The sequence below is a fragment of the Amphiura filiformis genome, chromosome 15, assembly GCF_039555335.1.
Source record: "Amphiura filiformis chromosome 15, Afil_fr2py, whole genome shotgun sequence".
Taxonomy (NCBI): Eukaryota; Metazoa; Echinodermata; class Ophiuroidea; order Amphilepidida; family Amphiuridae; genus Amphiura; species Amphiura filiformis.
Genome location: NC_092642.1, coordinates 50490235 through 50562323, shown reverse-complemented (window position 1 = coordinate 50562323; position 72089 = coordinate 50490235). Strand labels below are relative to the sequence as shown.

Sequence of the window (72089 nt, the reverse complement as noted above, 5' to 3'; positions counted from 1 at the left end):
GGAAAGACATAGAAAGACATAGAATGACACAAAAAGCCATAGAAAGACATATCATGACATAGAATGACATAAAAAGCCAGGGAAAAATACAGAAAGACATAGAATGACACGAAAACATACATGTAGCATGACATAAAAAGACAAAGTATGACATAAAAGGCCATAGAAAGACATATAATGACATTAAAAGCCAGAGAAAGACAGAATGACACAAAAAGCCAGGAAAAGATACAGAAACACACAGAATGGCACAAAAAGCCATAGAAAGACAGCACGACATAAAAAGCCATAGAAAGACATAAAAAGCCACAGAAAGACACACAAAGTCAGGAAAAGACATAGAAAGACATAGAATGATACACAAATATGAAAGACATAGAATAACATAAAAAGCAAAGCCAGGGAAAGAAATACAGAAAGACATTGAATGACACGAAAAGCCATAGAAAGATATAGCATGACACAAAAAGCCATAGAACGACACAGCATGACACAGAAAGACATAGAATGACATAAAAGGCCAGAGAAAGATACAGAAAGACATAGAATGACACAAAAACCCAGGGAAAGGCATAGAATGACACAAAAGCTATAGCATGACATAAAAAGACATAGAATGACATACAAAACCATAGAATGACATAAAAAGCCAGGGAAAATACAGAAAGACATAGAATGACACAAAAACAAAGAGCCTAATAAAAGACATACATGTAGCATGACATATTTAGACAGAATGATATTAATAAAAAAAAACATAGAAAGACATAGAATAACATAAAAAGCCAGGGAAAGACACATCATGACATAAAAAGCCAGAGAAAGACATAGAATGACACAAAAAGCCAGGAAAAGACACAGAAACACATAGAATGGCACAAAAAGTCACAGAAAGACAGCATGACATAAAAAGCCATAGAAAGACATAAAAAGCCACAGAAAGACACACAAAGCCAGGAAAAGACATAGGATGATACAAAAAGCCATAGAAAGACATAGAATGACATAAAAAGCCATAGAAAGACATAGCATGACATAAAAATCCATAGAAAGACATTGAATTACATAAAAAGCCAGAGAAAGACACAGAATGACACAAAAAGCCAGAGAAAGACATAGAAGGACACAAAAAGCCATAGAAAGACATAACATGACATAAAAAGCCAGGGAAAGGCAAAGGATGGCATAAAAAGCCATAGAAAGGCACAGAAAGACATAAAAAGCCAGAAAAAGACAAAGAATGACATTAAAAGGCATAGAAAGACAGCATGACATAAAAAGCCATAGAATGACATAAAAAGCCAGAGAGAGACTCTGAAAGACACTGTCTATGATAGAACTTACACAAAAAGCCAGGAAAAGACACATAAAGACACAAATGGACAGGGAAAGCCACAAAAAGACAGAATGACACAAAAAGCAATAGAAAGACACAGCATGACATAAAAAACCATAGAAAGACAAAGAATGACATAAAAAGGCCGCGTAGAAATGACATAACAAGACACAGGAAGACATTTATAAGTATACCATAAAGCGTTATAACATGAATAATTATAAAACATGAATATTGCTCATATTAATCTTTTAACCTCATTAAAATACTTGTTTTTTATCTTTCCACTCCTCATTACAATACTTGGGACTTCTATATGATACATCTACCCTTTAAATGTTTGCTTTGGTCCTACCATGCACGTAAGTGTTTGAGAATCATACGTCACATATACAACTGGCGTACATAATAGACTACACCACTGGCCACGTTCGGTTGCACTTAGCTCGAGATACTCTAGCTAAAATACAGGTTTATATTTACTATCTTACATTATCTTGCTGTATTTCAGCTAGAGCTCCAAACGACAAGCTTCCGGTTTTTTGGAGAACAATACTGTTACGTAAGATGAAGAAGAAACCCGCCTCGGAGCCCACCCTACTCATTATTTCATTGTACTTATTGCAATTTGCCTCCACACATTACGTAATCAACACAAAGCTTTTGTGAGGATTAATGAGTGGATAAGAAATTGACAGTGGAGGATACGAAGGACACGCCGATTGTTAGTTGTCAATCATGAATTGCTGCAACGTATTAATATTTTACTGCATGGCATTCCCCAAACACCAAGACAAATTATGCCGTATTTTTCCAAAGATCATCTCATATGAAGTTCGCTGAATGCGATCTGTACTTTTGTAACATTCCGATCGCTTTTGATCACCTATTATCGGCGAATTTGCTTGAAAACACGTGAGTTCATGTTGTGTAAACATAATTAGCATAGACACAAATGAAATTACGATGCAATACAATGCAATTTGAATGCGCAGCAGATCTATAGAAATAACTTTGCCCGGGTTTGTGCAGAATTAGACCCTGTCTGGTTGCACTCGATGGCTGGCTGCTTTGGACCTACCATGCATGTAGTGTGTGAGAATCATACGCCAAATATACAACTGGCGTACATAATAGACCACAACACATGTAAGTTGCACTCGATGGCTGGCTGCTTTGGACCTACCATGCATGAAGTGTGTGAGAATCATACGTCAAATAATAGATAGCGTACATAATATACCACACCACGCGTCCACCCATCCCAAACGCACAGCGCATGCGCGGACCGGGAACTTTAAAAAAACCAGGAAATACAACTTCGGACGTAAACAATGCCGAAATCAAAATGACAACACTCACAAAACACAGCCTTTTATTATCATCAGAAGTACAATCGGATAAAACCAATAATATATTCATGAAAAGTGAAAACAAAATTATATATATGCCAAATGATTTGGCTTCATTTGCTCAAATAAAGATAAAATCAACAGTTTTCTGCACTAGATTCACGCCGAAAAATGTGACAAAATTTCGCTCCAAATTTCGTGCGAAATTGCCCCACAAACTGCTCTATTGTGGCCTCAATTTTTTATTTTAAAATCTGAAAATTAAAAATAAGCTTTAATAAGGGGTTTTATTTCAACCATAACGTGAAACGCAGGACTGGATAACTAAAAGTAATGTTACGGAGCAAAAAATGACAGCAGGGTCATTTCAGAGCAAGGCGGGTTCACACACGTACACAGGGAGCTACGGCTATCACCATGGTCACATGACGCCACAAAAAAAAATAATTTGGAGAGAACCTGTCGTCATATGATGGACTTCCTGTTCCTGTTGTATGCTGGATTGGATCAGGGGAACAACCAAAGGATTTGGCTGAAGGATCTTCTATTAAATAAGGTATTTGTTCACATCATAGCCATAATCGCATTGTTTAATTTTCTGTAGGCCCTATCTTGCAGCACATGCTGTAGTGCAACTGTGTCCAATGTCATGAAATATTTAAGCTTACCAACCATTGTGTTGATGACGTCACTGTCAGCTGAACTGTGTGAGGGTACTATAGTGGGAATTCCAATTGAATGAACGCAGCTTTCAATAGCGTGACGAATTTTTGCGTACACTGCGCGATGTACGCCAGCGTGTGCAACTGTGCGTGAGTAACGCGGAAGTGAATCAACCATACCAACCCACTCGTGATTGGTTAGCATTGTATCCAAGTTCGTATGCGTTCACGTTGTAGTTTCAAATACGCGATATACGATCGCGGTTGGATCGAGTGCAGCTGTTGAAAGCTACGTTCATTCAATTGGAATTCCTACTATAGGGTGTTGTTAGCAAGTATACGGTACTGATTTAGAGCGCCTATATTAAAATGCTGAAGACAATAAATACACATGTTTACATTAAATTGCTCCAACCCCTTACGATTAATTACTCATACAGTAGAAATTTCAATTGAATGAACACTGCCTGACATTGCGTACACTGCATGATGTACTCCAGAGAATGCGACTGTGACTGCGTAGCTGTAGGCAAATTATGCGGAAGTGAACCCAACCATGCCAACCACCGAATTGTATTTTCGATAATGCCAACTCACTTGTTATTGCATGGTTAGTATTTTAAAATTTATTGTGTCCAAGGTTGTATGTTCGCAATGTTGTATTTGTAGTTTGAAATACGCAATATACGATCGCAGTTGGATCGCGTAAAGCTGTTGAAAGGCAGAAAGAAAGCTGTGTTCATTAAATTGAAATTTGTACTGGAGGACTACTAGTTTCTACTACTCGAAAGTTAATTTTTTATTACTTCCGTGGTCCAAGCTGTGAGCCAAGCGTAGACGAGCATACACACAGAAGAAATAAACAATCACGCTGATTGGCGGATCAACGCACTTGACAACAAGCCGGTTGACCCATTGGTCGTCAGCGCGGCACGTAGTAGGCGACATTGTCACTTCTACGCGATCGCAATTCACCAGCGCGTACCTGGACCATGAAAGTACGGTACGGTAATTAAAAAAATAACTTTAGTACTGACAAAGCTGTTCATTAACATGAAATAGAGTGCATTTACGTGTTTGCGCTGCTATAGCATACAAGAAAATTACCCTTGAACTACATACCGGTATATATGTATTAAGCTCTACAGCAGGGGTTCTCAATTAGAAATGTTCAAGGGCCATTGACGGGCAAAACATACTTCAAAGTTGCTTGCTTGAGGGCCAAATGCACTTGAATTTCTTATGTTTTCCTTTATATTTTAGACCAATTCAAGGGCCAAACACAATTGGCTGGTGGGCCGGATTTGGCCCGCGGGCCGCCTATTGAGAACCCCTGCTCTACAGGTTTAGGTTTAGCCGGTGCGATTTGAACCTGCCATAATAACATTCAATATGGCGTAACGTTGCTCTCAACTTGAGACAAGTACAAAGATACGCAAAAGTGTGTCTCATCTCAAGTTGAGATTAAACACATGAGCATTTTCGCAGTGGCAGTTTTGAATCATGCACGCCTAACTTATTCGTGTGAGATACCATAGTACATGCGAACCCTGAAGGGAGTTTTGTTTTTATGCTGGTAACACCTCCATGTATGTATGCACAGATGGCACTCTATTTGAAACAACACACAGGTGACATAATGTTTGGTTGCATACCTTTTTTGCAGATTTGAAGACATTGTCCTATTTGTATTTTCTGCCTGTTACCTAGCTGAGACAGAAATGGCCTACGGGTAAGTGCTAGTTACAATATGTGACCCCTCGGCACAACTGAGCCCTGAAGTCGCCAATCATCATTTTTGAGATATTCAACCAAAATATTTTGCTTGAAATTAGCTTTAAAATGATGTATATCATGTCTATAGTACTTGACATTTAAGTAGTGAAAATAAATAAACGGTCAATAAATCCTTTGTTTCCTATTGTTTATTGTTAAGTTCGATGGAGCATATCTCAATAGTGGCACTGGCAACAACCGGGCTCAGTTGTGCCGAGGGGTCACATATTGCAGTTACACATTGAATACTCACAAATCCAATTTTCGAATCCCAAATGAAAAAATTGGAAATAAGCCTTTTTAGTGGATATCTGTTGAACCATACCATGTTAATAGAGAATGCCAGAATCACAAAATGCCCCTTTAAAGCAAGATCATCTGATTTCACATTCACAGACACTTGTTAGAGGGGGTGATATATTTTAAAGAAAAATTTACATGAAGTTTTTTTTTTTTTCAGGGTCTAAATTATTTTCAGGGCCCCCCTTTTGGTCACGAAAAATGTAGGTAAACCCCTTTAGAAAATAGTGTAAACTCAGGCCAAAAAAAAAAGTTTGTTTGTCCATAGAGGCTTATGAAATAGTTGGGTCGGTAGGTCGGATTTTCTTTTTAAAAATTTTTTTTACACATATTGCACTTGAAACTGACAATTTGTCGACTGGTAAATAAGTCAAAACACACAGCACTTTACTGGTTTAACTCTTGAGATGGTTCTGCATGTTATACTGTTCATTTTCTTTACATTTTCTTTCTTTAAATTTATACTAACCAGTTTTACTAACACATTTAACACGGTCGTGACCAAGGTACACGGTCGGTCGGACGTGGACAAACAAACAATTTTTTTTTGGCCTCATGGTCTACAAGACAAATTAAGCCGATTTTAGGCCCCCCTTCAGAGGGATACAAAATTTGGTGTCAGTCGCCCTTTTCATCACCCCCCCCCCATTTACAAGTGTTTTGGCCCACACACCTCGAATATAGACCTCTCGACATCACTGTTTATCAACAAAGGCGAGGGACTCGTCTATCGATATGCTCGAACGAGCCGCTACACTGTTCAATGGCTTTCTTGTATTGTATGAAATGTGGCGGGCGATTTAAAATGCACATGCCCTTAGCAGACTACGATGCGTACACACACTGCAGGGCAAAAAACAATGTAAATTGTCTTAATGTGCACGCATACTGCCGGGCAATGACGTCATATGCCAAGTGGTCTATACATGTACCATATTCGACATAAGTGCCCTGTCAGTTACTTTTTGGGGGGGGGGGGCACTTATTAAAGTCATATTGTAATATTTCCATACAAAATAGATTAGTATTTCCTTTCCATAAAATGTCAGCTGGATCCCCGTTTAATTTTGAGCCGAACAACTGACGTAAAGCAAAGAAAATTGGCATTTACTACATGTACCATCACCGATGTCGCCAATGTGTATCACTCCGTCGGTCATACTACGGCACGGTCCTTTGATGTGTGTGTATGACTGTCCCGCACAACATGAATGTATTGTGTTATGAACAACGCATGCGTTTGACTAATATTTCCATAGTAATAATTAAACACGGGTTCCTGCGCTTTATTCAAAATCTCGGATTTCGTCAAAACTACAGCACCTTTAGTCTTGATGGGTGTGTTAGTTTAATAAAGTACATTTCCCCGGTACATTACAGTCATCAAAGTCATGTAAAAAACAGAATTTTGAAAAAGTATTGAGGGCGCCTTCCTCATCAAATGTTACAACATCATGGCTTTAAATTACGAAGAAAAAAACCTCAAAATGATAAGAATCCTGGAAAGATTTAAAAGACAATTTTATTCAGACATTTGGTAAATTATTTTGTTGTGGTTGGCACTCAGACAGTTGTCACAAGGAAAGTTTTATAGTGGGCGCTTATTAAGACTCGCAGAGGGGCGCTAAGTAGGTTGAAAGCACCTGTTAATAAGTCTCCTTCACAAATTCTTATTCTTAAATTTGTATTATATTTCCACAGAGACATCTATTTAACGAGTTTGGGGTCTTCCAGATGTCCAAGTTAAGTTTGAAGCTGCTTGAACTTGAAGACCATGTGTTGCCTCAAATCTGTGCACTATGAGCAGGTTCAGGGAGGAGATGAGAATGGAAATCAGAAATTAGAGTAAGCGACCCAGCCTGTTGCACTAATAACCAGTGGCGGCACCACGGGGGCAAATGCCCCTAGTCAGAACCCTTGCCCCTGTTTCCCCAGTAAAACCACAAATTACTGAAAAATACCACTTTTTGCAGCAATTATGCCCAAAGTTTGTTGATTTTGCCCCCCCCTGAAATTCCCTTTACCCCCTAACCCCAATGCCCCCCGAAAAAAATTCCTGGCGCCGCCACTGCTAATAACCGCTGCAACATTTGATGGCCATGGTGAGGAACAGTATGTCTTCCAGATATACAGGCTAAAATGCTGCACTGAAAGAAATGAAAAACTGAAAGGTGATATTCAACAGAAGAAGTTGTACCAAGATCGAGATCGATGCCATGTACATGTATAAAACTGTACAGAACTGTGACTCCAGATGCTATCTAAAAAATTGATATTTTTGACAGAAATTATGGTGCTACAATTATTCTAAGGGGTGGTGCAATAATTATGTGTACCCCTGGGGTGGTGAATTATAGGGGGGGGCAAAGATTTTTTGGCATGCCAAAAGGGTGAGCAAGCATTTTTGGCAGGTTGAAAGGGGGGGGGCCAAGCAAGCAATGGGCATAGATATTTTTGGCACCGTTTCTATATTACACACTAAAAAGGTGTAGGAAAACATTAGGAACATGTTCAAATAAGCAAAATTTCCTGCTCACTACGCTCGCATTAAATGATAAGACAATTTAAGGTTTTAAATTCAGGTTCCCCAAAATCTTAGTGTGTAAAGGTGGGGGCAAAGATTTTTTTGGCACATCAAAAGGGGGGGCAAAGATTTTTAGCCCGGCCAAAGGGGCGGGCATGCAATTTTTGGCAGCCCATTTTGAGAATTCACCACCCTGGGGTACACATAATTATTGTACAGCCCTTAAACAGCATTCAAATTCCATATTTAGTTTATACACTAGCTACATGTTGTAGGAGAGTCCGGACTCCAGATCATTGGGGTCATTTTGCTGAAGGTGATTGATGCCCATGCTCCAGATGTCAAGTTTTCACCTCCCTGGGTTACACTACATGGGGAACTCGCCATTATTGTATATGGATGGTGACATTGGGGGCCAAAATGTATGGGGGTTCCGACACATGAAAGTGGTACCGGTATGTGTGACGGTCAAGGATCCCATTTTCAGACTCTCCAGCAAGACTGGAAAAATTAAAAAATCCTGGAAGATGATTTAAATTGCGATTCCTCCAAATAATCCCGGGGATGGAGGAAATACCCCCCCCCCCCCAATATTTTGCCAGGGGGTGGTCCATACAATCACCCCCACCAATGTTGAGGCCTTTATGTGGGTTTCTGACCAAAGTAACCTTATATTTGGCCATTTTAGCCCCCAAAAGTGCAAATTTATTCCACTTTTTCACTATATTTCATCAGTTCAGCTTCAAAATGGCAATTTTTTCTCCATTACCTTATTCTGTCGCCAAAAAGTGCTGGATTCACCAGGGTCAGAAATTTGGCGAGAATCCATTCCCGCAAAGATTCTCGTCAACAAAATTGCAAGAATAATCTAAATGGATTCTTGTAAATATGTGATGCAATCAAGCAAAATTATTCGGATGTCGGAAATATTGATTTTGAGATATAATCAATAGCAGTATTCATCTTCCTTTGTATTTTATTGTTCTGAACAACACTAAAAATGGTCATATCTCTGGAACCATAAGTCTAATTATGATGGGGTTTCAGCAAAATAAAACCCTGAAAATGGCTCATATAATAAGATTGAAAACTGACTGGATTTTGACTTTGATAGCTTTTGATTGACATCAGACTCATTTTGCTTGATCACATCACATATTTCAATTTATCATACATTATATGGCAGAATCTATTGATTCTTGCAAAATTCCACTGGGAGAATCCAAATGGATTCTTGCACTTGGTTGCAAATTTCTGACCCTGATTCACTATACTTTTCCAACCCCATCCCCCCAATGTCAAAAAGAAATCTATGCAACTACAAATAATCTCATGTATTTGTTTGTTTAAGGACCTTAATTTCCCTTCAAATTTCCAATTTTCCTTTGAAGGAGTTTCACATTTCCCACATTGTTTTCGGGCATGCTCTCCATGCTCTTCAGACATCCAGTTTGGGACCATGCTCCCCAGATTGTTAGCTCTACTTTAATCATAGCTCATAGCCACAATTTGGAATTTCCTCAGTTCCACAACCTTTGTCCAATGTTAGTTCGCTAAACTGACTAGACCAAATCTCATCTGTTTGACAGTACTGAGTACATGTTCTAAAGTTGTGTGTACATGTATATTGACAATCAATTTATAATAGGCATGTTTACGTGAACATGTATTTAACTGGTTCAAAGATGCTGCAGTGCATTATGCCAGTTAATTATTAACTGGCATAATGCACTGCAGCATCTTTGAACCAGTTTTATGAACATTGCCCCAAAGTTATACCAAAATGCCTAATAATGTATCCCAAAGCTGCAGCACATGCCCTACCCACCTCTCAACTAAGTAACCCCTCCTTCCACTCCCCAGGTGCTGCACTGCAAGTCTCTCCCGGCAATTTGCAACCACATTTATTTTTCTTACTACTAGATGTCTACCTTTTGCTCTTCACACCTCCCACACCCACCCTCTGTGTCACTACACAACTTCTTGCAAATTCCACACCACTACTGGAGAAAATCCTAGATCCAACAGGGGGGCACTCAAGTTTCAGAGTGTACACATACGCCAGTTGCGTAGCGTGAGTCATCCTATTGGGGGCACCGACCATGATTGGGGAACCCGGGCCTGATGAGGGGGGGGGGGGTTGAAGAAGCAGTTTGGATGATGGTCCTGATGCAAAACACAAACTCTACAAAACACACCAAGGCTATACTAAAATGACCCCTAAACACACTACCTGAAATTATTTTTAAAAGGACCCTTTCTACAAAACATGTGTTTTTGACCCCTAAATGCAATATCTGCGATTCTTGTTAACTCTCTTAAAAGGGACCCTTTTTGGGTAATGGATCCTCACTTTCATCCAAAGTTCTTTAATCCAACATAGTCTCCCCCTCCCCTCATATTTTGTGCCGTTTTATTTTGGTCCATTTTTGAGGGGTCTTGAGGGGGGAACGCAACATTTTTTGTTGAACCAGGAGGGGGATTGTTAAGTTTTAAATGGAGAAATTTGGTAAAACAAATGGGGGAGTCCGAAAATTTTGAGCAGATGATTTTTTTTTGTCGATAGGCCTATATTTTCTTAAAGGCCCATCCCCCCTGCCATAAATAACGATCGGTCCCTAATGTTGGACCACATTTTTGATGGACTCAAAGTAGGTGTGTGTGGACGAATCATCTTTTGGACCAAAATATTTTGGATAAAGTGTATCTGTAACTAGACAAAACAATTTTGGATAAAATGTTAGAATGTAAGAACCTCTCCCCCAAAAAAAAAAAAAAAAAAAAGGGTTTTCTTTACTTTGTATAAAATATAATTAATCATTGTATATTACTTTAAAATGCAGTTGCACTGACTGCTGATATTAAATGTCAGCTAATGTCCAGTGCATCTGCATAAACACCCCAGCACAATGTACATGTATTGGGCTATTCCACTTAAAATCCACACTACCCCTGTGGAAGATTTTGGCAATACCTTCCACAGGGAGAGTATGGCGGACACAATAGGATGGCACTGCACAAAGTGGGTAAAGGCTTTTGAATTTGCCCAGTTTTACCCAGATTGAATACTGCCATTCTTTGAAAATGATAATGAAAGTCAAATGGAATGAACAAAATTACAGTCTGTCCACATATATAGAAGTACAGACCAAATATGTGGCATCGGGGGTCGAGGCTTTGTGTTGTTAAAAAGCGTGATGCATAAAGAGCGTGTTGCGCTCGACAAGTACAAATCGCACAGCAGTTGGGGGGCGCCAAAGAAGCATTTACACATGCTTCGCACTGAAATAATTATTCTCATACCTCCAGTTTCTGAGGTCTATTTACTTTGCACTTCTATGTGACCAGGATGTAGGCAGTACATTTGAAACTCATCTTCCCTCTGTGGATGGTTCGGGTTGAATCTTTCTCATAGGGCGTATGACATTCAAACGGAGCTGCCTAATGTATTTATTTCATTTGAAATTCATACTCCCCCTGTGGAAGATATTTCCAGTATCTTCCGCAGGGGTAGTGTGGACTTAAATTGGAATAGGCCTATAGCCCATTGTGTAGCTGTTGTGTAGCTGGAAGAAGAAACTCCCTGGAAGATATAGCCAGTGTAACACTTTTGGACTCCTACCATGTATTAAAATATTAACAGAAAATTGACTCACTTTGACCCTCAGGTCTGTGGGATTACATTATTGTGTACACTATAATACAATGTAGCAGCCTTCAGCCTTGCATTTCAAGTGTATGATTTATAAAGTATGTATATGATTTATAAAGTATGTATATCATGTGTACAATTTCAAGTGTATGTACAATAATCACAGAAGATGAGAATAATAAATTACAACATAATTAAAGGCCCATTCAGTGATTTGCTCATCCGGACGATCGTAAAAATCATCAAAATTCAGATTTTGGTACCTTTGTAATTGGCATAGATGTGCTAACATAGCCTGCTAGTGGTTCGGTCGAAAGCCGTGTATTTTAGACAAAATAAAGCACTTTGCATGATTCTGGACTTTTGATACTGACAGTACAAAAAGTCCCACTCGAGATCGAAAGAAGCTCACTCTCCACGCACCAACACGCGCTATGTATTGTTTCTACTACTTATTACATCAGTAGCTACTATTTTAAACAAAATACACAATTTTAACTGTTTTCATATTTGAATTGACCGTTCGTTTGCCTCGGTGACCTTTAATTGCTTATTTTGTTTTCTACTACAAAATTGTAGCTTAAAAGCGTCTGTTTTAAATCAATTTAGACTCTACTTCCCCGTGTTAGAAACACTGGACTAGGAAGTTTGTCCAGTCGACAGTGGCGCACTGTACTGAAAATCTCGATTTTCTCAGAGTTGAAGTAGAAAACCTTTCTAAAACTTCTGTTTTTGACTAATTTGTCGATGTATTCAGGGAAAAGTGGTTTAATGAAATTCTGTAGACTTATTCTTTATTTCTAAGCAACTCTGACAAATTTCCATTTTTTTTATTGTTCCTGTGTAATCACTGAAAGGGCCTTTAATGTTTGCCAAGTCACAAATATATAAATTTGTTTTTACTTTTTATTACGTTCTCACCCGTACAAATCTTGTGGAGCAGACCCTGCTGCGGAGGTTAGTTATGGAATGTCTAGGGTGTGCGCTTCTTATCTGCAAGTCCCTGTGTTGTTGTTTAATAGTTTGTGGAATGATATGGTGCCGTAGTGGTCAACCAGTAAAGTGTGCTGAGGCTTGTGGATCAACATCTTTTTCGGGGGGGGGGCACAATGGATCAGTTATTCTTTACCCAAAATGCTGAAATAATAATTAGTAATAGCTGCCGGGAAGAGTTTTGTCCACACGAGGTAAAGTGAAAAAATCCCACTGGCTATTTTGGCCATTTAACATGGAGTTCTATAATATGACTTCATGTCAAAATTGCTCTGGTTGACCTATATAATGGAACCTACAACACATGTGGCGGATTCCATTTAGGTATTACAAATATATGCCAACAAATCAGGTTTGAACAAAAAATTAACTCAATTTCATATGATAAGATCATACTTTGGCTGTGATCAAACTTGTGAATACGTATGCTTGTTCAAATTGTGTTTAAATCAATACAGGGCAATTGGAACCGTAATTGGGACAAGTTATAAAATCTTGGTGTAAAAAGCAAAAGTGGTGAAACCTCATGCAAAAGTGTAAAAAGCAAAAGTTACTGTATACTGGTGTAAAAAGACAAAGTCATTTTTTTTTGCTTTTTGCATTCAGTGCAAGCATTTATGGGTATACACAAAATTGGGTGTACACAAGTAAGTGTTTATGGGTACGCACTTGCATTTTGTGTTTATCGTATGCATGCACAAGTGTTTATGGTTACGCACATGTGTGCATAAGTGTTTGTAGGTACGTACTTGCGTTTGCAAGTGTTTATGGGTACACGCTTGCACTTGCAAGTCGTGTGTCCAAGTATTTGCCCCAGGTATTTGCTAAGACGCTCTTACATTCACAAGTGTCTGCGCCAGTGTATGCGAGTGCACAGTATTCTGGATAGGGCCAAGTTGCGTGCCCGTTTTGTGTGGTGGGAAGTTTGTATGTGAGTGCATAGGCTATACCCATAACACTTGCGAACAGGTGTGCGTATCCATTAACATTTTGGCATGTGCATACGCACTTGCATTCACAAGTGTCTGCGCCAGTGTATGCGAGTGCACAGTAGCCTATTCTGAATAGGGCCAAGTTATGTGTGGTGGTAAATTTGGGTGCGAGTGAATAGGCCTACCCATAACACTTGCGAATATGACTGTGTGCGTATCCATTAACTTTTTGGCATGTGCGTACATATCCGCAACCACTTGCGAACGTGTGTGCGTAGCCATAAACATTTTCGCACCTGCGTGCGAACCTGCAAACCAAACTGCTTGCATTGCCCAAAAACTTTGCAGACCTTCAGGCAACTTCCATGTGTTTAAATGTGTATGCCGTATGCCTGAACCTAGCTGTAGGCCTATAGGCCTACATAACAAGATCTGTGACTCAACTGAGTGCAAGGACAACAGTGGCATAGCCAGGACAGAGGACTGGCAGCAAGGGAAATGCAACTTTCAAGAGGAGCAAATAACTTGACAAAAATCTTGATTAGGGCCTCCCGGTAGGGCCTACAAAAAAAATTCTAAAAATCTTGAATAGGCCTATCACAGTAGGGCAGCCAGCATCACAGGACGTGGTCGACAGGCTTGCTTCTAACAACGTTAACCCTTACCCAGAGGCTGACAGTAAAATTGTTCCCTTGATTGTTGGACCTTCATTTCATTATCTTCGAAATTTGTTGTGGTTTTTTTTCTAGGTTTAATATAGGCCAGCATGCTTGGCTCAATTGGCATGGCTTGATTGAGCACTTCGTTTGTTTGAACCTGGCTGATCCTATCAGGACCCAAGTGTGTATCCGTAGGAAGCAACCATTTAAATACACAAACAATCCCCACCCAAGCTACGCCATACGACGGCATCAAGTTGTCATAACGGTACTCCGGCCGGCAGCCCGCTGGGGGCAACTACCGGGCCGTTCCCTGTACGTACGAAGCCTATGTTATGCTCGCTGGACTCTCGCGTTGCTCTGAAATGACCCTACTGTCCATTTTGCTTCGTAACTTTACTTTTAGTTGTCCAGTCTTGCGTTTCACGTTATGGTTGAAATAAAACCCCTTGCTAAAGCTTATTTTTAATTTTCAGCTCTTAAAATCAAAAATTGAGGCCACAATAGAGCAGTTTGTGGGGCAATTTCGCACGAAATTTGGAGCGAAATTTTGTGACATTTTTCAGCGTGAATCTAGTGCAGAAAACTGTCGATTTTATCTTTATTTGAGCAAATGAAGCCAAATTATTTGGCATATATATAATTTTGTTTTCACTTTTCATGAATATATTATTGGTTTTATCCGATTGTACTTCTGATGATAATAAAAGGCTGTGTTTTGTGAGTGTTGTCATTTTGATTTCGGCAATGTTTACGTCCGAAGTTGTATTTCCTGGTTTTTGAAAGTTCCCGGTCCGCGCATGCGCTGTGCGTTTGGGATGGGTGGACACCACGCGTCAGTTGTATTCAATGCTTGAGTTTGCTTTGGTCCTGACATGAATGCGAGACGTCTCACCCCAAAACACATTCGCCCCAAAAAGGTTCACCCAATACACAATACATACCACGACCAGTTCGCCCCAATTGACTCACTGTGTAACGTTGCCGAAGTGTGCATGCGACCAATGCCAATCAATACGATCAATCATAACAGTTACGTCACGGAGATCATTGTAGCATGATAGTAAGCTCAAATAGAATACGCAATTTCTCGCTGTGAAACTCGCTTTTTACAAAAAATGTAGTGCTTTTCTGGCAAATTTTCAACCACGGAAATCTACTGCTGTGCCGGGATACAGGCCACTTCGAACCTATTCACTTCCGTTACACACCAATTCAATTACACTACACTCCCGTGCACTTTCGTCCCCTTTTTATACCGCGGGTATTGGGGCTGTTGTTGACTGTTTCCTGGTCGATTGCTTGAAGCCCGGCGTGTATTAACTAGTATAGTATATAGTATATAGTATAGTATAGTATAGTACAGTGTATAGTAGGCCTATAGTATAGTATAGTATAGTAAGCAAATGGTAATGATACGCTCGTGTTGCAAAATAATATGGCAAAACAAAACATTATATATAGGCCTATAAAAAAAATAAAAACAAAAAACTCTTGCGAGTTTTGTGTATTTTTATTTTACCGACTCAAACTCAGTTAAAACAAGTTTGTGATGTTCAAAACTTTCAAAACTTGCAGTCCTGTAAACATATTAAACTATTAATAGGACTGAAAATATTTGGCAAATTTTTCAAAGACGAATAAGCACAACTAGCAAAACAAACGCAGCTTTGAGATATTTTGTGGGTTCAGTGCTGTGCACTGACTTTTTGCCCCGCGTGTTAGCGGCGGATTATTTGCTGCCACTTACACGAAAACGCCGGGTGTGATATGTTCAATCAACGGTTCCGTGCACCAAGCACGCAAAAGTGCCAGAACATACAACGGCGTACCTTGCCTGACAAGTCCCCGGGCCCGCGTCCGCGTGCTTTAAACACTGATGTACGATCGATTGCTTGACAAGTCCCCGGGTCAAGTAGTCTGCTCTCAATTTGATTTATAAGACCCCGAGAATTACGGGCCGTGTTTTGTGTTTGCGACGAAGGTGTGGGAGGCAGTGCCGCGAAGAAGAAAAATCCAATGATTTTGTTTGCAAAAATGGTTAATCAAAGATATAAATATAAATAAATTATATATCTTTTAATTATACTATTATTTTGATTATATAATTTTGTATTTTATATCAGATACATTTATAAAGGACATACTTCTCTAATATAAATGTATTTTTACAATTTTGATAATTGTGATTGACAGTTATTATGATTCATTTTGTTTTTCTTAATTTCTGCAACTTGCCTGTCAATAGCCTGGCGTGTTTCTATTGGGACCATTTACCGGTAAAGAGACGGTAAAGGGATTAATTCTTCCTGGACTATCATGATTTATAAATCCTCTTGCTCAAAGGGATATGTGGGATATATGTCCCTGTTTTTTTACACATTTAGTTTTCTTGTTTGATCTCATTCTGCAACCAAAATACCAAAAGTTTACCCGGTAACCAAGGGAGAACAGTGCCAGTGCATTGATTGGTCACCCAGGTTAAATAATAAATAAATAAATAAAATAAAGTTTAGAATATGGCCCAGAAAGAACTCATTTTTAGGGCCTTCCATCAAAACGCCCTATTTGTTAGCATCTACTCCATTTTGGGGTCCTCCTATTTTTTTCTTATTATTATGTTTTGATGAGTGGGATGAGTCCAAATGTGTGAAAATATTGGATCCAAAACATAATAATGATAAAATTGGATGCTTTATGCAAAATATTTATTGCTCTCGATATACCAATATTTTAATACTTATTTCACTTTATATCACAATTTTGTCCCCGAAATATCCATGACCGCAAATAATTGATTCCTCTGATTTAATTTTCTAGATTAATTTTCTGAAAGTAAGACGAACTCTATTCAAATTTGCTCAAACTGTTAATCAAATAATGTAATTTGTCAGTCGAGTATACCCGTAAGGCCAAGTAAAAAATAAAACATGTTTCACGTCCGGGTTTTCGAAAAAAAGAAGGAGGAGGGGGCTTTTTATTTTCTATTTTTTATCGCAAAATTGGTGTAAATACCCATACTTTGAGCTGTTTTAGCGTATACAATAATGCCTGGAAAAAGGAGGAGGCCCTTTTTTATTTGTTGTTCTGAGAGTTACACCCTCTACAATGATCACAAAACCTTCCTAAAATGTTTCTTGTATCTTAACAAGGCTATAGAAAGCATTCCAACTTCCTAGACATATTTTTTGAAAAGTTATAACTGAATTTCAAAAATAAAAATATATTTGAGAAAACCTCAAAAAGGAAGCGGGAGGGACGTGAAACATATTACTTATGGTGACGTCACAGAGCATCCTTGAAGTTAGGTGTTCCGTTATGCCCCACCTTCCCCTAATATTCAACAAAGAATTTATCGGGGATTTTAAAAGCTCTTTGACTGTGTCTAATCAGGGATTTTCCTTTTAACAAAGGAGCACCGGCGCATTGCAGCGCACTGCTGCACGGTAGCATAATCTATCGGCATGATGAAATAACTGTCCATTATATACTAATCAAAAATAGTCAGATTGCACCCTTCATAAATAAGTATGATTAATATAATATATAGGTTTGGTGTTTCACGGTGGTGTTTGTTAGAAATCAGTAAAGAAATGTGATTTGCATACTGCATAGTATAACATGCAGAAAGCCTAAGAGAGAAACATATAGGCTATAGTTCCAAATCTGGGTATTTGATATATAATTATACTAAGCTAATGCAGAACACGCTGAACTTCAAAGCTAGTGCCGGTGACTCGAGGTAGATATATAGACTATAGTAGACGGTGCGTGTGTGAACAGGAAAAATAATGAGTTATATGAAGTTTAAAATGATATCATGCATAAACCCGAACAACCTGTATCTTCCAAATCTGGGTGTTTGATAGGCCTATAGGGAAGACCTATACTTGCACGCGTGAACAGGGAAAATAGAGTTTCAAATTATATCAAATCAAAGCCCCTATCAATAAACACGTTTACACAAAATTGTTCCATTAATTGGATTTTTTTACCCATGGTAGCTCCAATATCTTTAAAACATAATGAATTTGGCCGAGTTCAATGTAAGCTTGGGCATTTTTAAACATTAAATAGGCTATCGCCACTTTTGTTTTACATTTTTAAAGTAAAAACAAAATTGAAGAAGAAAAGTTTGTTCTCAGAGAATAAATAAATTGAATATCTCTCGTGTGAAATATTGTATTAGGCCTATATTAAAGCCACGATTTCTCTGATACGGAAAAACGGAAAAATTCACGGAATTCGGGGTTTGCCCACGGAAATTTGAAAATGCCACAAAATAGTAAAACAACTGTGTAAAATGTCTAACTGTTGTGTTGATTTGCAAAATAAAACAAAGAAAAGTGATTATTTGACAGTAATCAACCATTAAACAATCCATTTTAGCATTAATTCTAGGCCTACTACAGTAAAGGGTAATACAAAATACACTTATAAAACATGTTTGTTTTCACTTTTCAGTGCTTTATATTGGAAAATGGAAAATCACGGAAATTGTCCAATTTGTAACACGGAATTTTAATTTTGTAACACGGAGAAATCGTGGCTTTAGCCTATATTATGTTGTAAAAGAATTAAATGGGAAATATTTTCCATTTCGAATTATACCGGAAAGAAAACACAAATTCGGATTTATGCGCGCAAAAGTAACATTTTCAAATTCCGCGCTCAATTCTTTTATTCTGTTCAATACTGTACATGAAGGTGTGCGTTATGTAACTTGGGGTGGAGAGGTGTATAAAATAGTTGTTTTTAAAAGGTTTAGTATGCCTACAACGTCAGAAATCCCATTCTTGCATGAAAAGTATACATTACCGGATACACCATGCATGAAGATATAATATATAATGTCTATAATACATGCTGCAATATGCACTGGAAGACACACCTTTATCATGAGTAGGCCTAATGTTTAAGTATATGGGTGACCGATCATGACGATCATGTGTTGTGTGTGTGTGGGGGGTATACCGGGTGTGGTTGTATAGAGAGCACTAACCAAGCAAAGAAACAAAATTATTTGGGAAAGATTTTCCATTTCGAATTATTAGAGAAAGAAAACTCAAATTCAGATTTATGTGCGCAAAAGTAACATTTTCCATTTCCGCGCTCAATTCTTCTAGTATGTGTGTTTATACTGCTGAATGAAGGTGAGCTTTATGTGGGGGTGCGTGTGGGCGGGGCGGGGTGTGGAGTGGTGTTAAACGTTATGCCTATATGGCGTCAAAAATCCCACTCCCTACATTAAAAGTATACAGTACCATGCATGATGATATAATGTATGTACGTTCAAACGCATGCTGATGCACTGCAAGACACCATTAAATCTTTTGGCTGCCTGCAGATCTGAACATATAGGACTTTTCCCACAAAATGGTCTTGGGAGCAAACATTTGCCTTTTGCGTGAAAAAAAGAAGGACGGGTCTTTGGATGTGGGTAAAGGAGCGCGTTACTAATAATATTTTGGCAAAGGATAACCAAATTAAAATTGGACCGAAATCGTAGTAATGGATTACTGGACTTTAACCAGTTTTGCAAACAAAATCCCAACTTTTTCTTCTTCGCGTGCCTCCCGATATAGACCTACGTCACAATTTCAAAAAACGGCCCGTGATTCTCGGGGTCGTAAAGTGACATACTCGATAAAATAGGTAAGTAAAAAAAACCCCATATGGATGGAAAACTACATGATCAAAAATAAAATGTTTTCATAACATAAACATAGTCAGCTCAACTGAATCTCGGGGCTGAATCACATGGGTTTCTAAACAAATTCATAGCATTACACGTTTATAGCACCAGCCAAATTGTTACAAATACTCAACATTTATTTAAAAACAGCACTGCATACTGTCTACTGAAAATACAAATTGTATTAGTTACGAACAATGGATTGTAAAAACATGATAAATTCATAAAATACATTAATACATTTTAATGGCATAAAATTCATAGAACACCGTCAAATTTGTTTACAAAGATATAGGCCTACAATGTATAGTAAATAAACAAATTAAACAACACAATGTAAAGTGATTCAATAATATAATAATAATTAAGATATGATTAATATATACTAGTACTATTAAATAATGATAGTTATTTTTTATTGTTATCATAAGAAAATAATAATAATACTATAATTTTTACTATAATATTCATAGGTCGTATTGATTATTCCATAATACATGAATATAAATGCAAACAATTGGAAGTTGTATTGATTGGCCATATGACCGCATGCACTGCATTCACGGCACTTTACAGTTTACACAGTGAGTCAATTGGGGCGAACTTGTCGTGGTATGTACGTGTATTGGGGCGAACTGGTCGCGGTATGTACGTGTATTGGGGCGAACTGGTAGTGGTATGTACTGGTGTGGGGCGAAACGTCCTGACACCCCTGACATGCACCTTGCTCTTTTATTATCTTAACCCCAATTCTGATGCCTAACCATAAATAAATCCCAACCACAGGGGGGTTTCATGTGTCTTTCTATGGCTTTTTGTGTCATTCTATAGTTCTGTGTCCCCTGGCTTTTTGTGTCATTCTGTCTTTCTGTGTCTTTCCCTGACTTTTTGTGTCATTCTATGTCTTTCTGTGTCTCCCTGGTTTTTATGTCATTCTGTGTCTCAGTGTGACTTTTCATGACTTTCTATGGCCTTTTGTATCATTCTATATCTTTCTGTGGCCTAGCTTTTTGTGTCATTCTGTGCGTTTTTTCGTCAAGCCAGGGAAAGACATAGAATGATATAAGAGCCAGGGAAAGACACAAAAAGACATAGAATGACACAAAATGCCAGGGAAAGACAAAGCATGACATAAAAAGCCATGGAATGACACAAAAAGACATAGAATGACATAAAAAGCCATGAAATGACACAGAAAGACAAAGAATGACACAAAAAGCCAGGGAAAGATACAGAAAGACATAGAAAAACACGGAAAAACAGTATAACATAACAAAACACCATAGAATTAAATAAAAAGAACGACACAGAATGACATAAAAAGACACAGAATAACATTTTTAAAAAAGGCAGGGATTCTATGTATTTCTATGTCTTTCCCTGGCTTTTTGTGTCAGGGAATGACACAGAAAGACATAGAATGACATAAAATCAGGGAATAACACAGAAAGACATAGAATGACATAAAAAGACATAGAATGACATAAAAAGCCAGAGAAAGGCACATAATGACATAAAAAGCCAGAGAAAAATACAGAAAGACATAGAATGACACAAAAGGTCAGGGAACGATACAAAAAGACATAGAATGACACAAAAAGCCAGAGAGAGACATAAAATGACACAAAAAGCCATAGAAAGACACAGCATGAGGGGCTGTGCAATAATTATCAGCCTGGGGGTAAAATTTCGAACGGCTCGCCAAAAATCGCTTGCCCCCCCCCTCTCGGCCCGCCAAAATCGCTTGCCCCCCCCCTCTCGGCCCGCCAAAATTCTTTGCCCCCCCCTTGAACATGCCAAATTTTGGGATCCCAAATTCCAAACTTTAAATGGTCTAGATGTATGTTGCGAGCGCAGCGAGCAGGAAAATTTGCATATTTAAGCGTTTCCGTACCGTTTTCCTAAGCCTTTTAAAGCATTTTATTAAAAGGTGCCCCGTGAATGCGTGCCAAAAATCGCTTGCCCCCCCTCTCGGCTTGCCAAAATTGCTTGCCCCCCTTTCGTCTCGCCAAAAATTTCTTGCCCCCCCCAATTTTACCCTCCCCCAGGGCTCATAATTATTGCACAGCCCCTGACACAGAAAGACATAGAATGACACAAAAAGCCAGGGAAGGATACAAAAGACATAGAATGACACAAAAAGCCATAGAAAGACATAGCATGACATAAAAAGCCATAGAATTACATAAAAAGCCAACGAAAGACGCAGAATAACATTAAAAAAAGCCAGGGACAGACATAGAATGACACAAAAAGCCAGGGAAAGATATAGAAAGACATAGAATGACACAAAAAGCCAGTGAAAGACATAGCATGACATAAAAAGACATAGAATGACATAAAAAGCCAGCGAAAGACGCCGAATGATATAAGCCAGGGAAAGACATAGAATGACACAAAAAGCCAGAAAACGATACAGAAACACATAGAATGGCACAAAAAGCCACAGAAAGACAGCATGACATAAAAAGATATAGAATGACACAAAAAGCCAGAGAAAGATACAGAAAGACATAGTTTGTTTTATTTCTTCTTTAACCTGTCCTGGGACACTCAATCAGTTGATAACACAATTAATCATCTGTTCTTCCTTGAGGCCCAGGGAATGAAACAAAAAGCTAGGAAAAGACATAGAATGACACAAAATACCAGGAAAGGCACAGAAAGACATAACATGACATAGATGACATAAAAAGCCGCAGAGAAAGACACAAAAATACATAGAATGACACAAAAAGCCATAGAAAAACACAGCATGACAAAGAATGGCATAGAAAGACACAGAAAGACAAAAAATGACACAAGACACAGGAAGACATTTTATAAGTACCATAAAGTATTATAAAACATGAATAATTCATTATAGAAAATGAATATTGCTCATATTAACCTTTTAACCTCATTATAATACTTGGGACTTCTATATTATATATCTACCCTAAAAATGTTTGCTTTGGTCCTACCATGCCTACCATGCATGTAGCGTGTGAGAATCATACGTCAAATATACAACTGGCGTACATAATAGACCACGCCACGTGTCGGTTGCACTCGATGGCTGGCTGCTTTGGACCTACCATGCATGTAGTGTGTGAGAATCATACGTCAAATATACAACTGGCGTACATAATATACCACACCACGTGTCGGTGGCGCTCGATGGCTTGTTTGGCTCTTGCTTTGGCCCCTACCATGCATGTGGTATGTAAGAATCATACGTCAAATAATAACTGGCGTACATAATAAACCACACCACGTGTCGGTTGCATTCGATGCTTGAGTTTACTTTGGTCCTGAGGTCCTGGTATGTACCTTGCTCTTTTATTATTTCACCCAAACGACCAAACCTAACCATAATCTTAACCCCAATTCTGATGCCTAACCATAACTAAACCCCAACCACAGGGGGGGGGGGGGGTTCTGTGTCTTTCTATGGCTTTTTGTATCATTCTATAGTTCTATGTCTTTCCCTGGCTTTCAAGTTGTGTCATTCTGTGTCTTTCCCTGGCTTTTTATGTCATTCTGTGTCTCAGTATGGCTTTTTATGTCATTCGGTGTCTTTCCCTGGGTTTTTGTGTCATTCTATGTCTTTCTATATCTTTCCCTTGTTTTTTTTTATGTCATTGTATATCTTTCCCTGTTTTTTTGGGGTCATTCTATGTTTTTCTATGGCTTTTTATGTCATTCTATGTCATTCCCTGGCTTTTGTGTCATTCTATGTCTTTCAGTGTCTTTCCCTGGCAGTGTGTGTCATTCTATGTCTTTCAGTGTCTTCCCCCGGTTTTTTGTGTCATTCTATGTCTTTCCCTGGCTTTTTGTGTCACTCTGTCTTTCCCTGGCTTTTTGTGTGTCGTGCTATTATATCCCTGGCTTTTTGTGTCATGACACAAAAAGCCAGAGAAAGATACAGAAAGACATAGTTTGTTTGTTTTATTTCTTCTTTAACCTGTCCTGGGACACTCAATCAGTTGATAACACAATTATTCATCTGTTTTTTTCCTTGAGGCCCAGGGAATGAAGCAAAAAGCGCTAGGGAAAGACATAGAATGACACAGAAAGACACACAAAGACATAGAATGGCACAAAATACCAGGAAAGGCACAGAAAGACATAACATGACATAGAAAGACATAGAATGAGATCAAAAGCCGCAGAGAAAGACACAAAAATACATAGAATGACACAAAAGCCATAGAAAAACACAGCATGACATAAGAAGCCATAGAAACACAAAGAATGGCATAAAAAGGCATAGAAATACACAGAAAGACAAAAAATGACACAAGACACAGGATGACATTTTATAAGTACCATAAAATATTATAAAACATGAATAATTCATTATAGAACATGAATATTGCTCATATTAACCTTTTAACCTCATTATAATACTTGGGACTTCTATATTATACATCTACCCTAAAAATGTTTGCTTTGGTCCTACCATGCCTACCATGCATGTAGCGTGTGAGAATCATACGTCAAATATACAATTGGCGTACATAATAGACCACGCCACGTGTCGGTTGCACTCGATGGCTGGCTGCTTTGGACCTACCATGCATGTAGTGTGTGACAATCATACGCCAAATATACAACTGGCGTACATAATAGACCACACCACGTGTCGGTGGCGCTCGATGGCTTGTTTGGCTCTTGCTTTGGTCCCTACCATGCATGTGGTATGTAAGAATCATACGTCAAATAATGACTGGCGTACATCATGAATAAACCACACCACGTGTCGGTTGCATTCGATGCTTGAGTTTGCTTTGGTCCTGGTATGTACCTTGCTCTTTTATTATTTCACCCAAACGACCAAACCTAACCATAATCTTAACCCCAATTCTGATGCCTAACCATAACTAAACCCCAACCACGGGGGGGGTTCTGTGTCTTTCTATGGCTTTTTGTATCATTCTATAGTTCTGTGTCCCGGTTCTGTGTCTTTCCCTGGCTTTCAAGTTGTGTCATTATGTGTCTTTCCCTGGCTTTTTATGTCATTATGTGTCTCAGTATGGCTTTTTATGTCATTCTATGTCTTTCTATGGCTTTTTGTGTCATTCGGTGTCTTTCCCTGGGTTTTTGTGTCATTCTATGTCTTTCTATATCTTTCCTGGCTTTTTATGTCATTCTATGTCTATCTCTTTCCCTGGTTTTTTTTGGGGTCATTCTATGTTCTTCCCTGGCTTTTTATGTCATTCTATGTCATTTCCTGGCTTTTTGTGCCATTCTATGTCTTTCAGTGTCTTTCCCTGGCTTTTTGTGTGTCATTCTGTCTTTCTATGGCTTTTTGTGTCATTCTATGTCTTTCCATGGCTTTTTGTGTCATTCTGTCTTTCCATGGCTTTTTGTGTGTCGTGCTATTATATCCCTGGCTTTTTGTGTCATGACACAAAAAGCCAGAGAAAGATACAGAAAGACATAGTTTATTTTATTTCTTCTTTAACCTGTCCTGGGACACTCAATCAGTTGATAACACAATTAATCATCTGTTCTTCCTTGAGGCCAAGGGAATGACACACAAAGCCAGGAAAAGGCACAGAAAGACATAACATGACAAAGAAAGACATAGAATGACATAAAAAGCCGCAGAGAAAGACACAAAAATACATAGAATAACACAAAAAGCCATAGAAAAACACAGCATGACATAAGAAGCCATAGAAAGACAAAGAATGACATGTGTCATTGTCTTTCCCTGGCTTTTTGTGTCATTGTGTCTTTCCCTGGCTTTTGTGTGTCATTCGATGTCTTTCCCTGGCTTTTTGTGTCATTCTATGTCTTTCCCTGGCTTTTTATGTCATTCTATGTCTTTCCCTGGCTTTTTATGTCATTCGATGTCTTTCCATGGCTTTTTGTGTCATTATATGTTTTTCTATGTCTTTCCCTGGCTTTTTATGTCATTCTATGTCTTTCCCTGGCTTTTTATGTCATTCGATGTCTTTCTCTGGCTTTTTATGTCATTCGATGTCTTTCCCTGGCTTTTTATGTCATTCGATGTCTTTCCCTGGTTTTTTGTGTCATTCTATGTTTTTCCCTGGCTTTTGTGCCATTCTATGTCTTTTAGTGTCTTTCCCTGGCAGTGTGTGTCATTCTATGTCTTTCAGTCATTTTGGTATAATCCAAAAACGGCTTGATCAATTCTCTTGTTTTGAAGTTTGGAACATATAGAATGATTAGTTTTGCATCAAGTGAGCGGGGTGTTTTTTTTTGCTACTTTTTATCATCTTCATTGCAAAATACAGCCATTTCTGAAATGTTTGGCCAACAATGTTATAAATGGCTGTATTTCTCAGTGAAGATGATAAAAGATAACACAATCCTGTTCACTTGATGCATAACTAATCAGTCTATGTTCCAAACTTTAAAACAAGAGAATTGATCAAGCCGTTTGTGGGTTACACCAAAATGCCTTAGGGGGTGACTTACTTTTTTGGAACCATTTATATTCATTGTGAGATTGAGAAATGGACAATAAATAAAGATGTCATCACACATGATATTGACTTTGGTGACTGTTTTATTACTACAAACACAAAGTAATATACAAAAAAAAACCATTCTACCCTGTTTTTAAACAGTGAATGTATACAGAAGTAAAACCTAAAATATGAAGCAGTTTTAAAAATATATTTGAGTTTTGTTGTACAGTTAGTCGATTTCATCTTTAACAGTGTTGGAAAATGTCTTCTCTGCCTCATATTGCTATTTGTTTTTAAAATTCCATGCCAATCACAGAAAAAAAAATTGAGAATCAAAGACTCTTTAAGGGCCGCTTTGTTGAAGCATGGCTAGTGGTCAGGCTTCCTAAGTCATCAGTCCTTTATACTAGTGCTTACAATTTCACACCATACATCACCTAGAGAAATAAATGGATTCACATTGCTAGAGCTAGCCTGCTGGCTTGGGAAGCCTGACCACTAGCTAAGCTTCGAGAAATCAGACCCACATATTTGACATCATCAGCCATGGATGGAGGAGAAATTGGGGGTACTTGAGCCCTTGCCAACACCACACGGAAACAAAGGAAAACAATTTTGAGTACAAACAAGCCAGCCTAGTATTGGTTTAGTGGTTCTTAAGATACCTCTGGATATTTTGAGAAAATATCTCAATGACTTTATGTTGAGGCTATCACGTAGAACATCAAGATACCTGTACAATACATCTGGCAACATGATTAAAATTTTTTTTCATAAATCTACCTCCAAACACAAGTCAAAAATGTCTACTTTATCAATTAACTAAAGTGAACCAACATTTCATTAATTCTAAAATACCTTCTTTCAAAACACCAAATCACTTTGCATAATGCTGGTTTCATACTACCCTGCCGCTTGCCACTGAGCGGCGTGGCGCACGCGCATTGCAGACAAACGGACACAATAAAGGCTTGTCATTGGTTGAAATGCCCTGCCGCTTGCCGCTGCGGCAAGCGGCAGGAAAGTATACTGGAGGCTTTAGTCAATTTGAGTCAAACTTGACCTTTGACCCTGACAGCAAGACAATACTGTGTACAAGTTGTCAGTTGAGATGAGGTTGAATAGCTGGGTGTCTCTCCACCTGGCTGGGATAAAACAGATGCCTAAATGTTCCCAAATGTTGCAATTTTTAAAGAACTAATAATATATTTACTTTGTGCATTTTGGCACCTCATTTGAACAAATCTATCGATAAAACAAATACTCCTGCCTTGCAACATAGCTAATATACCAACTCATGAACTTGTACTGCAGTGAGCACATTTCAAAATTTGAGGGGTAACATAGTGTCTGAAAAATAACAAGGAGCAAATTTGTCAACTGAAAGGCAACAGCCTCTTTCAGTGAAACTACATGTACACTGTACCGTTGACTCTTCATTTGGTCTATAGCATGTATAGGGGAACCAGATCCACACTTAAACACATTTCTTCTAAATATCAGAGTACTTATATGAAGAGTAAATGTTTCTTGAAAAATAAATGTTTCTTGAATTGAATTGAAAAAAGTATCATTCATATGTCCGAATTTTCACCCCTTTGCAACTTCGTGTACATCACTTTCAGGAATGCATGATACCATTTCTTGAAACAGCCACCAACAAGTCGTATTTCCCCTTTTCTTAGATAAGGCATCATATGAAACTAATTTCGGCACATGGTTTTCTTAATCGGTTTAATCCAACATACACAGTTTACATAATTAGTGTTATCTACAGCATGCAGTCAAGTTTAAGAGCCTTAATCAATCCGATTCAGTATTCAAAAATTATCTAGCCTTGCCACCTGCACAAAGGGCTAATCCATACACCCCCTGTTGGAAACATGACCTTAATCTACCACACAGGGGTGTAGATTTCAAATTGAGTCATTCAGGTAACCACATTTGAAATTCACACTCCCTGTGTGGAGGAGTAAGGTCATGTGTTCCATAGGGAGTGTATGGATTTCAAATGGAGTCACCCATTCAGGTAACCCCATTTGATATTCACACTCCCTGTATCGGAGATTAAAGTCATGTGTTCCATAGGGGTGTATGGATTTCACCTGGAATTGCCCACTTTCCCGCTTCTCCCAACCTTAGAATTTTGTCCAATCTCAAAGTTATATTAAATATTGGAAAGTGAAATCACGGTGACAAACCTAACATTATTTTTATAAAAAACCTGAAATTTGTTGCATCTTCAAAATATTCTTCGCAAAAAAGAACCCGAAATTTGGTGCATTAGAAAAAATGCAACAGACGAAATCTTGCATAATTAGGCATCGCTTTAATTTTTATTAATCTATACCATTTTTCATCCTGGTGTGTCAACGCGTTGAAGCAGCTGCTTCGCTAGCGCAACTATGTGGCATCTTTGAGCAGGTGCATTTGAACTCCTGCCCTTTAAGCGAACGCTAGCAATTTGAGGCTGCGCCCAATAAAATGCACACTATCACATCAGGTGAAAAATGGTATATAGCAAAACCATAATAAATAAACAACAAAATAAGTTGATTGAAGCTCTTAAGACAAATCCATTGATACTAAGTACACATGATGGTTCAGGTTGGCAGAACTGATCCACGATGTATACCATACAATACATCCATTTAAGGGCATTTCGTGATCGACAGCATCATCCCCCCACTTTTCTAAAAAAAAGTCGAGATTTTTATACCACTGGAAGGCTCTGGCTACATGATGTTTATGTACAAAACATTTCTTGCAGATTATTCGTTCAGCAAAAATATTGTGAAATTTGAATTTCGTTCTGGTACACCAGAACGAAGTTACAAAACATTGTCTATGGAGCAGTGTAATACACATAATCATGCATAACTCGCAAACGCAAAATCAACTAAAATTTTGAGAGTAAGCTTTTTTCGTGGATATCAACTGAAAAAAAGTCTTAAAAGAGGATGCTAGGATCATGAAATACTCCTTTAATATTGCCTTCATTCCTACCTATCTTAATACATTTAAAACAACACAAAGACATTACACAGCTAACAAAGCAACAATAGAGGGCAAGAAGTTGAGATTTTGGTGCACTTGTGTTGAGATATCAGTTATCGAGGAGAGATTTCATTTAAAAAAATTTCACTTTACAATTTACAATTTTTTTTCATCACACATTACCAAAGAAATGGAATGGCGCCTACCTGCAGTGAATGATGGCTCAACCCAGTAACTTTTGTATGAGTGAAAATAGAATGTGAATACCAAGACATGTGTTGAACCAACAGTTACTGGGTAGTTGTGTTACAGGAGTAATTCCTTACAAACTCAAACCTGGCTTTCCACTTAAGGGTAGACGAGGTATTGTTGGTCGAAGCAGCCCAAAAAAAAATCGATTCTCATTATCTAAATCAATATATTATTGAAAAATAACACTTTGAAGTTTTGCAAACGTTCATTCTACAAATCATATACTTTGAAAACTTGCTTGATTTATTCTAATGAGTTATGTACAAAAGTGTTGTTGTTTCAGCCCTCTTTACAACACAACTCAAGAACCACAGGACCTAAAAAAGTATATTTGTGATATTTGAATTCTTCTACACATTCGTTATGAAATAATCAAAAAAATTTGGCCAAAGCTCACTACCATTCACAAGATGCTGTGAACTACCAAATCGCAACAGTTTAAAATAGTTGCTAACCTTAATTATCCCTTATAGTGGAATTTGGCCAAAGCTCACTACCATTCACAAGATGCTGTGAACTACCAAATCGCAACAGTTTAAAATAGTTGCTAACCTTAATTATCCCTTATAGTGGAATTTGGCCAAAGCTCACTACCATTCACAAGATGCTGTGAACTACCAAATCGCAACAGTTTAAAATAGTTGCTAACCTTAATTATCCCTTATAGTGGAAGTAAGAAAATACTTGGAATTTCTGTGCAATTGTTGCAACTTTGAACACTCTTGATTGTACCTTCCCTTCATATATATATTCCTGTTTCCACTATTACTTCCTTAAGGGCTGGGGTATGAACGTTTGGACAGTATTTATTTTGGGACATTAGAGCACATCAGACATATCGAATTGCATTCTGAATATGAAGAATGTCTTCTGATATCAAATAATTTTGATTTTTTGAAATTCGCAATTTAATACACATTTTATGGCAAATCATTAAAAATTGACATTTTTGATATTTAACAGTACTTGAAGTAAACTTTATAAATCTGATGATTTATACTTAAAGTGTATGTAGGTGGGATGAAAAGCCGACGATCAATTGAAAATTTTGACCTTTCAGTATTGAAGATATGGATTTTTTTCCCAAAACACCAAAAAAATTAGGTCTTTTTGGGGAAAAATCCATATCTTCAATATGAAAGGTCAAAATTTTCAATTGACCGTCGGCTTTTCCTCCCTGCTACATACACTTTAAGAATATATCATTAGATTTATATAATTTACTTCGAGGACTGTTATATATCAAAAATTTGAAAAATATCAAATTTGTATAATTTGTCATAAAATTTGTATTATATTGTGATTTTAAAAAAATGAAAATTATTTGATATCAGAAAGACATGCTTCGTATTCAGAATGCAATTCCATAGGTCTGAGGGGCTCTCATGTCCCACAAAAAATACTGTCGAAACTCAATAAACGCTCATTTTGGATCCCTTAACTATATTGACCAATGTTGAAAATAAAACTGCTGATAGTCATATTTACACAACACATGATTTTATGAATATTTGCTGAAAAACAGATGAAACTGGCATTCAATGATATTTTTACACCTACAAACTACCATATTTTGTTTGAAAAAAAAAATACATAAATATTTCTGTAACTGGGACTATAGATATTTCAGTTTGAAGTTATTTATCTTGTTCATAAACATGACTAACTATAAATATAAAATGGACTTGTGCTTCAACTTTGACCTATGCTACAGCATAAAAAAAGTTACTCCCAAACCAACTGTACTTCGAAAACGGGATTTTGTGACTCAGGGGTAAATGACAGGAGCAAGCTTGACCTAGCTTACGATCAATTTGGTTGGTTTGGTTTGAAACCAAATAAAAGTCACGTCTTATGTAAATTGTTGCCAAACTTGACTGGAATAAATTCTCATATGATTCTCACAAACCAATATCTCAATCTTACCGAATTGGAATCGCTGTTTTGTATATTGTGTGATTACTCTAGCTCTATTGATTAGCTCAATAGGATTGGAAGTAACTGTTTTATTCTCTAGCCTACAATTCTATCATGAAAGTGTACACATATTTTTTACTTACTTTTTTAAACTAAAGTACTTACTTTTTTAAAGTCTGCTGTAGACTTAGATTTATATTATTTTATATATAGTTCTAACATTTCAAATAATTTTTCTTTTTTCTAATATTCTTGTCACAAAGCTTGAGACCTTTCTTCAAGAGTGTCAATCCAAGCTTTGGTAGTTTTTGTTATGGTTCAGTTAAGGTACGTATGCAACATTAATGTTTTAACTTCATGTGTAACATTTACAGTGTCATATCATGGCCTCAAAACAAATTCAGTTTCCTACACTCATAAAATTTAACACTTGCAGAAATACAGGTGATATTAGAAGCGGGTCCACTCCAGGGACTACTTTTAATTTTAGTCAATTTTGACCACTCGGCCCCGGTAATTGAACCATTTTTCAAACCCCAGATTCGCCATTGGATATAAAGACCCTACCGACTGTATGGTTCAAGCTTTGCTGTTATTATCCACTTGGCCCTATTTAATTACTTATTTAAACATACAACTATGCAATTTCAGGTAGGTAAATTGTGACCATCTTAAGGCCAACAAGAAAATAATATATAACTATGGCAAATAATAATCGTAGTTCATCGCATCAACTATTTGGCTAGTAGTATTCAGTAACTCAACTATGGATTGAAATTTTCATCACAAAATAAAAGCACCAATTTTCTTTGGATAAGGTCATGATTGTTGTTTCGCTTCACCTGTAGACCACTTGACATCACTGTTTATCAACAAAGGCGAGGGACTGGTCTATCGATATGCTTGAACGAATGGCTACACTGTTCAATGACTTTCTTATACTGTATGAAATGTAGTGGGCGATTTAAGATACAAACTACGATGCGTACGCACACTGCAGGGCAAAGAACAATGGAAATTGCCATAATTTGTGTGGATACTGCCGGACAATGACAAGTGGTCTAAACACTTCTTTAATCTTCCCAAGTTTGCACTGTGCCACATACCAACATGTTACACAGCAAGATGCCTTCTCTGAAGAGTACCTACAAGCAGAGCTACCCCATATGTACTGTACGTCTCTTCACAGACATTGGAAGATACATTGGAGTAAATAAGGCACATAAAGCTAAGCTTATGTGTGTCATGACTGGCGAACCATGTTAAGGTACTCCTTCAATGAGTCACCTAGTTGTTCATTTGTTACATAATTACTTCCCAAGTATACTATAGTAGAAATTTCATTTGAATGAACATAGCTTCTAATGGCATGACGGTTGTACGAGTGATGAACGCCCGCGTAATGCCGAAATGTCAATTCGACCATGCAAACTCACTCGTGAATGGTTAGTGTTTTCATTGTTGTATCCAAGGTCGTGGGTTCCCGTTGTATTTTGAAATATAAGCGACACACAATCGTGGTTGAATCGCGTACAGCTATTGGCAGCTGCGTTCAATCCAATGAAATTTTTACTGTTCAAAAATTGTCATGTTTATTACTCTTTCATCAAATTTGCTTTCAATATATGATTACATTTTGAATTCGATGTCATATTGAAACAAAAAGCACAATCAGCATCATCAGAAAACAGTACATGATTCTTAAATGAACAAACATTATGAAACAAACTTTTTAACTTATAACCCTGTACACTGAAAACAACAACATGGAACTCCCTGAGGTTATACAAATGCTAGATTCGGACGTATTCCAATTTTTTTTTTAAATGCCATGAATGCTGTGCTTAGCTTAACTTTGCCGGCAGCCTTGGTACAACAAGTGTTATGATTACTGATTTGAATGTTCAAATTTACATAGCCCCCCTCCCCTTGTACTGTAGCCTGGCTAGCCATAACAAACTGGAAAAAAAATAAGTAGGCCCAGAATTGTGCACAAATGGCAAATCAAATAGGTTAAAAGGCATCTAAATTACATGAAGATTGAAGAACACAGCAATAATGGTTAATGGGCAACAAACTGAGAACTCCCAAACACATGGTCTCATGTCAATTTTTTTTTTTCAAAAATAACATTTTGATATCAAAATTTTCAGAAAGAAATTCTCTGGTCAGAAACATAACGCCTCATCTTAATAAAAAAAAAAAAAAAATATTGTTGTGTTGCCCTCAAGTGGAAAAATGGGAAAGTTGGGTCGGACGGTCGGATTTCTTCTTTTTTTTTTTTTTTTTTTTTTTTTTTTTTTAAACCTTCAGATTTTAAAAAATCCCCTCAAATATTAAATAATGCTTCTTAAATTAGGGGACATTTGTCAATTTTGACTTATGGATACCTGTTAGACATCAATTAAAGACTAGTCTTTCAATATAATATTAATTTTAAGTGAAAAACATTGATTTTTTGAACAAATCTGTAAAAATCATCATTCAAAAAAAAAAAAAAACAAAAAAAAAACTTGCGACCCTGATTTTTCAGGATTTAGGACCGGACGGTTGAGGGCAACACAACAATTTTTTTTTTGGCCTAATACACACTCTTCAAAGATCTATGTCAGTATAACAAGCTCTTATCGTGTGGTTATCTTATCTAGTATGACAACTTTTCAATCGCCATTTTACTCAAAATGGACATGAGGCCTTGTGTTTCTAAGCCCTCAAAAGAACAGACCTAACTCTCACAATATCTTGTCTTATAAGAGTTATAAACAAGGCCCTCAGATACTTGTTCTATTCAGACATTTTATGATAGACTTCCCCAACATATTTTTACCTCACTTATTTGATCCACAATTTCAACTCATTAACCCCATGAGACCTACCTGCCGATTGGCCAAAAAGAAGTTTTCATTATCAATTGGACCAATCAGCAACATTGTTAAAATAATTTCACCACGCAAAAAAAATGGGGTGAATTATTTTCAAAGCTCCATTCTGATTGGTGATTAAAGTGAAGATATCATGTAATTGACCAATCAGAGGCAATGTTAGATTTCATTAACCCCATGAGCACATGGGGTTAATGAAATGCAAAATCATTTTTTATTCATAGGCCGAATGTCGAGTACTGTTATCATGACGTTGTCTTCTGACACAAAAGACAAAATAAAGTGAATCACCAATAAAAACATTTTTCCTGAATCTTCAATTTAATATCATCGCACAAAAAAAGTGGACAATATTACGTTTTCTGTACATCACAAGATAAAAAATATCACAATTCTAACACCATAACCCCACAAAGAAAACCAAATGTGACTGCAATACAAATAACAAAGAAAGCATGAGTATAATAGAGTTCAGTGTCTAAGTACAACTACCTTATTTTACTATCATTGAATAGTCATATTTTTTTTATAAAATGGAAACAGGCCATCACTGGGAGACCAAACAGCACCCTTAAAGAGGTGGTTACCATGGAGACATATGTCATGGAGATTCAAGTTGTGAATGTGATTGGGCAAGTGGATCACATAATCCTGCAGCTTTTGTCCTTGTCTTGTCCCTGTGAAAAGATGCAATGAAAAAATAGAAAAAATTATGACATGAAGGGTTTTTTTCAAGACACATTCATGAAACTATTGATGAGAAACCTATTACATTCAGAAAATAAATAATATTTGGGACAATGTTTTGGGTATTTTTGTATCCCACACTTCAAAACACAGTTGTCGAGCATTTGAATGACATAAACATTCAGTATCATGACTTAATGAGGCAAACAGCTAATCAGTCGCATCCTCATTACCAGATTCTCATTATTTACCAAACCTTGTACATGATATCAGCTAGCACTAAATCGTCTGAGGTTTCTTGTGACGCAATCTAAGACTGAAATATTGACTCTCTAACTGAGGCAACTGGCCATGGCTCGAAAAAGTGGGGAATTTGGGAAGCTCCTTCCCAGGAAATGTTGATGTTTGGAGGGAAATTCTGGTATTAAGAGGGAAATTGTGACTTTTTTGTATATAAAAACATGCAATAAATTGTGGGATATTTCACTTGCTTCCCAAGAAATTAACATTTTTTCAAGCCCTGCAACTGGCGCTCAAATACTTCACAGCTACCAAGTTGTAATTACCAGATGCAGGCTTATGGACAATATTATAATGAGCTTGATCAGCCATTGCCCCTTAGATGTGTTAATTAGAGTCACTATAACACCGCATATCTCAAAATATTATAGCTATTTAATTAAGCACTCATCATGAGTTAAGCTTAAACATGCTGACGTGACAAATAAACAATTAACATTCAAAACACACAAACATCACACATTAAACATAATACAAACACCGAGGTTAAGGTATCTGGCATATTCTGCTTTGTTTTTACATGCTGCATAATATAATTATTCTTATATTCTAAAAGGCAAGTATCAAACTCACATGTACATAGTGTTTGTAGTCAATCCCATCTCACATCTAATTAATACCATTTAAAACTTTTTGACTCACAACACACTGCGTCATCATTCCTATATCTTCGTGTCAAAAATTGCCGTGATAGTACCATGAATCCTCTCATTTTTCAAAAGCTACGCATGGCGATTTTGTTCGAGATAGGCCGAGCGACTCGGGCTAAGCATACCATTTACATGATATGAGATACCATAGCCCTGCCATAGAGCCCGCCGCTTAGTTTCTATTCTACGATTTGCGCATGATCAGTGCACATATGGTGTTACTCTTATAGAAAATTCGATTTGTTTTCAGGTAAAATGCAGGTTTTGTTTCCAGTACACTAACTCGAAAAGCAATACACTAATTAGCGGGGCCTTGCTGTTTGCTGTGGATATCTTTAACTGCATTTTATAAGTAAAAATTTTGAAATCTAAAGTAAAAATTGTGATATTTTCAACTGTTTGAGAAATGAATTATACAAAGGAACCCGTGTAAAACCCAGATGCTGAATCTATAATACAATGTACATTTATCGACTTTCTTTATCTCGTCAATAATAGAATATCGATTCAATCGAATTGAATACATGTCTCCATTTTGAGTTTGTACTACACCTCTGAGCGACAAAGTGATCGATTTCTAGCCAATCAGATACGGTAGGCCTCCTTTTCTTGCGTTCGGTGAAATACCAATCGCCCGTCGCGTCGCTCACCAACGGAGTATTAAGTTTATATTTATAACACTGGCTGTTGACACTGTGCCACATGGGCTTCAATTCTGAGTTTGACCCACGTATGTTTCCATGCCAGATTACAGATTTACTTATTAATTAACCCCATGAGAAGTACCTGCCGATTGGCCAAAAATGAATATTGTGTCCAGTTTTGAACCAATCAAGGAGGGTATTAATAAGATCATCTGCAAATGCAAGTTTGACCATAAATAGTTTAAATCCTAGTCATAATTGGCAATTGTTCAAGTTATCAACCAATCAGAGATGCTTAGATGACCAGTAGTGTCCAAAAAGGTCAAACCAGAAATGTTGGCTTCATTAGGTAAAATGTCTTCAATGTCCACCTAACCTTGTCTGCAGTGACATACCCCTCCCCCCCCAGGGGTTGTCCCTCCTGGCTTAAATTTTAAATACAGGTACATTTGCAATGTGCATCTTCCTGTGTATTTTAGCATTAACATTGCATGTTTCCACGCCTTGCACAGATTTGTCATGGTAAAGACATTCTGGGAATGGGAGAGTGGGGCATTGTTGCACTAAGAAAATTTCCCCCAGTATGCCAATGCTTGTCAAAATATTCACAACTTATACTTCCCAAAATTACTTGTGACAAACAAAATTTGCTTTTTGCCTCAAAGTACATTCCTTTAAAACTGTTTCATAATTGGACAGTAATTGGTTCTTTTTCATGTTTTATATAACTTATTTAAGTACCGGTGCTTTGAGCTCTGCAAGAAAACAGTTAAACGTTCTCCCTTCTTACATGGATCTTTGTAGGATGCATGGAATATATAGAAGTTGTTTAGAATAAAGCAATGTGGTGTAAAATTGTTATTTACTTAAATATTAAAGCCATCAAATGTCTCTACTTCAGAAGGTGAAACCCAGCCACCATGCAGATTTCTACATGCATGCTTTATTAATTGCTATACTATACTATAATATAAAGTCAGTATAACTGTTGTGGTTATGAAACACTGTAAGCTACACATTTTAGTAGATTCAAAAGAATAGGCCTGCATTGAAATTGATGTGAATTAAACTACACTCTGGTACCACCATGCAATTTCTTTGGCAGCAGGACAACTGCCTGGTTTAGTGAGAATAGAGCCTTTAAGCTGTAGTGTTGGCCGATCCTGAATCGGTAGATCAGGGATCGGTCTTAAATCTGAATCGGGAGAAAATCCCCTATGTTGCCTATCTTCATACCAATCTACCAAAAAGTATTTCAATAGTTAAGCTTATGCCGGCAGAAAATACTATTTTTTTAAGTGTTTGGAGATTAAGAGATGAATTCCTCTGTGAAGGAGGGAGATTAAGAGATGAATTCATCTGTTTAGCTGAGTGTGTTTATTAATTAAAGGAGAGAGATTAAGAGATGAATTTGTCCGTGAATGAGGGAGATTAAGAGATGAATTCGTCCATGTAGCTGTGTGATTAAGAGATGAATTCATCTGTGTAGCTGGTAAACTGGTGATGGACTAGTACTGATTTGAAAACATAATTATTATTTGAATCAGGATCAGATCAGACCGGCACTGCCGATCTTGGGCTGGATCCGCCAACATCTGTTTTTGTTGTTTTGTTTTGTGAGACTCTAATAGATCACTACACAATTCAGTACAAAGAGTGAGTTTTGCCTATTGAAGCAGCTTGAGTAATGAGTACTAAAAGCAGAATACAACCAGACCCCCTAACCTGCTGGTGAAACAGATCTTCACTGCCCACCTCACGAAGCCCGCTGTCTGTTTCTTCGTACGTCACCTCTCGATCACGAGACACCTGACGTGTCGCCATAACCTGCAGAAAGAAAAATGTACAACAAGTGTTACTTCAATTTGAGGTTTCGATAAATCACATGAAAATATCAGATTTGTTTTCATCGAATTGACATTAGGGAGTTTTTGATTTCCATGACGGCTGGTTCTGCGATGGTACAACACTAAACGTTGTCGTCGTTGTCGTCTTCAGGATTCGTACATTAGACGCATAAATATCAGCGGCTAATTTCTCTCCCAACAAATAATACTCGTTCATTAACCTATAAATAATCGTATTGACCCTTCCACCCCATGAGAAATATTTAAGTTAAGGTTACAAAAGGCTTAACGCTATACTTTGTCCAACTCGTAATAGGCAAAATTTGACAAGCACATACGTTTGTAAATTTGTATTTGCTAATGTGTGCAGTTACAAACACAAGGCGGTTCTCGAACCACGAGTCTCGCCTGCTTTTGTGACCGCCTGCTTTTGCGATAACTGTTGGTAGAGAGGTAAATGAATTTGGCGGTTATCGGCTGGGCACGATTATCTGGCCGATGGTAACTGTACCCACCAAGTTTCATGACCATACGACAGTTCTTACTAATTTGACCTCAGATGACCCTGGTGACCCGAAATGACCTTCCAAAAATTTGGCTTTAAATGTTGACTGTACCCACCAAGTTTCATGCCCATCCGACAGTTTTTACTAATTTGACCTCAGATGACCCTGGTAACCTCAAAATGACCTTCCAAAAATTTGGCTTTAAATGTTGACTGTACCCACCAAGTTTCATGTCCATCCAACAGTTTTTACTAATTTGACCTCAGATGACCCCGAAATGACCTTCCAAAAATTTGGCTTTAAATGTTGACTGTACCCACCAAGTTTCATGTCCATACAACAGTTTTTACTAATTTGACCTCAGATGACCCCTGGTGACCCCAAAATGACCTTCCAAAAATTTGGCTTTGACTGTACCCACCAAGTTTCATGCCCATACGACAGTTTTACTAATTTGACCTCAGATGACCCCTGGTGACCCCAAAATGAACTTCCAAAAATTTGCCTTGAAATGTTGACTGTACCCATTAAGTTTCATGCCCATACGAGTTTTTAATAACTTGACCTCAGATGACCCCTGAGTGACCTCGGATGACCCCGTAATGACCTTCCAAAAATTTGGCAAAACCAAAGAACTATTTCATCAAAGTAATAAATCAAAACAGAAAGATGCTTCCTTTACGAGTTATCACTCATTGAAAGTGCTACTTTGCTATACTTTACATGGAAAGCGACTATCTTAAAGTCGTCATATTTCCTTAATTACATGACCGATCAAGCTGTTATTGGGATATGTGATGCACAGTTGAAAATTAATTATTAAAAGATTTGGTGACCTCAGTTGACCTTTGACCTTGTATGTGACCTTTGACCTCACGAAATTGGATAAAGTATGTTGCGCTGAAAAATCAAATTTGGCAATACCAAAGAACTATTTCATCAAATAAATCAAAACAGAAAGATGCTTCCTTTACGAGTTATCACTCATTGAAAGTGCTACTTTGCTATACTTTACAAAGAAAGCGACTATCTTTAAGTCGTCATATTTCCTTAATTACATGACCGATCAAGCTGTTATTGGGATATGTGATGCACAGTTGAAAATTAATTATTAAAAGATTTGGTGACCTCAGTTGACTTTTGACCTTGTATGTGACCTTTGACCTCATGAAAATCTAATCAGGTCGAGTACCTCTGGCCATAACTCCCCACCAAGTTACGTCACTGTACCCCATCACGGATCTCCAGATAATCTGTTCACAAGGTATTTTGCTTATTACGCATATATTATGCAAATTAGGTACTTAATTACCATATTTTACGCTCAAAATCTAATCAGGTCGAGAACCTCTGGCCCCGCTTCTCCTCACCAAGTTACGTCACTGTACACCATACGGATCTCCAGATAAGCTGTTCACAAGGGTTTTTGCTTGATACGCATCAAATACGCATAAATTATGCAAATTAGGTACTTAATTAGCATATTTTGCGCTGAAAATCTAATCAGGTCGAGAACATCTGGCCACGCTTACTCCCCACCAAGTTACGCCACTGTACCCCATACGGATCTCCAGATAAGCTGTTCACAAGGGTTTTTTGCTTGATACGCATCAAATACGCATAAATTATGCAAATTAGGTACTTAATTAGCATATTTTGCGCTGAAAATCTAATCAGGTCGAGAACATCTGGCCACGCTTACTCCCCACCAAGTTACGTCACTGTACCCCATACGGATCTCCAGATAATCTGTTCACAAGGTATTTTGCTTATTACGCATAAATTATGCAAATTAGGTACTTAATTACCATATTTTGCGCTCAAAATCTAATCAGGTCGACACTCTTTGGTCATGCTACCCCCTATAAAGTTTCATCATCATAGCTCTTACGGTTCTCAAGATAACGCGTTCACAAGCTTTTTCCGAACACACACACCCACACACGCACCCCCACACACGGACACACACACACCATAGTGATTACTAAGTCTCTCCCTGAACATTCAGGCGAGACAAAAAGTCAATTATTTTGGGTCTATTACGAGTTTCACAAAGTTGGTACAATTATGTTTAGCTGAACAAAATGCAATTCATCTTCTGTCTTAATTAGTAATCCCTGTGTCTCATTTCATTTGCACATATAGATTCTAACCTCCTCTGAAGCATCAACCAATGTTGTGTCGATCTTCTCCCCTGTTCCCCAGCTGTTTTGGTTCTTGAATACGAGATGGTTGGGAGGGCTGTGTGAATGTCCGCTGCCACTGGCCCAAACTGTCACCTCCTTGCCGGCCTTTAACACAAACTTAGCGGTGAATTTATATTTCGCTTCCTCGGCATCGTCCACCTGTTGCTTGAGATGCCAGCCTCCCATGGCTTGGTCCTGTGTATTCAGACAAAAACAACACAAAATACACTTAATATCCAGCGGCAAGATTATGTCATATAGTTGGACTGCTCTATGAAAAAGGATAGACATCCAGGCCCAATTACTAGTAATTACCCCCTTTGGCCAATTTCACTCCCAGCCGGTCAAGCCGACCCCAATGATAAACCACAGTAGACAAGCCAAAAGATAGAAAATTGTTATGTATACAGTCACTCATTCGCTGATGAAAGATGGAGTACCATCTGAAAATTCCGAGGTAAGAATTAATTCTTTGTGTTTGGATCAAATGTTTGAATCACCCTAACAATCATGACCTACCTCATCTGAGTTGTTTTGCAGCTTAATGTATTCGCCATCTGTGTTAACTTCAGTGATGGCTACCAGTCCCGTGCTACTGGAGCTGGCTGTAGTACTGGCAGTGTCTTCGACACGACGCCGTTTGGCAATCTTTTTCCCTGAGCGAGGTGTGGTTTTTCCACGCTTTGGTGATGGGGTTATGTTCAGCCTGTAGGTTTATAAAAACAAATACTCATTGTAAGTAAGTTGGCATTGTTAAAATGGGCAGCTTTTGGTGTGATCTTTTGAGTATGAATCCATACCTTCATCAGAACTATCAATATATTATAATTAGAGCAGTTTTGACCCAGTCATAATAGTCAAACTTATATACGCTATTCTTTGGTTCATCTCAAGTTCGGTATTGATGTCAATGCTTTTTCGCTGTTGCGTTGCAAATATGCTGAGAAACCACCCTTGTATGTGTGCGTGTAATATGCAAAATTATGAAACATGATCTTTATCCATGGCGTTGTCTTTTTAAAGACAATTTTTGTTTTCCATAAATTATGCATCTTGTCCGACCCAATTGCAAACACTAGTAGTACAGCTTGACAAAGCTTACCAATTGGCATTTTCATTATTTCAGCATTGCATCAAGTCTTGCAGTTCGTGTTTAAAAAAAAGCAGTGTTTCCAGACTCATATCTGAAGTAAAATGGATTTATATTGCGATTGCAGCCCTAAGCACACAACCTAGTGTTTGTAACCAAACCACTCACCTGTTTTCCTCTCCTTCAAGCAGCTTCCTGTACGCCTCAATTTCCATATCAAGGGACAGCTTGACATTCATGAGGTCCTCATACTCTTTCAGTTGTTCTGCCATGACCTCGCGCAGATCCTGAAGCTCTCTGTCACGGTCCTCCATCGCCTTCTGATGGTCGTCTTGTTCCTTCCTCAGCTGTCTCTCAAGGTCTTTGATCCTGGCAATCAGAGCTTCATTCTGACAGAAACAAGTACAATACACAAAAAGAGGATATTAGATAACTTGTATTTACTCTCATGGGTGTCAAGGTAATATTCTTAAACAGTTGAGAAGATTCATGCAATTTTGTTGGTTCCTGTGGGTGTTCTATTTATAGATTACCCCTAACGCCCTAGCTGCTGTTTGGCTAGGGGGAAGGAAAGGAGAAAAGAGGAAAAAGAGAAAACTTTTTTCTCTCAGAAGAGAAAACTTTTTTCTCTGAACCATCGACCCTTGAGTGCCAGACACGTGCACGGGCCTACCTTGCCACAGGGGTGTAGCTTGCCCGGCCAAGCTTTCCGCGACCAAATTACTGTTCGCATGATGACGCAATCGCTTCACATGGGATACCTGCCCGTGCCTATGTTTTGTGAACTGTGGTTTTGTGTTGTTTAGTACAGTTAGGGTTAATTAAATGTGTATCACTTGCTGAGAGAGTAATAATTGGACTGTGTAACAATGCATACGCCAAGATGTTGATGAGTCCAATGCCTGCTCCAGCAACAAGGGATCCATGTTCATATCTATTTCATACATGACAAAGAATTTCTGTGATTTCTGCTATTTTCATAACAAACGAAATACTAAAAATGTAGGAATATTTGACCCCCTTCATGCATAGTATGCGAAACTGAGCGGGAGTGCAATTATACAATATTTATAAAAGCTGCATATTTTTCTAACAGCCTTTCTGATCGGCTATGTGGTTCTCCGAGTGTATGAATAGACAATATGATTTCTACCCCATAAATGATTGTTTGGCCTAAAAAAATTGTTTGATTGGCATAACATGAAAAAAAATTAGGGAAGGTAGGTAGGGATTTTTTTAACCTTTTAAAGCTGTAAATTGTGTTTGATAAAGGTCTAGGAACTTTTCTTCATCTTTTTTTTTTTTAATTTAATTTAATTTCCAATTTTTTATTTTTTTAAAAAAGAAAAAAGTCAGGGTCAGGCTTATTTTTAGGGTAGGTCGGGCTACGCTAATCAAACAATTTTTTAGGCCTAACTGATCACACTTCTGCATCCACCAGTCTATCTTACCTGTGCTCGCAGTGTGCTCACTTCTGACTCCAAAGAGTCATACTTGCTGCGGAATTGTCGCAAATCATCAACTGCTGTAGTGGCCTGGTTGCGGTATCGTTCTACTGTGTTTTTCAGGTCTTTAAGCTGTGAATACAAAATTAATAATAATAATAATAAGTGCAACAGAGTATATATTGCAGTGTTTCACACCTTTGATTCATAAGCAATCATCGATACCCGGGGATGTAAGTGACCTAAGAAAATGAAATTCGGAAAGACCGAAAGTACAGAATTTGAAAATTTGATGTAATTCGAAAAGCATTCATTACATATCGGTAGTTTTTCAAAACAGATTCAGTGATACTGCTATACACTACATGTACTACAAAAACAACAAGCTTCTGCTTATTTCCAGTTTCAATCCACTTCCATGTTATTATTCGAAAAACAAAGGTTAAGGTGGCTTTATCAAATTATCAGCTGCAGTGTCATGCACAAAACTTCTTGAAAATGATATAGGATGTGTGTATTGATGAGAAAACCTTACTTGCCAAGTTTTAATTTGGTCCAACAAAGCGTTTTTGAATAATGAGATTTAGTATAGTGAAAGACAGATTTTACTATTTTACTGATTTTTACTGATATCCAGAATAACTTGCTCGCTTTGAACAAAATCCATAAAAATCCTGAAGCGAACCTTCAGGCTTTGTGCACGCAGCCTGTTTTTCAAATGGTTGCAAGAAGAATTGCATTTTGAGTTAAATTTTAACCCTTTTCTCCACTTTTTCTCCATTCAAGTATATGAAAGCATCTACTGTACTCCTGGAAAGAATATACGCATGATACAATACAAAGAAAGGCAACTTTTACTTCATTATGTACAGAGTACTACAGACTGTATCAAAATGATTGGTACCCATTGGTTTTGGTGTTTATTGAAAAGCCCTCAAATGCAACATAGGATCCTGTTGACAAGAATTCACAGTTCACATTAATCTAACAAAAATTGGTGGAACTTTGTGTTGCATTTTGCTGAGGCAGTCTTGTCCAAAAATTATCACTGAAAATGAATGGGTACCAATCATTTTGATATAGCCTGTAGTATTCCTGCAATGACCATACCTTGCTTGAGTACAGCGTCTCTGTCTCTTGGCGAAGCACTGTAATCTGATACTCATGCTGCTCACGCATGTCGCGCAGCGCCTCCAACAGTTTGCCCTCATATTCCTCTTTGTTGCGGTTATCGATTTCAGTAAGATCAATCTGCACTTTTGATCTGGCTTCTTTCAGCTCCTACAAGATAATAATAAGAACATTACTTTGTTACTTTCAATGGTTCATTTTATTTCTTTGTGTTGTCACATACCCTTCTTGTATAGTACAACATGTCGACAACAGTGCTCTGTATTTTTGATCTTGATCATGAACAGGGAAGGTTTCGTATCTCGGCATTATCTGAATGACCAGGGTGGAAGAATTTGGTATGGTAAAAAATTTCATAAGAAACATTGTCTGACAATGTTGAAAGTTTTCCACACACATTCCAAGCATCAAGCACCTTTCCATGGAAAGGTGTTATGCTTTGGGCCAATTCCACCGTTACGGACGTTACAAATACATGCAACTTGCAACTTTTAAGTGAATAGCATACATGTTTGCTGTTAGGATAACACTTTATTTCTTAGCATGCTACTAGTACACACTCTAATGTTCATTATAATGAAGCAATTTTGTTTTGGCTTTCTTAGTTAATTAGCTACAGAAATTAGAAACAAGCGTTACGGACGTAACGCCGAAAAGTGCCTGCATTTTTGACAGATGGTACATATCCTTAAATCTCCATTCAGTTCTGTGTTTTATTTTCTTCTGTTAACTATATTGAGCAAGCCCCAACTCCATTCTATGTAAACATGAAAAGCAAGTTTGAAATTAATACTCCTGTATCGTCCTACACTGTTGATTTAGTGTTACGGACGTTACATTTTATCTCAAATGTAACGTCCGTAACGTTTTTCATAATGAAAAAAAACTGGCAAGGTGCTTCCTTCGATTTTTTTCTTTACTATCTTGAAGTAAGTGTGACATCAATCTATGGAGGCATGATTAGCAAGTTTGAAATAAATGCTCCTGTTTTGAGCAATAATGTTCCAAAATTTTGTTACGGAAGTTACAAAGGCACCTTTGGCATGGAATTAGCCTTTGTTTATTGTTTTTTCTTTTAATTCAGAAATGCCAGTGGGGTCTGTCAAAATTTCCTGAATATTTTGTGAACATTATGAAGGGGGTATATAATGCCAATACTAGTAGTTGCAGCAAGTTCCAGAAAAATTTGAAGTGTTTAATAGCGATACCAGCATTCAGTCCTGGATAGGTACATCACTAGAACGTTGCCTGGTTGCAATTTGATACCAAGGCATACTAGCAACTTTTGATCAAAATATCGGCACATGCTTTCCCGATCAAGCGACAGAGGTAGACACAACAGATGCCATGAAAAAAATGCTACGCTCATTGGGACTGCCTTGTATGATACAAGCAAAATACTGCATACTGACAAGTAATGTTACAATTTCATAACAGTCTTTCTGTTTGTGATTGATCGATCAAAGAGGGCTCTCTGCTTCTATCCTGGTTGTGGTGGCCATTTATGGAATATCTAGGGTGTGTGCTCTTGAAGCTGCAAAGTCCCTGTGTTGTTGTTAAGGGGTACTACACCTGTGGTAAATTGTGACTATTTTTGCATTTTTCTCAAAAATAATAACACACTGGTAACAAAAGTTATGTATATTATTGGGGCAAGGAATCCAATTACTATACTGACATTTCAGTGACTCAAGACAAGCGGTTCAGTATATATGATAGGAAATGAGGTACATTCTAGCGGTACCTCTTTTCTTATCATAAATAACGAACCGCTTGTCTTGGGCCACTGAAATTCCAGTGTAGTAATTGGATTCCTTGCCCCTATAATATACATAACTTTTGTTACCACTGTGTTTTTTAGTTTTTAAAAAAAAAAAAAAAATAGACACAAATTTATCGAGGGGTGTAGTACCCCTTAAATGGTTTTGGAAAGATGTGGGGCTGTAGTGGTCAGCAACAACCTGTAAAGTGTACTGGGGCTTGGGGATCAACGTCGAGGCATTGTGCCTGTGGGTACTACTATAAATCAACACGCTTTTTCTACCAATTTTGTCTGTTTGTAGCGCACTATTAATCACTGTGTTTTTTCTACCAATTTTTCCTTACCTCTTTGTAAAGTGAATCGGCCCTCATGAATATGCGAGAATTCACAGCATACAATGCACGGGGGAATTAGACTGTTGATACATGGTCTGTAGTACCGGTAGTCTGTGCTTCTACCAATTTGTCCTTACCTCTTTGTAAAGTGAATCTTTGAATGCCAGTTCCTCCTTCAAGCTCTGCAAGCGATTCTCAAGGTCTACCCTCAGTACTGTTTCCTCTTCAACCTACAGCATAGAAATAAAGCACAGATGTACCCGTTGATAAGTATTTGCCAATGGTTTATCCGCATAAACATTTATCAAGAGTTAATTTTCAGTCAATAAACTGATCATTTAATACAGTTTTGATACAGAAATAGGCTGAAAAACAATGAAAGAGTGAACCATAAAATTCTGAAATCAACTGAAATTTGTCATGTCTGTATTAGTTAAATAATAGCCATTTATTCTAATTGGTTTCTAATTCCACACAAATATCGTGCATCGAATGGCAGATTGTTTCAATAATTAATCCAAACAAACATGTTAATTATAGCCCCAGTATTAAGTAAATTCATTAATATTTGTAACAAAAATACTGTAGGTCAATGCCCTATACATGTATATTATAATTATTCAATACAGATCTCCATGGATATATTAATGCAAAAAAGTTACATCAGTCAAGTCATATTATGAAAGTTGGACAAATGACTGTTTGTTTGTTTTCCACAGGTTGTAAAATGCAGAGGGAAAAGTGAAAGCCAAAACTGAACTGCTATTCTGTAACCTGAATTACCACTAGGATCCACAACATGCTCTGCATCTATCAGGGGCACAGTTCTTAAACCCCAATATATTTGTACATTCATTGAATGACCTTTGAAGATTTGGGCACAAAAACTCATACTCTGCAACTTGAGGTCAAATTTTGAACTATGATTATGTAATTGAGGTTACTGGACTATGCCATTGGGATGAGGCAATTGTGGTCCATAATGTGCTATTCTGTGTTTCTGATCCTTCTGTTTAACATGTTCAATATACAGCTTAATAATTTAGGTTAAAATATGAAAACTATTTATGAGTGAAATTGCACACTATCCAAACATGAAGCACAAACACATGATTCATCAGAAAGCAAAGTGAAATACAATGATCCTGTAACAACATAATACACACAGACACTCTTAAACAGAAAGTATGGAATGGACAGTGTTGCTAAAACTTTTCAGCTCCAAGGCTGCACATTAGCTCACCAAGCTGCGTGTAATTGAGTCTCAAGTAGCCCAATTTTTTAATTTCCTAAAAAAGCGCCCAATACCAGATATTTGGGCGGATTTACCCGAATTTGAAACGCAAATCACCTTATTGGGTGTGAAAGCACTTGACTTCAAAACTTCCGGTACTAAATGGGATGTTAAGGACCGATCAATAAATGGTCACAAAAACCATTGTAATTACAATTTCGAGCTTCAGACACTCAAAACCTTTATAAATCGGCTAAATTGAAAGAAGAATACGTCAAATTACTGCTGCCTGAGACTGGCAAAAGTAGCCCAATTTTATGCAAGTAGCGGTATGCTTTTATGAGTAGAGGCAAGTGATTGCCAATGTAGCCTAATTGTGTGCCTAAGGCACGGCGTGGGCATCACTGGGAATGGATGGGACCCAGGTGCCTGTCTGTATAATCCACATTACTAAGTACAAGTCTAACCGCTGTTGATGCTAAAAGAACAAAAGCTTGAAAAAAACTAATACAATAATCTGCTTAAAAAATAACTAATAAAGCAAATCTGCCATTGTTACAGGTCACAGTGAAAGGTGACAATTATTAAGAAAAGAAAATTTCCTGAAAAAGTAATACTTGAACTTGGGACAGGAAGAACATGTCTGTTACACAAGTTACTAATTTGCATTTGAAATGAAATTGAAATTATCCAAAGATTTTTTTTTTGACGGAAAACATACAACAAAAACAGCTAACAACTGGGCATGTACACACACAAGGGGGAAAAATAAACTAGACCTACAGGTATTTCCAACAAGTTTCCACTTCAAGAAACTTGCATTTCCACTTCAAGAAACTTGCATTTACCTGGGTGTTTTCAATGAAATAATTCACTACAACTCGTTCAGTTCAATGACCAGCTAAAGAAAAAGAAAATTTCACAGCACCTTATGTTTAAAAAAAAGTTTTATCCCTATATGTATACATGTAGGTCTGTATCATTTTGTTGGAAATATAATGACTTGATCTATAGGCTGTTATTTAGGAAATTAGTTTGTCAGTGTAATAGATTGTAATTATCTGCCAAGTTTTGAAAATTAAAAATGCACATAAAATAAATGCTGTTTTACCAAAAATCGGGATCATACGACTCTCCTGTGATTCCAAAAACAAGCATAAACCAGGTGAGAGTAGCTTGCACTAGCAATGAACCATTAATGAATTTAATAGTAAACATAAATCAATCTCATATCCGAGTCACAATTGATTACCTACGAAATAATGATAAATTTGAAATCAGAACTCAAAACTTTTAATCCAAAGTGCAATGTAGTAAGATTTGTTTTGAACAATGCACAATTGCTAAATTAGCAAAATTCTTTGACTTTAAAATACATGGCAAACATGTTATATATCAGATGCTATTTTGGACAGTTTCAGTCAATCAATTAATTAATTATGATCAATCAAACAACTTCAACAAATATTAAAGAAAGTAGAGCTCAAGTTTTCACAAACCAAACATTTCTCAGCTTACATTTTTAAGCCCAGAAAAGATATGAATTGTTGTTCAGTGACAGTATAATATTGATGCTTTTTAATTTATTTATATGTGACATCAATCAAAATCACAAACTATAAACAGTTGACGTCCAATTATCTGTTGGTCTATTGTTCAAGAAAGTCCTCCACTGATATAATATAACACCAACAAAGACAATAAATAATTCAAGACCACATGTGCAAGAGGGGGACTTTTTTTCTGGGAAAGTCAAGCCAAATTTTCTCAAAAAATATTATAAAAACTACCAATTTCTTGATTCAAACTTTTAATTATTTACATCTAGGCTCCTGAACCCTGCAGGGCTAACAGGAGCTCAGCCTCCCCTCCAATATTTTGGGTGCAGGGGTTCAAATACCCTTCAGCCCCGTCCCCCATAATTGAGGTGTTAAAAAATCATCACATGATACCAGAAAAATTGCCATTTCTGAGTAGTTGCCAAATTTTCCAACTCTGAGCGAGGATCCTCCCTCGGCCACCCCCAGAACAATCATCAACAAACTTTGGTTTTGTCACCCTCCCCCTCCCCCATGTTGACAATCTTCTAAACCACTGATTCAACAAAATTTGGTTTTGCCACCCCCACCCTCATGTTGACATCCACGGATTTATATTTATACTGTTCAGAATATTAATCTTGAGATCAGATTCCTTCATTTTCCCACTGTAAAACACACCTGCTTCTTGGCAACATTCAGTTGCTTTTCTTTATCAGCCAGTTTCTTCTTGAGCTTCTCTAATTGGTCCTCTAGCTGGCGCTTTTCACTGAACAACGACTTGATGCGTCCTTCTTTTTCGCCAAGCGAGGATTCAAGTACCAAGACTCTCTTGTTGGCTGCGTCCAATTCCTTCTCCAGGCTGCTCAATCTGTGATAGAAAGATGAGAAGAAAAAATGTTGACAAAATTAGCAATTTTACATTTTTATAGAATGAACCTGCAACAATATGTCGATTTGACCCTGGATGACCCCACAATGACAATTGGGTTGGTTTTTTTAACTTTTGACACAGGAGATAAATTTATTAAATTAAATATGTGACACGATCTGGTCCATGTGGGCTATTTTTAGTATCTATGGCTAAAGGAGGCATTTTTGAAAATTGAGTTACTGTAATTATTACATTCTACATACAATAGGTTACCATTTACTGAAAACACCAAAGGTTTATCATACTTGGTTTTAAAGTAATGAAGTTTTATGATGTCTATTTTCTTATGTATTTTATTGTTTTTTTACTCCATATTTTGACCGTTATCTCAGTTTCAAATTTGCCGCCTTTGGCCCCCATGGACCAGATTGTGTCACATTTATAAATCAGAAAAATTATGAAATATTATTTCTTTAATTTCTTAGGACCTATGATCATGATGATATATATCATAATTAATTTTTCCTGTATGGTCACTATTAAATATTATTAATTATAGATATTTGCTAAGGTCAATCTCTTTACAGTTCATTAATTTCACACAATAAATAGGTTTAATTTGTCAGATATATATAATTTGGTATAGGAATAATAGGATTGTATATGGCCATGATGTCTAGTGTTGTAAAATGGCCAGCTGGCAGTTCCACATCATAACCTAAACAGTCAACAAAATATATTTAAATACTTAGACTGCAAATTCAATCAAAATTTTACAAATTTACAAGTCTTGTCAAAGTTTGACATCATGTCAGCCTTACATCATATCAAAATATGATGTAAGCTAGGCTGTAGGAATAAAACTAATAGGCCTACTGGTTTTGGTTGTTTGAAAATTATAAAGTTCTGCTGGCCCTTGTTTTTAAAATACCGGTAGTTAAGACCTGTTTACAATACATACATTGTTAAAATATCAGAATTGCAGAAAAGTCTGCTAAGTTCAGGTCTTAAAGTTCTTGAGAACTTAACCCACAACAAACTCCTTAACCTCACATGAAGGTGTGTCAGCAATACCCTCTGTATTAAAAGGCCAGCAGTGTAGAGAGAAAGTCACTTCCTTTCTTCACACACACACCTTTATATAACCTAACATATGGACAATACTACAGAGACACAACTTGCTGACATTCTTACTCTCTCTCAAGATCAAGTTTCTTATACCCTGTTATTCCAAGGTGTACCAATTTGCTTCAAGGTGTAAGCCACTTTATGAATTACCAGACACCTAGCATACCAGGGTATGACAGAAAGAAAGTATGTATTATGCGCTCTCATTCTCAAAAGTAGGTCCTACAAGCCCCGGGGTAGCAGGATAAATGCTGCGTGGGGGCGTGGCTTTTACTTACTTAGACTTGACTTCAAGACTTTGCCTATATATCAATACGAGATGCAATGCACCATCGTGATCATGTGAGTGAATTAAGCAAAGCAACAGTACAGCAACATATGTAAATGAGGAAACTTAACTCATGAGATCAGGGAAGTGTATTCTATTTCACTTTCTGGGTGAGATGTAATGGAGAATGTATAAACAAAGCTTATCTGGACGCATCTTGTGCACAATCACGTTCATAGCCAAAGACTTGAGTACAGACTACTCCTTTCATTGTAGTACTACCAGGTATCTGGCATTGACCTGATGAGGTCAAGCATGTGTGATATGGCTTGATGCCTGCATAGACAACTGTATGCCTGCCTGCCTGCTTTAATAAATTGCCAAGCTTGCTTGACAGACCAGTCAATGGATAACACTGCTTTCTTTATGAATGAGTGGAGCGAAATTTGTTTGAAACCTGGCCATTTTCCATCAAACTCCTTCTTTGGAAAATAATGAAAGGAAAAATCTTCAGGGCCGATACATTTTTTTGTAAAAAAACAATAATATTAATAATAATTATGGTGAAGATTAAAAATAGGTATTTACATTTATTTAAGAGTAATCTAAGACAGATCTGTCGAAGCCAAAAACAAAGAAGAAGCCGAAAATATTGGAAATTTATTAGCATAATGTTAATTTTTGTGGTAACACCAATTTCTTAAGGGGGTACTACACCCTTGGCTAATTTTGTGCCTATTTTTGCATTTTTCTCAAAAATTATAGCACATTGGTGACAGGTAAGATATGTATATATATATAGGGGCAAAGACTATACAACTACTGCACTGAAAATTCAGCAACTCAAGGCAAGTAGTTATTGATTTATTGATCAAATATTGGTTTTCCCTCATTTTTGACTGTAACTCCACAACTGTTGTCTGTGCTGAAATAAAATTTCCAGTGCAGTAATTATAGTCCTTGCTCCTATAATATACATATCTTACTTGTCCACAATACGCTATAATTTTTGAGAAAAATACAAAAATAGGCACAAAATTGGGCAGGGGTGTAGTACCCCCTTAAGTTCAGCCGGAAAAGTGCTAGTCCTGGACAGTGCAATGAATCAAAACCATGTTCATTTTGCACCAAATCATGCCCTGATAATATTTTACAATCATGGAGACACTTTCATATTTGTTTAGGTGCACAGGTGACAGAACCCTATGGCAAGCTAAGCGGCTCAGAACGTGGGACTAGCTACGCGGAGCTTCTTTCTCGTTACGTGCAGCTTATTAACCAATCAGATTCGCGGTTTTAAACACGTGGAGCTGATGTAAACATCCTCTCTCACAAATATTACGTTGTTAATTTTTGTAAATGAAAATATCTGTAGTATATCAGCAAAAAATGGTATAGGTGCTATTAAAGTAATATCTGAACAGAATGATGATTGTTCTATATTTAGGGGCTATCATTTTCTTGGAAGGGGATCCCAAATATAGGGGTCTTACTTTTTGGAAAGAAAAATAAGGGGAGGGGGTCATAAATTGATAATGACAAAATGTAGGGAGTCACAAGATGACTACAGATAGTGTGTTTATTGTATTCAAAAAGACTGATTTCAATACAATTTTAGCCTGTCTAGAAGTGCGTGTGTATGGGTGGTGGGTGTCGGGGTCATAACATTTTGATGCGAAATAGTGAGGGCCACAATTTATTGGCGCCGACTTTTTGTAAATTTAGGAACCCCCCCCGTTCGAAAAAAAATGATGACCCATTTACTCTCTCCATATTTACACAGTGGCATGTGATATCACTTTCCTGCAATATCTTTACACAGCGCTTTACATCAGTAGTTGTTGTTGTTTGACCTTCATATCCCCTGCACCGCTAATACAGCCCAGTATAAAGTTACTTGCTATTAAACACGGTGTAAACATGGAAACACTAAATAAATATGCTTTGTGTCATTTTAGCCAGGCATTAGCAACATGTTCTCTTGACACGTGCTGTGATTTGGCCTCCTTTACCCGTTCGTTATCTATGCTAATTCCATAAATTAATTACAAGATAATAATTGTGAAAGAGGATACCTATAACTATACTACGCGCAGCTAACGACCCAACCACGTGATTAAATTTGACTATTTTGATTGGTCAAACAGCTGCTCGTAACGAGAAAGAAGCTACGCGTAGCTGTTCCACGCTTTTGGCCCCCTTGGCTTGCCATAGAACCCTAGTGATGCATCTCATCAAAGGTATCCACATTTTATTTTGTAGGAACACAGGCTGCTTCACACAATAATGATGTGATGATGAAGATGACTGCATTTGAAAATACATTGGAATTAGTTTTTATGCATTCCAGACCTTTCTGCTAGAGATGCATTTTTAGGTGGTGCAACTGACACATAACAATTTTTACAAAAACAAATGAAGCGACAAAAAAGGATTAAGAGTAAATGAACATTGGTTATTAATTATATTATGTCGTCTTGACCTGTTTTCTCCTTTCTTAGTACATGTATTTTATAAAACCATGTTTATTCAAATTTCTGGCTAAAATGACATTAATAAACCTCATCCTGAAAGCCTGTATAAAAATGTTTGAAATTCTGTGCAACTGTATGCAAATTTATGTGCATACCTCGTCCAGTGCATGGTGTAGCCCAGCAACCATGTCCTCTCTTCCAACTTTTTGTTTTTCTTATCACCAGCTCACGTACTTGGACATTTGCATGACTTCCAAATGTAAGGTCAACTTGGGACATGTTTTGGGCTAGATGGCGAGTCAGGGTTCCTAGTGTACTGCTGTACCCCTACCGGCAATTTATGGTGGATTTTGCAACTTACGGCTTACACAGCTTTTCACTTTTCTGATGAATTGAGCCCCAGCATCAGCAAATGAGAATCTTTAAAATCCGGTGATATTCTTTGAAAGGGTATTCATTGTTTTAAGATAAGCACTAATATTACAAAGGACTCATCTCATCTGGGCTCAGAAACTGATAAAGGTTTTACAACAAGTAGTTCCCAGCTTACAGTTTCAAGCCTATTGTAAACTGAAACCATGATTCCTACTCCAATACCAGCAAGGAAACAACATTCACCAGTGCAATAGTCCATTCAAAGCAAACATTCCCAACATCATAAATACATTAATGATCACCTACCAAGTTCCAAGTTCATCCCAGTTCCAAGTTCACCAACTACTTTTTATTTTCACAATTCCAGTAAATTTTAATTCAAGCAAATTTTACTATGTCCACCCAGGACCAGGTCCACCTAATGCCTACTCCAAAAGAAGTCACTGCCAAGTGCCAAAAGTGAAGATTGTGAAATCATAAACCCTACAGACAATCACGTCACTATCACAAAACAAAAATAAAATGCAACAAAATGCTAGGAAGACCATGAGTTCAGCTTGGTTAAAGATGCCTAAGGTAGGAGACATCATATTGTGGTGCAATATGAGTATGACAGATGGGACGGTAGGAAACCATTAACATGTGAACATTCTCTATTCATAGGAGTATGTCTCAACTTACTGTCACGCCTACCAGTCAGTTGCTCGCTCAAAGATGCATGTTCACTCACTGCTCATGTTCTGTACAAATTAGACCCCAACGTCTCTAGATGTGGCTGAATGCGACTGTGATACCTGAGACAGATATTTACTATCTCCATTCTGAAAAAATTGTATTCAACAACTGGGATGTTGCCATGCTTGTACAGTATGCTTCTGATCCACTCATGAAATCAAGTTTGTTACCCATAGTCAGGATCTGTTGGCAGGGACAGGGGAAGGAGGAGCAGCCATTGCCTTTTGAAGAGAGCAAGAGCAGTCGCTCTATAGTGCTTTGGGAGCCTTAAATCCGATATAGGAGACTGATTTTTAGCTCTCCTTAGTTGACCATTCTCGCCTTACATTTCTATTGTAGTGTTCTATGGGCCGCACCAGACTTTAAGGGTGGGGTAGGAAGTTTTTGGAAAAAAACTTCACCCACTATATGAGCAACTTTCCCCACCAAACTCACAGTGTATATTAAATGTGTGAAAATTTAAAAAAAAACTTGCCGCCTTTGGCGTTGGAAAAAAAAATTGCCCCTACCCCAACTTCATACCCCTCCTTGAAGTCTAATGGTGCATCCCTAAACAGCTCTCCTTGAAGGCTCCAGAAGAGCTATTTAATGCTTTCATGCAAATTCCAAAATACCTTTGCATGTAAAAATGGGGCTTTAAAATTCTCAGAAGTGGATATTTTGAATTTTCTGAATTGTAAATTTGACTTTGAACACAAATAAGGCCGGGTTTGTGTATTTTGTTTAAATTCAATATGTCATTTGAAAGCAAAATTTTGTGAAAACTGGCTTGATTTGATGATATTTGAATTAAATCTAAATATTTGAATTCCTCTCCTTAGCAACCATCTACCACTGTTGAACTTCACCTATTTGCTATCAATCACCAAATAATCACCAAAGTCTATTTACAAACAAACAAATAGTTTGTAATCCAATTTATTTGTTCCTGTTTACTGTGTATACATGACAGTGACTGACACTACATGTGTATCACTGAATAACAACAACTTGTCTGGCATGTCTGTAGAGTGTAGCAGTGTACTGGTAAAAAGTATGCCAACATTTATTTTCAACGGCAGTAATACAGAATATCCGCAAAAACATATTCACATACTTGCATGTATGTAGCATACCATGTAGTCAAATCTGCTCCATTGCACATTACAACATTGGAGTTAAGTGATGCCAAAATCAGCAACTTTGTTCATAATCATTGGAGCTTAAAATATAAAATTGTGCGAAAATTGCCACTTTGTGTAGTAACTCCACCAGTGGTATTGATAACAACAAAATAAACAGATTTAACGCTGACACGATAATGACCCTATTCCCTACAAATAAAGTAAGTATTAATATTGGCATCGGTTGCTAGGCTTATAGACAGGTGACAGGCCACGCCAAGTTTATTTACCATGATAAATATCGCTCAAATAAACAAAAAACCTGGTTCTGAGTCACATTGATCACAAAGCGGCATCGGAGCTCACATCTCGGCTGTCGGCTCACATATATCACCTCGTGTAGAAAAGAGTTCCATCACAAAAGATGCTAGTTGACTTTCTGCCCCAGTGCCGCGTATGCCAGATTTGCATAATGCGCCAATGTGTTAAGCATGCATCGACAATACAACTTCCTATTTAATCTTTAGAATTCAAGGTCACACGAGTTGATATCTAACAAAGACCAATTTTAACCTCAAATTTCAGGAATGATTTAGTTCCAATATTGTATTTAGCATCAGAATTTGGTTCTTAGTTCTCATCTCCCCTTGCAATATACCATGGAATCACAAATTTTTTTATCGAAATTTCTAACTGCACAGTTTTTGCCTAGCATGTTACTACTGTATTTCTTTTTTTTTTAATATTAATCCCATGTAACATAGATTGAAGAACTCTATTTCACTTTTGACTATATGTTCAAAAGAAGAATGGCCCTCTCTCGCTCTGATCGATGAGCATGCCCTGAAATAATGAACATAGGCCGGGCTATGTTCCCTTCATGAGTGCCGCTCTGCACCGAATAAAGTGTTGATGCAAAATTGGCATTACCAGTCTGTTATTGTGATTGAATTGAACCCCTCTGTGTTTATGCTCACCAGGGGCAAGAAAATGTTGTTCTCTCTGGAAGCTACTTGTACTCTGTAATTACAAATTATACATTTATGCACATCAATGACATCATACAGAACCGCATTAAAAATCCTAGCCTAAAACACACCATTGCACTTCCTGCAACAACAAACGAGTAACGCAGGAAGTGCTAGATTTCATAAAAGGATGTATGTGCATGTCCGATTCTTGATAACTTTTCACTGACTGGTTTGCAGGAATCCCCTCACACCTCTCACTTCCTATGCCAGCCAGTCAATTCATTGATAAAATTCAATCAAGGAAATGATGCACATCCATGTATTGAACTGCTACCAACTCAGATTGATTTCACGAAGGCAATCCTGATAATATTATGTTTTAATTTTTAATAATTTATGACAACTGTTTGACAATTTGTCAATACTTTCCATCCCAAGGAAACTACAAAGGGCCTAGAAACACAAGCTGTTGTGCGGAAATCATTACCAGGGAAGCCTAATTATTGATTGTTTTTGGCCCCATGATTGATTCAAATGATGAGTGGCAGATTACAATAGGCATTATATCGACAGAGGCCTACGCATTATAAACAACTAAATTCAAAAGCCGAAAAGGATTCAATTCATAGAGAAGCAGAGAAGCATAAAATGTACATTGTACAAATCCAGTTTTGGTATCAATATCAGCATTATACTTGATCAATACCATATTTCCTGTCTACAATTATTTCAAATCAGTGAGCAATTGATGTGGTTTATACAAATGCAAAACATTCAGCCATTTGGGTAGTAAGTAATAGCAAAAATAAAATATAATAATCCTTAAATCCTGAATAATCTTATTTTCCATATCTGTCCTGTTTTGCTCGGATACTAGTTTTCAGCTTTTTAAAAATGACTGCATGACATCAGCCTGGCCAAGAGAATCATTGAACATGCAAGTCACCTCATTACAAACTTTAAATGTGACTAACCACGTAACAGCTACATTGTAGATATCGATTTCCTAAAAAAAATGTGGATGGATCAAAATCAGAGGAGGCTTAAAGGCATTCCTACAATGCACTATGATTGGGAAATTTGATCAATATAACCTAATTTTAAAGGCAAAGTCCCCATTGCCACACACACAAAATGGTAATTTTAAAACTGCAGCCAACGAGCTAATAGTTGAGACTTAGGACTGATATTTGATTTTCTTACAGGAAACATTCATATTGTCCCACTGTATTAATTTTATTCCTAAGTCTCGATGTTTTGAATGTTAAATAATAGGATGAAAACACCAGATATTTGCACACAATTCCAATGCAAGGTATGACCAACTGTACCATGTGTACAAAAGCCAGACATACAAGGTCAGAAACCCCATTGGGTTGTGGGAATGTCTTTAAACATCCTCTGGATCAAAATCAAAGCCTTAATTAGCAACGCTGTCTGGAGGTGACATATGGTTATCACTAATTCTGATCCAATTTTTTTTCTGCCATTTTATGCAGCCAAAGCCTGCATTATTAAAACCACTGACAATAATTTATAGATTGCTAACTCGATCACTAAAAACTCACAAAAAGAGGTTAATATTACTCTTCTTCGCAGATCAAGCTGATAAGGAAATTGCTTTGACTCATTAATTAAGCCTTTAATTTAATTAACCTGTGTACATGTATTTTTCCCAGAGTTTGCATTTCAAATTTAAAGGTGGCACTCATGACAGGAAGTTATTTGGTATCAATCTCTGATACCTTGAATATATCCCTAACCCTGCCAGGCGAAACTTTGGGTGGGGTGGGGTGGGGGGTTGGGGGGTTCCCGGCCCCCTTGTGCTGCCAGTGCCCACATTTAAAATAGGGTGTCCCTTTGAAATTTTGAAAATTGGTACAAGGGTGGGGTCTCACACTTTTTGTTTAAAAGGGTGGCAAACATGATGAGAATGAAAAGCTGGGATCAATATCCTCAAAAGTTACATATTAATATTTATTTGAAAATGTAAATTTCCACATCATCAATACTCACCTGCAAATGATACCAACTTAAGTAGGCCTATATCTTGAACTTGAAGTTTATAGGACATAAAATAATTCTCTAAATGGTTATTTCAAATAAAATATTTTTATTATTGTGTGAAGCAGAGGTACGGAATTAACTTCTCCAGCAAATATTTCTAACAAATCCCACACCCTGACCTGAGGGCCTTCCCTACAATGGGCGGAGCACACCATTTAAAAATAACCATGGTAGGGTTAGGGTTAATTAATTACAAAATTTAAATCTCAACAAAATAAATGTTTACAGAATATGATATAACAAGGTCATATTCCAAGCTGAATTAATAGTACTAGTAGTAGTAAAATATGGTCATACAGAGTTTCACTTTTACGAAAATTAAAATCTTCACAAAACAAAATCTGTTTACAGAGAATATGATAACAAGGTTATATTCCAAGTTGAAATAAATTGCATATTAATTCAAGACACTTTAGTAAATGAATGAATAGAAAGTACAAACTGTTTGGTCAAGTGTGTGATTGGATTAGATCAATGAATGCTCATGTACAATCTATAGCCTTGATCTAACTGCACCAGGGAGTCTAGGTTGCTGTACATAACATGTGTACCGCACCAGGAGCCATTGCATTAAAAAAAATTATGAAAAAAAAAATTATACATAAAAAAACAACGTAAATTAAAGAGGATAAAACAAAATAGTTTAGCACAAGAATATGTACCACTGGTGCATTGTCCATACATAGTTTTGCTTGTACTTGCTGTTCCTGTGACTTAAAGGGGATTTCGTGATCCTAGCATCCTCTTTTTATGACATTTTCAGTAGATATCCACGAAAAAAGCTTATTCCCAAAATTTCAGTTGATTCCGATTTTTGCGTTTAAGAGTGATGCATGATTTAGTGTATTACACTGCTCCATAGGCCACTGTTGTAATTTCGTTCTGGTATACGGTCATTTTCACGGTAAAGGGTGTAACTTTGGATTTTTAACATTTTGATCCGTAGTGTTCTAATAAAGACACAGAATTCCATGATTTTTGGCCACATAAGTCATCTAGTTAGCAGCTACCTTGGGTAGCATAGTCATCTTTGGTAGTTACTGCGTTCAGTTTTAGCAGGCTTAAATGTACTTAGTATTGCCATTTTGAAAAACTATAAAAAACAGTAACATTTTTGTAAAACCCTGTGTTTTCTTCAGTTAGTTCATGGATAATTTTTCTTATCCTGAAAGTATGGTCATATGTTCAGTAAACACTGCCACATTAGATTTAATTGTGAACAGCCCTGTATTTTTGAGAACCGGACTTCGATATTTGTCGTTTCGGATGCTTCATTTTCCGTTAACAATTGTTAACAAACTTTGTGGGTATAGCTTTGGTTCATAATTCTTGGTTATTTCTTCACTTCTTCTTGATTCATAACAGTTGATATCTTAACTTGAAATGGGTAACAAAAAATAGTTGATTAGCAAGCTTTTAAAATTTTTATAAAATCATGACTTCAAAGAGTCGATTTTCCGTGAACTTTTTTGAAGCATCCGACACAAACTGTTTAGCAAGCTTGGGCAAATATAAATAAAAGAGCTCATCCAATCTATTTATCAAAATGTAGCAAAGTAGATCCTCAAGTCACTTGTTTTTAAATCGTGGAGATATGTATCACCGTTTGAAAATGGGACCCAATACAAACTTTCCGTTAACAATTGAAGCCTCCGAAACAAATGAAGCCTCCGAAACAACAATAAGATTAATTATCATCTATGCATATTTAAATTAGTGTTTCATACTGATATCTGCATTGTAATTGTTACTTGGTATGTGCAGAATGTCATAAATTTAAAAAAATTTTGATATTATGGTTAATGTTTGAAAAATATACTGATACCCAAAAAGCCTGTTTCGGAGGCTTCACATGCAAAAAAACACCATACTTAACAAATGGGTAAAAAAGTTAACATGTTATAAATCTACAATATCTGCCGCATAGAATCATTGATTCAATACACACAAGAAAATAACAGCTTAGATGATCCCAACAGTGTTGTTTTCAAAAAAACTACTTCTGCAATGTTTAGCCATTGTTAACATGAAGCCTCGAAACAAAAAAAATGACTTGCTGTGATAATTTAATTTTTGTCACAACTGAAATTCAATACTTCGAAGCAAAGCATGAAAATTGGTAATTGTGATATTTTTTACCTATTTTTTCATGTCAACTTGCAGTAGTTAGCCAAATATTTTACTTTTATGATCACCTGTGTTGTTAACTGAAGCCTCCGAAACACAAATCGCTTGAATTGCCAATTCTAACAAATAACTCCAATTTCTGTGAAACTTGGCTGGGAGGTTCCTTTTATCAAGTAGTATTTGTATATGAAGTTAGACATTCAAATTATTTTGCGAACCCAATTAAAACTTAAAAATATGTTTAAGGTTGGGAAATTTCCATTGTAAATGACACTTTATGTAAAAAATTTCAAAACTGCAATTACAAACATAGCAAAACATGGTATAAAATGTAACTTATATCTGTTGACTTACTTTGGAATGGAATTTCACATGTATTCCAGCTTTCATGTCATAATTTTCTGAGCTTATGTAAAATACATTTTGCTTAGATTTTAACCAAAATGTTATGGAAATGTCAATTTTTTTATTAGAAATCAAAAGGTTTAAGCCTTGAAACATTATTTTACTGGAATTTAAGTTGCTTTTATGCATGATTTCAGTAAACAGAAACATATTTAAGTGGTTTGAAATTTTGACCCTAAAAATCAAAAGTTACACCCTTTACTGTGAAAATGACCATACCAGAATGAAATTCAAATTTGGCAATATTTTTGCTAAACGAATTAATCTGCAAGAAATTTTTGGTACATAAACATTATTTAGCCAGATCGAGGTATCCATATAAAAATCTCAACTTTTTTTGAGAAAAGTGGGGGAATGAGGCTGTGGATCACGAAATGCCCTTTTAAATGCCCAATTGTTTCATACTTTTCTTTCCCAGATTTCACGAGGCTTAGATTTTACCAGGCTTGTGAAAAAGCAAAATTTCCCATAATAAATATTTTAAAATTATTTTTCCATGGTTTTTTATTAAATTAGATTTACCAGTACTGTACATGAAGCAGTAAGTATTATAAATACACACACTGACCATGGACACAGTAGACTGAATGAAATTCAATAAATGAATGACCCACTAACCTTCATTTCAAACTAAATAGGATCTTGTTTACCGTTGTTACAGTGTTGCTAATGTTGTCCAAAGGCAGCCAGCAACCCAAAAGGCCCAATTTCCAATCATAGGAAAACATGGTAAACAAATAATCAATCCTAATTCCTATGGACACTTTCACTCAGTATTCAAATTATTTGGTAATCCGGGCGGTCTGATGCCCAAAACTGCTGTTGGATGACCAGAAATTCACTGTCGGTTATCCGGCGTTGGACCCCCATGGATGACCAGATATTTTTAACGCTGCTTTCAATAAACCAAACAAAATAATCCAATTGGACATGGAAGATGGCTAGGTTGAAATAATTGAATAAATAACCCTTCAAAATACTTCCATTATCGATCAATAATGACCATAAAATACTTATGAAGTTCAAAAGGGGGGAAATTCAGGTTTTTAAAATGCACAGTATCAAATTCAAGTCTGTGCAACTGATAGAAAAACAAAGAAACAAAACAAAAACAGAACTGAACAAAAATGTGCCATTGATCACACTTCTTGCAATTTTTCGTAATTTTAGGAAATGCACACATATTTTGCTTACAGGAGCAGCAAGCAGACTTTTAAAAAGTAGCCCAATTGTAAGGAAAATGCACCCCATGGCAACCCTGGAGACATTATTGGTCATCAACAGGTGGTCATGCTCTCAGTCAGGTCAAGGTTACACAAATTTCACCATGATTTCAACAACACTTTCTGCAGGAGCCAAGCGTTGTTATAATCGGTGATGAATCCACACTCTTCCCGAGCGTATACGCGAACGCAAGTTAATACGTGCGCGTTTATATGTGTGAGCGCGTAAAATTTGTCATGCCTAAACACACTCTGTTGACTTCTGTATTTTTGGAGGGAGCAGCAAAACATTGCCGCTTTATTCTTAGTTTTATTGCCGATATCAACAGGGATATATCCAGTGATCGAATTTAGGAAAAATAAATGGTTGTCCCACGGACAACCAGATTACAATTTCTGGTTGTCCGTCTAAGTGTTTGGTTGTCCGTAGGCCTACAAATGTGACTTTTGGCTAGATTTATGGTTGTCCGGCGGACAACCGAATCAGTATTTTGGTTGTCCGGTGACTTTTTAGTTGTCCCGGCAACCGGACAACCAAAATTTGAACCCTGGATATATCCTATCTTCTTGTATTACTTGCGTCCGGCACGTCTGCATGGTTTACTTCGCGAAGTAAACCACGCAGATATGACATGGACGCATCGTTGTTAAACTGTGATGAACAACGGTGAAACATGATTGAATCCCTAAATCATCTTATTTATCAATTGATACATATTCATAGGATTTTAATAGTGACTACCGGTACTTGTGTAATTATGTGTTACCGGTATGTGTAACAAAAATTCTTTTTCAAAAATTGCCATAATTTTTTGCTTTAATTTCTCAAATAAAACAAAATGCAGTCAAATTATCACAAAAATTATGCACTACCGGTAGGCCTACATCTAGTGTCTTACTGTCTACACTGCAGTGAGTAAACAAGGTGCACTGCAAATGTACTGTGTGTCAACTGTCAACATCATGCCACCAAAATCAACAGCATAAAACCAAATAATGATCTATAAAATGAGGTAATAATTTGTCATTACCCAGTATCAATTATTTGCATGTATATGGTATACATTGTAGATTGATGTTGATAGCAACCAAAGAAGTGTGCTGTGCACCAATGAATCAATCAATTTGTTGTATTAAAAACACTTTAATTTCGCGGCAACTTTATTTCGCGAATCGCCAATAAGCCACATTTTCGCGGCAATTTAATTTCGCGAATCAAAAATTAAAAAAATTTAGAAGCTTTATTCCCCTTCAAACTCAAAGTGTCCGAATTCATAACCTCAATTTTTTCATCTTGCCTTTTCCAACAGAATGTTGCAATTAATTTAGAAATGAAATATGTCTGTTTTATAGATGCAAACTATGAAGAAAATTATTTTTATTTGCGAACTTTTACCAACACGTTTTACAATGGAGGCTGCCATTTTGGATGTATCCCACCATGCCTTTGTACATCCTGGAAACATTTTTGTTTTAAAACTTTATTTTTTCATCCTCACACTAAACAATAATATTTTTATTCATTTCTAAGGTGTGAAAAAAATATTTAAAAACATTCAGAAGTTATTTTGACACAAATGATGCGAGGGAAAGGAAACTTGTGCCAAAAACGTCAGAGTCACTATTTTGAAAGCACTGAATGTATCAACACAAGCAAATCAATCCTCCAACAAGTTTTACATGAAAATTATAAAGTTTTTTGGAATTTATATGATCCTTTACATTGTCATGATAAACAAAGTTATAATGATGTTACAAGGTAACTGACTAACAAATAATAATTTATGCCATAACATTATTACGATATAAAAAATAGTAATATTCAAGATTTAATTGGATAAATTAGGGTTGCCAAATTCGGCACCAGTTACAAGTGTATTTTCACAAATGTAATTTCGCAGCAATTTAATTTCGCGAATTGGAGGTGCTGGCGAAATTCACGAAATTAAATTGCTCACGAAATTAACTTGCTTTTTTAATACAGTATTCATGGTTACACTAAAATAGAAACTTATACTTCAATCAGGTAATATACATGTGCAAGTTTAAAAAAATTATTTAGGCCCTAATGTAATCCAACTCACTCACCTACCTATCTTCACTGTGTGACTGGTTCACTACTGACTAGCAAGTTGTCAACCAAAATTAACAAAATGTTTACTTTTTTACAACCTTGAAAGTTGAATACCGGTAGGGCTATATGATTGTCAAATTCCGGTATTCCTTGGGCCTATACGCAAATTTGAAAAGCGCTACAGAATCCCACCCCTGGCACCAGAAGTTACATAATGTGACTTTGGTGTCAGGGGTGGGATTTTAGTGTACAAAATGCAGTGATGTTTCCCACTGGCTGTATAATTGCATGTTTATGTTTGTCATAATATTTAAATATTAATTACACAGCTTAGCTTCTTGTACTTCTTGCCTAAACTCCTATGCTTGAAATTGTAATTAATACTCCATTATTTATCCAAAATAAATAAAAATTCATTAGCACATAATCCAAATCGGCACACCCAAACTGAGATGGCACTTCAGTGTAAACTTATAGGGCAGCACCAATACGAATATGTCATACCGATAAATAACGTGTCTGTTTTGCCCGGGTTTTGAAGTTTGCGTTGCGAACTACCTTTTTCCAGGAAATTCTTAACGATAAGCTCAAAATTACGACACTTCACACTAGTCTCGTTGCAAAAAAATGCATGCTATTGCATTGCTAGTCATACAACATGATCTTGGCAATTTGGCATTGTAACATTACATGTATGGATTGAAAGCCAGAACCATTCAAACATGGTTCTACAAAAAATGTAGAACTCCAAAAAACAATTGTGTAGACATGGTAGAAGAAATAGCAGGTTTTGTGCTCGAGGAACTCACATCTCCTTCAATCCGATCACTGACTTACTCCTCACAGAAGAAACAATATAGGGGTGGGAAAGAAAAAATATGTTGTTGGGCATTCCTTAAAGGAGGATTTCGTGATCCTAGCATCCTCTTTTTATGACATTTTTCAGTAGATATCCACGAAAAAAGCTTATTTCCAAAATTTCAGTTGATTCCGATTTTGCGTTTGTGAGTTATGCATGATTATGTGTATTACACTGCTCCATAGACAATGCATGTGTTGTAATTTCGTTCTGGTGCACCAGAACGAAATTCAAATTTGGCGATATTTTTGCTAAACGAATTAATCTGCAAGAAATATTTGGTACATAAATATTATGTAGCCTGAGGTATCCAGTGGTGTAAAAATCTCAACTTTTTTTGGGAAAAGTGGGGGGATGAGGCTGTGGATCACGAAATGCCCCTTTAAAGTAAAGAAAGTTAGAAACGCCTATTGTATAATTGTTGAACCAAAATAAGCTTACCGTGGTTTCAGTTCATCAACTTGAGATTTATATTTGCCAACCTCAATTTGCAGACGCGCTTTATCCTTAGCCGTTTCGTCCAGCAACCGTCGTGCATCGCTCAATTCTCTTTCGTACAAAGCCTTCAAATTTGACAGCTCCTTAGTATGTGATTCCTCTATGGTGGTCACCTGGACGATCAATCGGCTGTTCTCCAATTCCAGATTCCGGACCTTATCGATGTAAGTAGCAAGCCTGTCGTTCAAATCCTGAAGATCTTCCTTCTCTTGAACTCGAGTGATTTTAGTCGGACTCAACGGAGTCTGCGGTGTACTGCTCTTGGACCTGACGGTGTATTCCGACCTAGTGGTCCGCTGTGAAACTCGCTGCTGTGTTGGTGTAGCCATTTTTGGTTGTTTTTCAAGGTAAATTTGTTTACCAAACAGCGATAATTACGTTTGTATACAGATACACAGTACACACACGCGGGAGAAGCGAGACACCGGCGGCCCGGAAGTGAACCGACGCGCAGGGGTGAAGCATGGGTTGCAAGTTGTGTTTTTTCACAATCTTTTAATCTGTTTACAAAAATCACCAACATACACTTTTTTACGGAAGCGTCTAAGTGCCACAATTTGTGCCACCACTTGGCGACTTGGCAAGATAATAAATTATAATAATATAATAGATAATGAATTATAATAGATAGTAAATTATCTTGCCATGTCAAATTATTACCAGCATGATCAACATCAACATGACGATAATTATCTCGCCAAGACAACTTACCAAAAAATGTAAGTCAACATGACAAGATATTAAATTATCACCATGCCAAGTCGACATGAAAAATGGATGTCGTCTTGGTGAAATAAATTATCATGCCAAGTCAACTTAGCATAAAATGGATGTCGACATGGCAGCATTATCCCAGAGGATAATTTACCATATCATAATTATTTGACACCATAGAATATAGAAACTAGTATTTTCATAAATAAATAGAGGGACGATGTTGGGAGTGGCATACCGGGCAGGTGGTGGTGGATGCGATATCGCCATTTTTGACATCGCCATTGGATTAACACATAATCATGAAATCTTCACAAACAATTCTAAATTTGTTATGTGGTGTCAAAACAAAATTATCTTACTCTAAAACCGTAGGGGTTCGACAAAGTACCCCACTCTAAGTATGTTGTTTTTCAATTTAAACCTGCTAACCGTATATTTTGAATGGGGCTGTTAGCCTTGTATTTTCGCCAGCCTCGAACGTCACGTGTTGCGTGTCCTATGCCGCCTGATACCGGGCGTTAAAATAAGAACTTTAATAATATCCAACTAGTTTGCCTCGCCTCGCAGGGCTACAAAGAACCACTAACTGCCAAAAACAAATCCAATGCCGCAGGGCAAGAAAGCAAGAGTAACCTTAATGTAACATTGACCAACAGTAACCTTCATGTAATTTGACACCACATAATATATATTCTACTTTTAATATGTCTACATCCATTTTTACTAAGTCCACTCGCCCTGTTACTCTTGCTCCCCCCTTAAAATTCTAGTGCGTAGGCAACTGATCAAATAAATTGGGGTCAATAATTCACAACTTCCGTCGGTGAAAAATGTTTCCGTCGGTACTATACATTATAAACACGTTTGTGCCCCTAAGCGGTTACTTAAACTTATCGCCGAACCTGGTGAAAAAAATTATAGACAAATCCTCCGGTGCAAAAATAGTTGACTCAGAGATTGTTTCTGTAGCACCAAGTTGTGACAGTGTGTAAACAATGTCGTCATCAATGTCAAGTTCCTGAAACACTTTCCAACAGCTGATCTTGCCTTTCCCGCCAAACTTTTCCGTCATGTCCAGTAAGAGCGTGGAAACCTGGGAGTGCTGCTGCTTTGGCTGGACCTAGGGCGTCATTATATTTCGGTACTCTAATGTTGATCTCTTTCTGCTTCTGCCCAGTCCCGGTAACCACATAGGTGTCCATTGCAAAATTTGGAAACCGTCTGATTGCCAAAACTAAGACATTATGTGTCAGGTGTAAAATAACACCGAAGAAGCACCTTCATTTGATGCCTGAACAGAATATAACAGTATAGGCCTGAGCTTTGTGTCAGCCTCTTCTTCTTAACTGTTAAAGTTTACTTACCTCTCAATGGGATGCACCTGCTTTGTTACGCCAAGCCACAATGACACATTTCCCATTGTCAGTTAAATTGCATGACGAACCTCCTGGGCAAGGCATAAGAAGTAAGTTCATCCTTTGTGCTTGAATGTGAATGTCCCTACCAACGCTCTGCAGGGTCTATTGTTCTATTGTTTCCGATTAGAGCGCTGACATATTGGAAAATGTTGCCAATCAATATTCATGAGAGTGTACATTCAACGTCCAGTTTGCGAAATTGGGCGAGTTGTGTTTGGTAGGTGTGAAATACATCTGACTGGGCGTTTTAATTACGTAACGAATAAAGGCATTGACATCGTCGAATGGCTGCCCAGTGCTGTTATGTGTTTAGTTATTATATAGGCCTAATATTTATTATTAAATGTATTCATCATTCCTTTCTTTTCCGTACTTATTCTTTCCTAGGCCTACATTTTATCACTCCCTCGCTCTCATTGTCCCTCTCACCCTCCCTCTCTCATTCCCATCATTTTCCTTATATTTCTATTTATCTACTTGTTTTTATTATCCCTTCCTCCAGCCCTCTCTCATTCGCCATATCCCCTCCTCTCCTCTTCCTCCCTCCCCCCTCCCAAGACTTCTCACAGAGGTGAATCTGTCCCTCCCCAACCCCCTCCCCTCTTTGGATACGCCACTATTTCTATACCAATCTCCTTCTTAAAATAAAATTAAATGGACATTTCTTAAAAACAACCTTTATAGGCCTATACTTATACTTACACTTACATGTATACGTATAGCGATTACCATTATACGGTGTAATATAGATAATGTATATGGACTGGAAATGGCAGCCTTCATACATTCTAATGTGTAATCGATCACCGAGAGCATTCAATTTATTTAAATGAAACACCTATCGTCAGGTGGGTGGTAAAGATGATTGCATCGACAGCTAAAGCCTCCTTATAGTCTTCAGACCCACACAAGCACACATTTGGAATACATGAGTACAATGGTACCACTTTACACATGACTGCCCTTACACATGACTGTAGTGTGGTCACTTATTGATACTCGCCTGTTGTGTAGAGCGTTAATATGATGCCGGATCAGTGACCAATTTAATGGCGGAACCCCTTTATTCGAAACAATGGTACCACTTTTATGAATAGCCTGTCGCAACTTCTAATCGGCATCAAACGAACAAAAGATTATATAATCTATTGCGACTCTATTTCTATTTAAAACCTCTTTGGTCCCTACTAACAGTGGGTGGAGTCAGTGATGTGATAAGCTATGGCATTGTCTATTGCTAGGCGCCTCTTACGCGTTGATGCTTTTAGAGAGATTGCAGCTTCGTCATATCTGTCATAAATCGAAGTGTGTTTCATCATACTGATGATACTTCTTCCAGAATCCATCTATAAAATGACAGGCAAGCTGTTTGCACGTCTGAATCCATGGTGGTTTATTAAGGCTTTGTAGTATGGCCACACTTCTATACCATCTTGGGTTGTGGAAATATCTGCTTCAAGATCTTCAGCAGGCACAGACGTGTCCATGGCCTCAGTGTGGATATCCGTCTGTAGTTTAAGGACGCCCATCAAGTCACTTTTGGATGTGACGTGGAGAAGAGACCCATCATCTGCACCAGCTAATTCATCATCAGCAGCCATTGTCGGTCCACTGCTGGATGAAAGTTTCAGCATGTCTAGTCTCCGCCAGTAGCTCTGTCTCTCTAGCCATGCTGAAACAATTTACTGATCCCCAGTATTGGTCTATCTCATCTCTCCATCTCTTGTATTGTCTTTCCCCGGTTCCTGTTGCTCACCATATGTCTCCATACAGTAATATTGCTGTTGTCCATCTGTTGTATGTTCTTCTATACTGATGTGCATTGACCAATTCCATTTCCTGTTTCCAAGATGTCTTGAATCTTTGTTTGTTCTCTAACCCATTTATTTGTCTTGTCTTTGTAGATGATCCCTTTCCATTTTTGCAGTAAGCGTCCACGTCTCAGTCCCATATGTAATAGTTGGGATTATACATTGGTTGAACACTTTCCTTTGCAGACAAATTGGTATATCCCCTCTCATGATATTGCTAAGTTTGCCATATTGTCTCCATCAATGCTTGATTCTTCTCTTTATTTCTTTGTCCCTTTCCTTCAGGCTGAACTGCTGTCCCAGGTATACTCATTGACTTCTTCTGTGTTGCATCCATTGACAATGACTATTCTTTGCTGATCGAGAGGTCCTGTTATTATTTTTGATATGATGTACATCTTGAGGCCTCGTTCCTTATTAGCTTCAGCGAACTCCCTGAGCATGGTTTCAATTTCTTCCAGGCGCCCTGTTATGATTAATTTAATATCATCCGCAAATATGTGATGGTTAAAACTTCTCTCCACTGATATTGACACCCTTTTCGTCCTACCGAAATGAGTGGAATATGCTCTCCAGGCATGCCTTAAACAACAGTCTCACTCCTTTTTTGATGTTGATCTTTGCACTTTCTCTGTGAAGAGTTACTGTAGCTGTGCAGTTTGAGTATATACGTCTCAGTAGATTTATGCTGTCCAGGGTGATATCCAATCTGTTGCTTTGGATTCTTGTGAAAAGCTTGTACACATTTGAGAGTGGACTGATGGGTCTATAGTTTTTGAGATCTCGTTTGTCTCCTTTCTTGAAGAGAATAACCATAATCCTTTTTCCACCGTTGGGGGTATACCTTTTCCTGTCTTACACAAGCTGTGAACAGCTTGGCAATCTCTCCTGTGATGGAGTCTCCTCAGGGGTCTTCTCCTTCCATGATTGTATCCATTATCACGTTGTCTGTTCCTGGTGCCGTTCCTCTTTTCATACTTTTCACTTCCCAACTTGTGACTTCAGGCATCTTTTCATTTGCTTCTTGTTGCAACTCGTCAACATTCTTATCACTCTGATAGTGTTGTTCTCCTCCATCATGTCCATCTTGTCCCAATCCTACTTTAGCGTTGAAGTATCCTATTACCATGTTGTAATGCGTCTTTGATGTTTTCAGCAGTTCGGCGATATCTTCATCAATATATCCAACTCTTCGTCTTCATGGGCTGTTGTAAGAGAATACACTTGTATTATCTTGATGCTATATTTCTTAT

At 37.3% G+C, this 72089-nt stretch overlaps 1 protein-coding gene and 1 long non-coding RNA gene across 3 annotated transcripts; one reads left to right on the top strand and one right to left on the bottom strand.

Moving 5' to 3' along the window:
* Window positions 1–2993: 2993 nt before the first annotated feature.
* Window positions 2994–7344, top strand: LOC140172235 (uncharacterized). Its single transcript, XR_011861714.1, has 3 exons — window positions 2994–3244; window positions 5017–5082; window positions 7128–7344. It is a non-coding gene; the product is annotated as an uncharacterized lncRNA (long non-coding RNA).
* Window positions 7345–34539: 27195 nt separating this feature from the next.
* LOC140171788 (lamin-B1-like) lies at window positions 34540–67356 on the bottom strand. 2 transcript variants are annotated; one of them, XM_072195117.1, is made up of 10 exons: window positions 66834–67356; window positions 50391–50580; window positions 47075–47167; window positions 44820–44990; window positions 43716–43841; window positions 42433–42653; window positions 41694–41880; window positions 41142–41369; window positions 38361–38462; window positions 34540–35031 (listed from the first exon to the last, which is right to left on the bottom strand). In XM_072195117.1, exons 1-10 carry the CDS (start codon window positions 67217–67219, stop codon window positions 34996–34998), a joined length of 1740 nt encoding a protein of 579 aa, XP_072051218.1. In that variant the 5' UTR covers window positions 67220–67356; the 3' UTR covers window positions 34540–34995. The 2 variants fall into 2 exon arrangements, with proteins under 2 accessions (XP_072051218.1, XP_072051219.1); XM_072195118.1 differs by having other exon boundaries at window positions 38391–38462; window positions 66834–67355.
* Window positions 67357–72089: the final 4733 nt, after the last annotated feature.

Coding starts and splice junctions, on each gene's coding strand:
- LOC140171788 (XM_072195117.1), bottom strand. CDS start 67,219: ATGGCTACACCAACACAGCAGCGAGTTTCACAGCGGACCACTAGGTCG. Junction 47,168..50,390: donor TGAATGTTGCCAAGAAGCAG/GTGTGTTTTACA, acceptor TCTATGCTGTAG/GTTGAAGAGGAAACAGTACT. Junction 41,881..42,432: donor CTTGAAGGAGAGGAAAACAG/GTGAGTGGTTTG, acceptor ATAAACCTACAG/GCTGAACATAACCCCATCAC.